Consider the following 72,089-nt stretch of genomic DNA (forward strand, 5'->3'; position numbering starts at 1 on the left):
ATATCCACAAATCAATCAGGATGATACACCATGTTAAAAAATTGAAGAAAAAAATATGATAATTTCAATAGATGCAAAAGAAGCTTTTGACGAAATTCAACACCCATTTAAGATAACAACTCTCCAGATAACAACACACAGAAATGGGTGTTGTTTATAATAACAACACTCATTTATGATAACAACTCTCAACACCTATTTATGATAACAACTCTCCATTTATGATAAGAACTCTTCAGAAAATGGACATAGAGGGAACATAACATAATAAAGGTAAAAAAACAAAACCCACAGCAAACATCATTTTCAATGGTGAAAAACTGAAGAATTTCCTCTAATATCAGGAAGAACAAATGGATGCCCACTCTCTCCTCTATTATTCAACATAGTTTTGGAAGTCCTAGCCATGGCAATCAGAGAAGAAAAATAATTAAAGGAATCCAAATTGGAAAAGAAGAAGTAAAACAGTCACTGTTTGCAGATGACATGGGACTCTACAGAGAAAATCCTAAAGATTCTGCCAGGAAAACACTAGAGCTCACCAATGAATTTGGTAAAATTGCAGGATAGAAAATTAATACACAGAAATCTCTTGCATTCTTATACAATAACAATGAAAAATCAGAAAGATAAATCAAAGAAACAATCACATTTACCATCACAAAAAAAGGAATAAAATACCTAGGAATAAATCTACCTAAGGAGGCAAAAGACCTGTTGACAGAAAATGATGAAAAAGATCGTGATGAAAACAATAAAAGGTGACACAGATGGAGACATATACCATGTTATTGGATTGGAGAAATCAATATTGTAAAAATGACTATAATAAACAAAGCAATCTACAGATTCAGTGCAATCTCTATTAAATTACCAATGGTATTTTTCACAGAACTAGAAAAAAAATACAATTTGTATAGAAACACAAAAGACCAAGAATAGCTAAAGCAATCATGAGAAAGAAAAAGAGGAACTGGAGGAATCAGGTTCCCTGACTTCAGACTATACTACAAAGGTACAGTAATCAAGACAGTATGGAACTGGCACAAAAAGAGAAATATTGATCAATGGAAGAGGATAGAAAGTCCAGAGATAAACCAACACACCTATCGTCACCTAATCTATGAAAAGGGAGGCAAGAATATACAATGGATAAAAGACATTCTCTTTAATAAGTGGTGCTGGGAAAACTGGACAGCTACATGAAAATGAATAAAGTTAGAACACTCCATAACACCATACACAAAAAATAAAATAAAACATGGATTAAAGACCTAAATGTAAATCCAGATACTATAAAACTCTTCGAGGAAAACATACACAGAACACTCTCTGACATAAATCACAGCAAGCTCTTTTTCAATCCACCTCTTAGAGCAGTGAAAATTAAAACAAAATTGGACCTAATTAAACTTAAAGGCTTTTGCACAGCAAATGAAATCATAAACAAAACAAAAAGGTAACACACAGAATAAGAGAAAATATTTGCAAAAGAAGCAACCAACAAGGTATTAATCTCCAAAATACAAACAACTCAGGCAGCTCAATATATATATATCAATAAAAAAATTTGGGTGGAAAACCTAAATAAACATTTCTCCAAAGAAGACATACAGGTGGCTAAAAAGCACATGAAAAGATGCTCATCATCATTAATTATTAAAGAAATGTAAATCAAAACAACAATGAGGTATCACCTCACACCAGCCAGAATGACCATCATCAAAAAAATCTACAAACAGTAACTGCTGGAGTGAGTTTGGAGATAAGAGAACCCTTCTACACCGTTGGTGGGAATGTAAACTTGTACATCCACTATGGAGAACAATATGGAAGATCCTTAAAAAATACTAAAAATAACACTACTATATGACCCAGCACTCCCACTCCTGGACATATATCCACAGAAAATCATAATGAGAAAAGGTACAAGCACCTCAATGTTCATTGCAGTACTGTTTACAATAGCGTGGACATGGAAGCAACCTACATGTCCATCAACAGAGGAATAGATAAAGAAGTTGTGGTACATAGATGGAATATTATTCAACCATAAAAAGAATGAAATAATGCCATTTGCAGCAACATGGATGGACCTAGAGATCATACTGAATGAAGTAAGTCAGAAAGAATAAGACAAATATCACGTGATATCGATTATATGTGGAATCTAAAAATGGGTACAAATGAATTTATCTACAAAACAGAAATAGTCAGATGTAGAAAACAAACTAATGGTTACCAGGGGGTAAGGGAAGGAGGGATAAATTGGGAGATTGGAATTGACATATACACACTAATATATATAAAATAGAGAAGTAATAAGGACCTACTGTACAGCAAAGGGAACTCTACTTAATACTCTGTAATGTCCTATATTGGAAAATAATCTAAAAAAGAGTGGATATATGTGTATGTATATGTATAACTTTTTCACTTTGTTGTAAACCTGAAACTAACATGTCACTGTAAATCAATTATACTCCAATAAAAATTTAAAAGAAAACAATAAAAAAAGAGAAAGAAAAGAAGTTTGTTGATCCTAGTAAGGCAATATTCAGTTAATGTAGTAAGTCCCCAGAAGAGGTCAAGCTGGCGGAATAGAAGAACCTGGGCATCACCTCTCCCCACAAGTACATTAAGAATACATCTATAAGTGGAACAATTCACATTGAGCACCTGCTGACACCTAGCACAGGATCTCAGACACCTAAAATGACAAGAAAAGATCCCCTCATAATCAGGTAAGATGAAAGGGAGAAAAGGAAGAAAAAGAAAAGAAGAAAGAGGATGGAACCTGAAACCCTTGGGGGAGCTGAAGGAGAGGAGAGGTTATCACACCTGGGGAAGTTCCCTCACCAGTGAGATCTGCTGAAATAGTGGTGGTGATTTGGGGGCTACTGGAGGAAAACACAGTGGCCAGTCTATAGCAGGCAGGACAGAGCAAGACTTGCATGGATAGTCCATGCCACAGACCTGTATGCCCCAGCCTGAAATGGGTATCTGCCAGGGCTGGTGGGGGCTGGGTGCTGAAGCATGGACTTTGGAGAGCAGACCCTGAGACAAGACTGCTGTTGGCTGCATGGAGATGGCCTGAAGGGACAGAAATGAGGAGCTCTGCTGTGTGAGACAGCCTGAAGGGACCAGAATGAGGAGCTCTGCAGAAGGGAATGCTCTTGGAGAAAGCTCAGACTGCGTTGGAAGTGAGATACCATTGTTGAGTGGCATATGAGGGGCAGGGTCGCCATCACTGCCTCTCTCCCCACATGCCAGCTCCTGCCTCAGCATGCTCTGAGAGGGAATACCACCAGAGGGAGCCCACATATCCTAGTCATTGCCACCTTGTCCCCCTCACGCCTGATAGAGCACACGCACCTCAGTTGTTCGTCTCCTCCTGCCGGTCCCAGCTCCATGTGCAATGAGGGAGTTCCCACTGGAGCGACCATGTGTACTCCAGTTGTTGCCACTTTGTCCCCCTCAGGCCTAAGTGGGTGTGCATGCTCCCAGTGTGCTGCAACCTCCTGCTGGTTCCCGCCACCACAGGCAGTAGAGGGGAATCCCATTGGGGTGAGGTCGTGTGTCCCAGTCTTGCCACCTTATTCCTCTTCCTCCTGAGCAAACACATGTCACGGTCAATCACCATCACTTGTCCCTCCCACTTAAGTAAGCAAGCTTGCTCCAGTCAGTCATTGCCTTCACCTCCCTCTCACCTGTGTGAAGAGCAGATGCCCGAGGAAGGCCCAAATGCAGAGGTGGTGCCAAAATCAAAGATGAGCCCCAGGGGCTGTATGACTAAGAAATAACTGAAATCTCTTTTTGCAGCTTCACAGACCACAAATTAAGCCCACGCAGTTGGCTTAGTGAACCCTGTGTCTGCAAAACATTTGAATGGACAAGTCCTCCTACAACTGAGAAGGGCCTAGCTTTAGCAGGTGTGGATTTTGTGGGCATGTATATGAGGGGGTTGGGCCAGGTCAGAGTCTGAGCTGCCCCCACAATGCCCACAGCAGGTATAGAGACCTATCTAGAGGTCTTGGAGGGCCTCCTGGGGAGGTGGGGTTTGGCTGTGGCTTGCCATGGGGGGAAAAACGCTGATGGGGAAAATGAGGCAACAGAGAAATATGTTGCAGATGAAAGAGCAAGGTAAAAACTTACAAGACTGGGCTTCCCTGGTGGCGCAATGGTTGAGAGTCTGCCTGCTGATGCAGGGGACACGGGTTTGTGCCCCAGTCCGGAAAGATCCCACATGCTGTGGAGAGGCAGGGCTCATGAGACATGGTTACTGAACCTGCACATCCAGAGCCTGTGCTCTACAATGGGAGAGGTCACAAGAATGAGAGGCCTGCATACCGCAAAAAAAAAAAAAAAACAAACTTACAAGACTAACTAAATGAAGAAGGTAAGCAACCTATCTGAAAATTAATTCAGAATACTGATAGTAAAGATGATCCAAGATCTCAGAAAAAGAATGGAGGCACGGATCAAGAAGATAAAAGAAATGTTCAACAAGGACCTAGAAGAAATGAAGAACAAACAAACAGTGATGAACAATACAATAACTGCAATGGAAAGTATACTGGAAAGATTCAATAGCAGAATAACTGAGGAAGAAGAATGGAGAAGTGAGCTGTAGGATAGATTGGTGGAAATCACTGCCATGGAACAGAATAAAGAAAAAAAGAATGAAAAGAAATGAGGACAGTTTCAGAGACCTGGGACAACATTAAATGCACCAACATTCAAATTATAGGGGTCCCAGAAGAAGAAGAGAAAAAGAAAGGTACTGAGAAAATATTTGAAGAGATTATAGTCAAAAATTTCCCTAACATGGAAAAGGAAATAGTCAATCAAGTCCAGGAAGTGCAGAATCCCATACAGGAAAAACCCAAGGAGGAATACGACAAGACACATATTAATCAAACTATCAAAAATTAAATACAAAGAAAAAGTATCAAAAGCAGCAAGGGAAAAACAACAAATAACATACAAGGGAATCTTCATAAGGTTATCAGCTGACTTTTCAGTAGAAACTCTGAAGGCCAGAAGGGAGTGGCAGTATATATTTAAAGTAATGAAAGGGAAAAACCTGCAACCTAGATTACTCTCCCCAGCAAGGATCTCATTCAAACTCCACAGAGGAATCAAAGGCTTTACAGACAAGCAAAAGCTAAGAGAATTCAGCACCACTAAAGCAGCTTTACAATAAATGCTCAAGAAACCTCTCTAGCCAGGAAACACAAGAGAAGACAAAGACCTAAGAAAACAAACCCAAAACAATTAATAAAATGGCAATAGGAAAATACATACTGATTATTACCTTAAATGTAAATGGATTAAATGCTCCAACCAAAAGACATAGACTGGCTGAATGGATACAAAAACAAGACCTGTATATATGCTGTCTACAAGAGACACACTTCAGAACTAGAGACACATACAGACTGAAAGTGAGCAGATGGAAAAAAGATATTTCATGCAAATGGAGTAGCTATACTCATATGAGAGAAAATAGACTTTAAGAGAGATATTGTTACAAGAGGCAAGGAAGGACACTTCATAATGATCAAGGTATTAATCCAAGAAGAAGACATAACAATTGTAAATATATAGGCACTCAACTTTGGAGCAGCTCAATGTATAAGACAAATGCTAACAGCCATAAAAGATGAAATCAACAGTAACACAATAATAGTGGGGGACTTTGACACTCTACTTACACCAATGGACAGATCATTCAGACAGAAAATTAGTAAGGAAACACAAGGCTTAAATGACACATAAGACCAGATAGACTTAATTGATAATTATAGGGCATAAATATAGGGCATAATAAAGACTTCATTCTCTTTAAATTCATTTTCTAATTTTTCCCTTTTTTCTCAGTTATTATGAATTAAATTTAAAAAATCATATTTAACTAAAATATTGAGTTAATAGCCTCATGTGATGTTTGCCAAGGAGCAAATTCTTTTTTCATATTAAAAAAAGGAAATAACTCTAGGTATAAAATAACTATGAATATACCAATTCTTTATGGAAATATGTCCATAATACCAAATTATATTTTTAGACTATGGAAATCATTAAAAAGTTTTCTTTTATATTTAGTTATATAGCTTTTCCTATCCCAATTGTTTTACTCTGGTCTAATATGTTTTCTTTTTTTTCTATATCTCTAGTCAAAGTTATGAACCAATCTGGGGGAAGGAAACTACCATAGTGCTTGTGGTGGGAACTGAAATTTCCTCAAAATGAGATCACAAATTGGATTGTTAACACCAAGAAATTGTATGAATGGTTCTACTGGTTTTGTCTTTTATTACCTAAGATTAAATATTCTTAATGCAGATTATTTATCCTGTTAAGAAAATAATTGTTACACTGGAACAGTTTTTTTCTTCTTTCATGAGAAGATGCTTCTATTAAGCCAAAATATATATAGATTCTTAGCACAGTTAGTTTATTTTTATTTGTTCCCCTCTGTTATTTATTATTGTGACAATATTTAAACATATGATATTCAATTTCAGTGCTAAAGAAAATATTTTTGTGGTCATATGTTTACAAGTATTTTAATGATGTTTAAGTGAAATGCAAAACCAGCATCATTTTTCAGAAATAAAATGTCAAACATTTTTACAAGTCAGATGAAAATTACTTTGGGAATTTACAATAAAGAATCTAGATAATTATCTCAATTCTCTGATGCAAGTTTGTACACTTAACTATATGCAATTATTTTCTAAATTATAAATGTTTCATTTTTGGTGACCAGGTTAACAGCCTCATAGGTCTACGACAAAAGACAGTTGGAATAATACTCTTAGTATTATATCTATACTTAAGGAGAAGAAGGATATTTATGATTATTTTAGTTGTCTGCAGTGACATACCAAATTAAACCAATGACTGAGCTTCATAAGTGTCTTTCTGTAATTGTTGATATTTTGTAAACCACATGTGTAATAGTCAACAGAAACTTATCCACCTATGGCTAATTAGGAATTAATTTAAATATATGTAGAAGAGAATTAATATTAGAAGGTGACATCTAGCATATTATCTGAACTTGAGAAAAATGTGAGTTTTTCTACAATTTAATTGAAAGATCAAAATATTGAAACAAAAAAAATTGCAATCACTTAAGGTAGGTTTGCTTTACGTGTATATTTTTCCTTTATTAGAAAATTGGAATTTGGGACTCCTGACTTGTGAATCTCATTCACAAGTAGTCTCCAAACAGATCTGAAATATATATTTAGTGATTTTGGAATTTGTTATTGATCCCAAAGTATGTACTCAATTCAGCTTTTTCAAGGCTTGCAGATAAAGAAGATTTTATAGGCCAAGATCTTACAGGATGGGTTCAGATCAGAAGCACTTCAATACAAAATGACAGTGTAGTCAGCCATAATTTATTTCTTGTTTTCCTCTAAATCCCATCCTCTCAAATAGACGAAGGAGATCATAGGATTTTGTTTACAGGGAGGTGAGATTTATAGGTGGTAGCTATGGAAGTTTTTGTAATTAAAGAATTTTAAGGAGTGCTTTGAAATCCCAAAATTCTGGGTAAAGCTTGATATGCATTTTTTTAACTCATATGGTTTAGGGAATGTCAAGAAGAAAATATAAAATTGCCAAATTCAATATTACTCTAACTATAAATACCATAAAGGATCAGTTTGGCTTTGATGTGAATATCTGGATTTTAATAGTGAAAACTGCCTAGAAAAATCACCCATGAATTCATGATGTTTGTTGAAGTGAAATAAAATATTACCATTATCTCTAGCAAGGTTAAGTTCCAAAAGCAAAAAATCGTCTGTATGTTAAACACAGGGAAAAAATATTACTGAGAATCTAGCATAGACACTGGTAATAGTTATATTTTAAAAAAATCTGTCTAAATTTTGTATAAAAGGGAAAACTTTCCTATACACAGCCAGCCAGATTGCAGAAATGACTGCCTGAAATACCATGAAGGGTTAACTGGTAGCTGAGATATAAAGATTTCCTACTAAGTCCCTGAAAATGAATTTATACACTTAGAAACACCAAACTCTTCAGCTATGGACCCAAGAAAAAATCAATTACAATATTTGACATCTAGCCCTAAGGACATTTCAAATTTATCTTTGAAACACTATGCACTATTAGATGGAACCATTTATCTCTGATTTTCAAAAATAATTGCTTAGAGAAAATGAAAGTCCACTTTTACACAGCAACTGCTAGGCACTGTCCTAAGCATTTTATATTATTATCTCATTTAATCTCTCTATATATAATGTTGCAGGTTATTATTTTCCTCATTTTCCAGATGAGGGGCCTGAAGCACCAAGAGAATAATGAACTTGCTCAAGGTGTCAGAGCTAAAATGGCTAAAATGTTGGGTTATGAATTCAGGCATCAACTTTCAAATACTTAAGTTTTAATCAATGTACTATACTAAATTTTATCAAAGACTTTTCTGGAGCAAGTTGTCAAGATTTTCTAACTTTTTGCAACACTGAAGTTCAAGTACCTGGTAATGAATACAAAAGAACACTGTAGCCCTTTGAAATATTTTATGGGAAAGTAAAGTAACTCTAGGTTCCAAAATCTGGGTTGATATACTTGTAGAAGATGAGAAAGTCATCGTGTTTTAATTCACTTATAAACTATTTATTGTATAACCTAGCACACTAAGATGATGTTATTCCTTTATAAACAGTATGCATTTATTTTAAATACTACAAAATAAAGTACTATTGAAGCACAGTGATTAATGAAAATTCCTCTGATATGTTAAATAGACATTTTCCTATAGAAGTCCAGACACTGGTGACCTGAGGGAAAAAATGAGCTTAATAATAATAAGTTTTGTTATAAGAGGTGTCTATCTAAGGATTTAAAAGAATTAGCACTTAGAATCCAGACCCTTGACATTTCAGGTGCTTGCAAACATTTTCTTTGATTCTTCATTTTCATTCTTTTGCTCTGAAGACAAAGTGGTACAGCAATAAATTGAGGTAAAAGGCAAAGTTATGATGATGTAAACTTCAGTTCAAACTTGTTTGGTAATTTTAGGTGAAATGTTTTTATTTAAATTTAACTTTGGACTTTTGACATTTCATTAACTTGTTTTTACCTTTCCAAGACTCAACAATCTAGATATTCCAAAATACATGTGGGTAGATTTGCAGTGCTTTTTCTACTCTAAATGTGCTGAACTATTATGGTTCTTTTTTTGAACTACATATATTAATATAATTTATTTTCAGTTTGATTTTCCTAGTAACCTATTAATAGATTTCTGGTCTGTTTTATATCTACTGTTTAATCATAATCAAAGTGTTATTTTTTTAACTAGGAAAAATGCCATAACTAAAATTAATTTTAAAAGTTAGAATATCCATGCCAAATAAATGAGTCAAAACTTATGCAAAACTGAGCAGATAATTTTAAAAAAAACTGTATAGTTTGGGATTATATAGAAGTTTTATCTTAAGAGGAGTGAAAAGAAGATAAGTAATATCTTGACTATGAGACAATATTATGTAGTTCTGAACAGCACATTTTTAGGTTTATTTTTATGCACTACATAATTAAAATCCTTCATCAGTCCTTTTCCCCCTTTATCACAAGCTCAATTTATTTCGCAGGCCATTTCCTCAACTTTATGGCATTTTTGATCTAGTGGTTTATAACACATACCAAAATAATTTGGATTCATTGTAACATTCAATTTCTTCTGACCTATTGTATTCTCCTTATTCTGCTCAGCTATACTATTTGTAACATTTTCATCACCAGTGTCAAAATCTGTATATAAGGGAGACTGCCCTATAAGTTGCATATTTAGAATAATGTGTTGAATAAAAATTACATGAAAAATAAGTTCCAAGTATCCAGTGTACACGTTAATGAGTAATACATGAGCTGGAAACCCATGAAAACTTCACATAAATCCAACTTGTTCTCAAACTTGTTGCCCAAAGGTGATTACTTACCAAGGTACCATGTGGATCACTGGTTCACAAGTACTGATTAGTTATTACCAAACCCAAGTTCACGTGCCTGACACACAATGACACCATACACTTCCTAAACATTGGAGTTTGGAGCAGAGAAATGTTTATTGCAGAGTCATGCAAGATGACAGGTGTCTCATGGCCCAAAACCCCAAACTCCCTGAAGGATTTCAGTAAAGCACTTTTAAAAGGCAGGTGATGTAGGGGGTTGCAGAATATGTGATCAACTTGTGTACAGTTCTCTAATTGGTTAATGGTAAGATAAGGTAACAGGACAGTGTCACAGGGATTAAAATTATCAATCCTTTGGCTTCAAGAGGCTGGGGCTATGGGCTCATGGTCATCAAGTAGTTAACATCGTCCATTTGGTGAGGGTTTTTCATATTTATAAAACAACTCAGGAAATATTCACCAGATACTGTTATCTAGGTACATCAGAGAGGAGCTAAAGCAGAGGATATGGCAGAAGGGTCTGTCTCAGAAAGGCCCGATAGGGTCCTGCTCAGATACATGGTCAGTATTAACACAAATCAATATAAAATTGTATCTGTTATGCTGTCTCACTAGTATAACTCTGATTATTTATTTTTAGTTAATTAATTGATAATATTTTACTACAAAACATTATGTAGTTTATTTTTAACCTACATAAGCATAATATGTAAGCAAAATTTTGTTTTATCTCATTTATCATAAGAATGACTTGTTTAGCAGGACATGAAAATTCAGAAATGAGAAAGTATAAAGTGTATAGCTTTGAAATTCATACACAATAACAGAGAAAGGGAAAACAGAGTAGATTCTATGAAGCAGATGTAGAGAGGTTCAAATATTGGGGTATTTGTGTTAGAAAAAAATAGAACTGCAATGAAACTTTGTGCATGAATGTGTTTTGGTTTTAATAGCTGCCTGACCTTACTTATACAGGCATGGTCACTATTGGCCTATTGAAACCATATTTTACTAATATAATTAGGTTCACAGCCATGTTTAACTATACCACTAAGTGAAGTTATTATTTTACTAAGGAAAACAGGAACTCACTCTGCTGTGGCTTTCATGAGTGGCAATGTAATAGCAATTGAGGAAGACTACTTATGAATTACAATCTGCTTTTTACTGCAAGCCAGAAGAGATAGAACACTCCAAAGAAGGAACAGACTAGAGAGTAAGAACCATAGTCACAAGTCTCAGGGCTCAGCCTGCTTTCTCCATCTACACTTTCACTTGTGGGTCTTTTGCAAGAATGAATTTCACTAGTTAACTCTTTCTTTTGATATCTGCAAATTAACATAAAGGTGTTTTAGTTTTAAAGAAGATATTCCTCTTCAAAAATTTTTCTCAGACCCTTCCCCTTTTTATTCTTCTTCTGGGACACCTATAATTCAAATGTTGGTGTGATTAATGTTGTCCCAGAAGCTTCTGAGACTGTTCTCATTTCTTTGCATTCTTTTTCTTTGTTCTGCTCCTCAGAAGTTATTTCCACCATTCTATCTTCCAGATCAATTATTTGTTCTTCTGTCTCAGTTATTCTGCTATTGACACATTTGAGTGTATTTTTCATTTCAGTTATTGTGTTGTTCATCACTGTTTCTTCTTTAGTTCTTCTAGGTTTTTTTTAAACATTTCTTGTATTTTATCAATCCATGCCTCCATTCTATTTCTGAGATTTTAGATCATCATTACTATCATTACTCTGAACTCTTTTTCAGGTAGGTTGCCTATTTCCTTCCTCTTCATTTATTTGGTCTTGTAGGTTTTACCTTTCTCTTTCTCTGTAGCATTTTTTTTTTTGTTATCTAATTTTTTTTTTTTTGGATGAGTGGGGCTGTGTTCCTGTCTTGCTGGTTGTTTGGCCTGAGGAATCCAGCACCGGAATTTGCAGGCAGTTGGGTGGAGCTGGGTCTTGGCACCAAGAGGAGAACCTCTGGGAGACCTCACACTGATTAATATTCTTTGGAACTGAAGCTCTCTGTTAGCCCAGTGGCTTGGACTCACTGCTCCCACCACAGGAGCACAGACCCAACTCCAGGCTTGGGAACAAAGACCCCATAAGCCACCAGCTCCCCAGCAGCCCTCCAAGACCTCTAGATACATCCCTGGACCCTCTGAGTCAGCCCCACCTCTGCATGTATTTCTCTCTCCAGTATCTGTTCCTGGAGCTGGCACAGAGCACACCTTCCCTTGCAGGCCAGCAGGGGTACAGGCCTCCACATGCAGACCTGCAGGGGCTGGCTGCACCACAGGAGGCCTTGGAGGGGGGTGACACTCAACACACCTGGACCTGGGTAGTGAGAGGGGACCATATCAGGAGTGGCACTTGGGCTGAATCTTCCCTAACATGGGAAAGAAAATAGCCACACAAGTCTAGGAAGTGAAGAGAGACCTGTACAGGACAAAACCAAGAAGAAACACACCAAGACACATATTAATCAAACTAACAAAAGTTAAGTTCAAAGAAAAAATATTAAAGGCAGCAAGGGAAAATCAACAAATAACATACAGGGGGATCTCCATAAGGCTATCAGCTGATTTTTCAACAGAAACTCTGCAGGCCAGAGGGAGTGGCAGGATATATATATATATATATATAACGTAATGAAAAGGACAAACCTACAACCAAGATTACTTTCCCCAGCAAGGATCTCCTTCAGATTTGATGGAGCAATTAAAAGCTTTACAGACAAGCAAAAGTTAAAAGAATTCAGAACTACCAAACCAGCTTTACAACAAAATCTAAAGGAACTTCTCTAAGCAGGAAACAAAAGAGAAGAAAAAACCTACAAAAACAAACACAAAACAATTAAGAAAATAGTATAGGGACATATATATTGATAATTACCTTAAATGAAAAAGGATTGAATGTTCAAACCAAAACACATAGACTGGCTGAATGGATACAATATCAAAACCCATATATGCTGTCTACAAGAGACCCACCTCAGATGTAAAGAGACATACAGACTGAAAGTTAGGGGATGGAAAAAGATATTCCATGCAAATGGAAATCAAAAGAAAGCTGGAGTAGCAATACTTATCGCAGATAAAATAAACTTTAAAATAAAGACAAAAGAAAGGAAGGACACTACATAATGATCAAAAGATCAATCCAAGAAGAAGACTTAACAATTATAAATATTTATTCACTTGACATAGGAACACCTCAATACATAAGGCAAATGCAAACAGCCATAAAAGGGGAAATCGGCAGTAACACAATAATAGTGGGGGTATTAACACCCCAATTACACCAATGGACAGATCATTCAGACAGAAAATAAATAAGGAGACACAAGCTTTAAACGACACAATAGATCAGAAAGACTTAATTGATATTTATAGGACATTCAATCCGAAAGTGGCAGAATACACTTTCTTCTCAAGTGCACACAGAATATTTTTCAGGATATGTCACATCTCTGGTCTTAGATCAAGCCTTGGTAAATTTAAGAAAATTAAAATCAGACCAAGCATCTTTTCCAATCACAACACTATGAGATTACAAATCAATTACTGGAAAAAACTGTAATTGATTTCTAAATTACAAACATATGGAGGTTAAACAATATGCTACTAAATAACCAAAAGATCACTGATGAAATCAAAGAGGAAATCCAAAATACCTAGAGACAAATGACAATGAAAACACAATGATCCAAAACCTTTGGGACACAGCAAAAGCAGTTCTAAGAGGGAGGTTTATAACAATACAATCTTAACTCAAGAAACAAAGAAAATCTCAAATAAACAATCTAAACTTAAAACTACAGCAACTTGAGAAAGAAGAACAAACAAAACCCAATATTATAGAAGGAAAGAAATCATAAGCATCAGAGCAGAAATAAATGAAATAGAAACAAAGAAAACAGTAGCAAAAATCATTGAAACTAAAACCTGGTTCTTGAGAAGGTAAACAAAACTGATAAACATTTAACAAGACTCATGAAGAAAAAAAGGAAGTGGATTCAATTCAATAAAATTAGAAACAAAAAAAGGAGAAATTACAGCTGTCACTGAAGAAATACAAAGGATCATAACAGACTACTACAAGCAAATATATGCCAGTAAAGTGGACAACCTGGAAGAAATGGACAAATTCTTTGAAAGGTACAACCTTTTAAGACTGAACCAGGAAGAATAGAAAATATAAACAGACCAATCCCAAGTAACACAATTGAAACTGTAATTAAAAATCTTCCAAAAAACAAAAGTCCAGGACCAGATGGCTTCACAGGTAAATTCTATCAAACATTTAAAGAGGAGCTAACACCCATCCTTCCAAACTCTTTGAAAAGTTGCAGAGAACACACCCAAGCTCATTCTAGAAGGCCACCATCATCCTGATACCAAAAACAGACAAAGATATTACCAAAACAGAAATTACAGACAAATATCACTGATAAAAATAGATGCAAAAATCTTCAGCAAGATACTAGCAAACAGAATCCAACAACACATTAAAAGGATCATGCACAATGATCAAGTGGGATTTATCCCAGTTATACAAGGATTATTCAATATATGCAAATCAATCAATGTGATACACCATATTATCAAACTGAAGAATAAAAACCATATGATCATCTCAATAGATACAGAAAAAGCTTTTGACAAAATTTAACACCCATTTATGATAAAAACTCTCCAGAAAGTGGGCATAGAGGGAACCTACCTCAACATAATAAAGGTCATATATGACAAACCTACAGCAAACTGAAAGTATTTCCCCTAAGATCAGGAGCAAGACAAGGTTGTCCACTCTCACCACTATTATTCAACATAGTTTTGAAAGTCCTAGCCACAAAATGCAGAGAAGAAAAAGAAATAAAAAGAATCCAAATTGGAAAAGAAGAAGGAAAACTATCAATGTTTGCAGATGACATGATACTATACATAGAAAATCCTAAAGATGCCACCAGAAAACTACTAGAACTAATAAATGAATTTGGTAAATTTGCAGGATACAAAATTTATGCACAGAAATCTCTTGCATTCCTATTCACTAACAGTGAAATATCAGTAAGAGAAATTAAGGAAAATAATCACATTTACCATAGCAACATAAAGAATAAAATACTTAGGAATAAAGCTACCTAAGGAGGTAAAAGACCTGTACTCAGAAAACTATAAGACACTGATGAAAAACTCAAAGATGCCACAAACAGATGGAGAGATATACCATGTTCTAGGATTGGATGAATCAGTATTGTGAAAATAACTGTACTACCCAAAGCAATCTAAAGACCCAGTGTACTCTGTATCAAATTATCAATGCCTTCTTTCACAGAATTAGAACAAACATTTTTACACTTTGTATGGAAGCACAAAAGACTCCTAATAGCAAAAGCAATCTTGAGACAGAAAAACGAAGCTGGAGGAATCAGGTTCCCTGATTTAAGACTACACTACAAAGTTACAGTCATCAAGACAGTATGGCACTGGCACAAAAATAGAAATATACATCAATAGAATGGGATAGAAAGCCCAGAGTTAAACCCACGCATCTATGGTAACCTGATCTATGACAAAGGAAGCAAGAATATACAGTGGAGAAAAGACAGTCTCTTCATAATAGGTGCTCGGAAAACTGGACAGCTACATGTAAAACAATGAAATTAGAACACTCCCTAACACCATACACAAAAATAAACTCTAGATTGATCAAAGACCTAAATGTAAGACTAAACACTATAGAAATCTTAAAGAAAAAACTTAGGAAGAGCACTCTTTGACATAAATAACAGCAAGATCTTTTTTGAACCACATCCTAGAGTAATGAAAATGAAAACAAGAATAAATAAATGGGACTAGTTAAACTTAAAAGCTTTTGCACAACAAAGGAAACCATAAACCAGATGAATAGACAATTCTTCCTCAAAATGGGAGAAAATATTTGCAAATGAAGCAACTGACAAGGGATTAATCTCCAATATATACAAACAGCTCATGCAACTCAATATTAAAAAAACAAACAGCCCAATCACAAAATAGGTGGAAAGCATAGACATTTCTTCAAAGAAAGCATACAGATGGCCAAGAAGCACATAAAAAGATGTTCAACATCACTAATTATTAAAGAAATGCAGATCAAAACTACAGTGAGTTATCACCTCACACTCGTCAGAGTGGCCATCATCAAAAAATCTACAAACTATGAATTCTGGAGAGGGTGTGGAAAAAAGAAGACCCTCTTGCACTGTTGGTGGGAATGTAAATTGATACAGCCACTATGGAGAATAGTATGGAGATTCCTTACAAAACTGAAATAGAACTAACATACGACCCAGCAACCCCACTCTTGGGCATATACCCTGAGAAAACCATAATTCGAAAAGAAACATGCACCCCAATGTTCATTGCAGCACTATTTACAATAGCCAAGACATGGAAGGTAACTAAATGTCAATCAACAGATGAATGGATAAAGAAGATGTGGTACATATATACAATGGAATATTATGCAGCCATAATAAGGAATGAAATTGGGTCATTTGTAGAGATGTGGATGGACCTCTAGTCTGTCATGCAGCATGAAGTAAGTCAGAAAGAGAAAAATATCGTATATTGACACATATATGTGGAATCTAGAAAAATAGTACAAATGAAATTATTTGCAGGGCAGGAATATAAAGGCAGATGTAAAGAATGAATGTTTGGTCCCATGGGAGGAAGGGGTGTGGGATGAATTGGGAATTGGGATTGACAAATATATACTATTATGTGTAAAACAGATAGCTAGTGGGAACATGTTGTATAATGCTGGGAGGTCAGCTCAGTGCTCTGTGGTGACCTAGATAAGGGGATTGGAGGGTGGGGGTGGGAGGGAGGTCCAAGAGGGATGGGATATATGTATACATATAGCTGATTCACTTCGTTGTACAGCAGAAAATAAGACATTTTAAAGCAACTATCCCTCAATAAAAAAAGAGAATATAAAAAATAAATAAAATAGAGAAAGAAATTAAAAAAGGTATTACTCATTGCCCTAGGGGAAAAGACAGGCTAAGAAAACATAATGAAGTGAGAAAGTTTCTGTGTCTATCAGGACAGACTATGTTATGCTCTGACAACTCACAACTCTGATCTCAGTAACTGAGGTAAAAACCCCTGCAAATCTAAGTGGTCATTTGTGCAACTATCCTTTATGAGGCAGTTCAGTGAGCCAGGCTAAATGAGGCTCAACCATCTCTACACATATACCAGGAATACACAACTTTCTAGTTCTGTATGACAGAGAAAGAATGAATGGAAAAGTCAAGCACTAGCAATTAAATATTTCCACCCAGGGGTGATATATGTCATTTCCACTCACATTTTCTTGGCCAAAGTATTATATATACATGTTAACCTCAGGGAACAGGGCAGTATAATATTCTTTTGAGTCCAGCATAGAGAAGAACCAGAAGTAATTTCTGCCAAAATTCTAAGTTTGAAAAGCTACTTAATCTATATTTTGAGAATATATTTTAACAAATAAGAGGAAGTTACAGTACGAGATTCCACACATGATTATGAAATTGTCTGGTGTGAATAAGAATACACAGAAAGAGCTACAATATTAACTGGAGCTGGAACTTAAAAGGCATTTATTATTTAAAAAAATTAAAACCAGTGATGTACTGTGCACCAGGGTTAAATTGGTAAATATGACAAAGTATGTTCTTACACTTATCTAGCTCATAATCCAGTGAGTGATACATATCTCATATGCCAGGCTACTGAGAATAGACATAGTTTTTTTCACGGCAGCTGCTTTTTTAATTTTAAGTTTGGTGAAGCACTCAAACTTTAGATTATATAGAAAACAAAGTAGAAGGTTATTTTAGCCATTGTGGGATGATCAAAGTGGGTTGAACAGCCAGATGTGGAGAAATAGACCAACAATACCAGTTATTATACTAAAGCGAACAATTTATTACACACACACACACACACACACACACACACACACACATATATATATATACATGTAAATACGTACATAGAGCAGGAGACATGACAGTTCTCCTTGTCTAAGAAGGGGCTTAAGGTTCAAAAGGTCACCGCTCTATTTTAATGCTGCCAGATAAGATTAAAGACTCCTTTTGCCATCTTCTTTGAGGAAAGGTGAATGTACCTGGGTGAAGAGTGTTAGTTAATATTCTCCTAGGTTGCTTGTGAAGACTTTCTAAATGTTATATATATATTATACAGTCTTCATCCGCCACATTTTATTGATCAATTTTTCCAATGACAGACATTTTCCCCAATTTTACTAGCCTATGAGTGTGTACATATGCACATATGCACACACATACACATGCACACACAAAGCCCTGAAAAATATTTTATCAATGTACTCTACTGGCATTAGAGTAGCTGCGGCAGGACTGACAGAATAGCCTAGTGGTTTAAGTGAGAAAGGGGAAAGGCTGATATAAATATAAGATGCATACTCCCTTTGTTTTGGTTTAAGCAAAAAGGAACAAAACAGAACATTCTAAGAGGCATCTAGGAGGCGGCCTGTGGCAGAAAGCCAGTCAGGCCTCCACAATCTTCTCTTGAGTACAACATGCAATTCAGAAAAGGTTTAGGAGGGCACCTATCAATCTCTAACCCAAGTGAGGGTTTGAGGACTGAACTCTGGAGGTGGCCTAGGCTCTACTGGTAAATTCCTCAGGTGAGATCGTTTGTTACTCTTGCATCCACTGTTGAGTCAAGGCCCCCTATAATGTCTAGTCTCAGATTCTTTTTAACAGATGACTTACAACTGGTATGAGTTCAGAGACTGACTCTTAATCTGTAGTATAATTGGGGACACCTGAGTGGGATCCCTGTTGCTTAGATGCCTCCACCTGGATCTTCTGTATCTGTCATTTATCAAATGCTTCATCATCTTATTATCTACTTAATTAGTCACTAGCAGAACTCTGGATTTGGAAAAGAAGGTTTCAACCTGTTCAAATGCAGTAGGACCATATGGTAGTCACAGGAAAGGAAAAAGGTAATGTATCTGGACTGCTTCTCAGGATGGCACACTTTATCCTTTGGGCCCAGATATTTAGCAAACCCAGTGCCAGAGCTTACCTGGCTGGTAATAGCTAAACATGAAGGTCACACCCCCCATTAAGTCATTCTACATTCTATGGAACATGCAGTTGTGCTGAAGTTAGTGTCAATATGGGATATAGATACTGCCTATTGATATGGAGAATTATTTAGGATAATATAAATATTAGTGGAGTCATTGCAAGCAGAGAAAACAGCTATTCTGATGCCTCCTAAATTAGGAAAACCATAATGTTAGATCAGGCAGAAAGTATTATGGAACTAAATAAGTGAGATTTCAGAAGGTAGTGTTATTTTATGAATTTGGAAGGAAGTCAATGTCCAGAATCATGGGAAATGTACAACAGAAGTCCCTTAATTTGTACAGCCTGTCTTAGTGGTTAAGAAGTTTAAATGCTTCTTTCTAGGTTAAGTGGATATTCAAAGATGTAAAATAAAATTTATTTTATTTTATTTTATTTTACTTTATATTAGTATTGTTAAACAACTCCCTGTATGTAGATTGGTCATGGTACCTCACAGTGGAACTAGAATGGATTAAATAACATTGTGTCACTCTTGTAATCATTAGTACAAACTTTGACAATGATAGTTGTTGCCCTGTCAACAAGGGAATGGAATGAAATAATTGATTTGTTAAGTTTATTCCACTGGTAGAAGTTAACTGTTTCTAAAATATCCACATGAGAATATCTTTGTTATATAAGTCCTCACAGTTAGTGAGGCTGTGTAATAGAGGATTTGGAAAAGTAGGTAGAAGTTATAAAATCCTTATGGAAGATGGAGGGTCTATATGATCAATTCATTGTGGTACTTGTACACAGCGATCTCTCAAATAAAATGACATCTTTTCCATTCCAAAGAGTGCCCAAGGACATCGATCTCTGATCGACAGCAATTGTAAGAGCCCTTAGACTTCAACAAATAAAAATAGAAAGCTCTCCAATTCAATAATGACATCCACTGGAGTAACGTGTTCAGCAAGAAACTTTAAGAGACATGAATAAATATACTGTATTCTGTTCCCAGGAACAATTTTCATGGAATCCATATAGTTTGTTTCACTGATGCATCTGAGGGGATAGTGTACATGCAGTACAATATACACATTCCACAAAATTCCAAAATTTCCCTTACTCTATAATGGTTCAGGCATATTCTCTCATACTCAAACTTTACCAATAAGATGTGGTAGGAGGAAGTACGTGCAGTCTGTTTGTATGTATGTGTGTGTGGTAGTTAGTTGTCATGGTGGTTATATCAAGGTGAATATTCGATGGAATAAAGGTTATATTCCTAAGCATTTGGAATGTGTAGTTAAAGTAAGAAATATTAATGTGGTCACATTTTTTGGTTAAAGACTCAATAAAAAGTTAAGCGATAAGAGTCCTAAATGCCCTGGCACTATGAAATTGAGATGGCCTTTATCTTGATATGCCAAGACAATGTAGATCATGCAGATATGGTTAGGGTTAGGAAATATGGCCTAGTGGTGGAGAGGAGGAAATTATTACACAAATACTTTTTTTTTAATACTCATGGTAAACTTGTTGAAGGGATAGAGTAATGCTTTTGCAAAATCCAAAAGTTATGTCCCCAAACGGTCAGTTATGTCTAGTTAAATGGAGTTTGCCAGTGATACAGACCCAGAGCCTGAGATAGTTGCTACAGACCACATACAACATTATCCTGATATAGTGACACCTTCTTTCCTTGGCTAAAGATCCTTAAGAAATATTATGATCAGTTAATCAATTATTAATGAGAAAAGGCTTATTGAATTCTTGAATAGGGCTAGACATATAATTGTAATTTCATAAACCTTATGGGTGGTGAAACATGTTCAAGTACCAACAGGCTAAAGAGCTCAACTGCATAAAGTTTTTATTCTTTCTAACTTTTGTGTTAGGGTTTTTTTTTTTTTTTTTTTTTTTTTTTTTTTTTTTTTTTTTTGCGGTATGCGGGCCTCTCACTGTTGTGGCCTCCCCCGTTGTGGAGCACAGGCTCCGGACGCGCAGGCTCAGCGGCCATGGCTCACGGGCCCAGCCGCTCCGCGGCATATGGGATCCTCCCAGACCGGGGCACGAACCCGTATCCCCTGCATCGGCAGGCGGACTCTCAACCACTTGCGCCACCAGGGAGGCCCATGTGTTAGGGTTTTTGATACAGTGAGTTTTGCTGAAAGTACTATCACCTGTCAATTAAATTGGCCCTGTGATTTTTTACTGTGGAAGTAAAAGATGTCTCACCAGATTTATGAGAAAGTTTCTCTACAAGTTATCAAAACTCCACACCTACCATAATACAAACAAAAAATAGACCCAGTAATACAATAAGAAACAGAATGTGAAAAGGTAATATTGCTGCTTTTGTATTTATCTTCCCTCCCAATTTCTGTCTCCTATTACCAGTTAAAACAGAAAAAGAATGATCTACATGGTTTCCTTTATCCATGAATTTTCTCTCTGTTTTGTTCTTTCTATTTGAAAGAAGGAAAATGTATCTGTGACCAAAAATTGAGTTTGAATTTGGACTAGTTGTTGATAATTACATAAGAAATTAAGGTGGTACTAACCTTAATTGAATCCAAATCATTGCTCTCATCATCCTCAAACATGAATCAGTCTTTGTAATTTGCTCTCACTCATTGCCCTGGCTCTTTTTCAAAACCAACGTCCTTCATTCTTCATATTTTGGATTTGCTTTCTTATTCTTTTTAAAATTTTGACTTGAGAGTTTACATATTTTCAACATTTATTCATCTGTCCTTTAAAACTGTTTATTGAAGGGTAATATAAATACTGAGGAGTGCACATAAGAGTGTAGCTCACATAATTTTAACAAACTGACTACTTTGTGAAACTAGCAACCTAGATCAAAATTCATAACCTCTTAAAAGCTGTCCTGTATTCCCTTTCGTTTCCTATCCTCTTTCAAAGCAGCGTTCTGCATGGTATTCTATAACATTTCTTCCAAATAGTGTATATTCTTTTGTCTTGCTTCTTTTACTTGCCATAATGCTTTATGAGATCTATTCATATTGCAAGTAGTCCAGATTATTCTTATTTTTGAAAAGAATTACATTATATGGATATGCTACAATTTAATTTGCATAATTTAATTTATTTATATTTATAATTTAATTTATTTTGGGGCATCTGGTAAAGTTTTGGGTCAATTAAAATAGTACTGTCATGAGCATTCTAGTGCATATTATATGGTTAATATATATCATAAATATTTCTGTTAAGCATGTAAGTGTTAGGTCAAAAGATATTCAACTGTTCAACTTTAAAAGATACCACCAAGGTATAAAAATTTCCAAAGTGGTTGTATCCATTTACTTTGCCATCAGCAGTATATGAATATTTATTCATTCACATCCTCACAGATGTTTGTTATTGTCTTATTGTCTGTCTTTTTAACTTTTGCCGTTCTAGGGGCTGTATAGTAGACACATTTTACTTTTGAACTGTATTTTAAACTACAAATTTTCTTACAAGGGCTAGTTTAGTTTTGGCTTATATATTTTGGCATAAGAAAAGTCCATAAGAATTAAGTAGTATTTTGCAAATTTCCTTATATTCTTTTAAACCCAGCATTCACTTTGTAGTTTCTTAACATAGAGATGTGAGGATTTTACATCATCTCATTGATTTTTAACTTTATTGCATTATGGTTAGAAGCCACGGTCTTATGATGTTTCTTTTGAATATGAGGTTTTCTTTTCTCTAGTCCATGGTTTATTTTTAATATATGCAGTGTGTTGTCTATTTGAAATGCATAAGATGCTATAAATACATCTGTTAGTCAAAATTATTTGTGCAAGCCTAGAAAATTCCATTCACAACAAAGAATACCAAGTATCAGAGGGTGAACCTCAAGAGAATTAGTGGATGTTAGCAGTGAAGGGGAAAATATAGACACTTATGGCTTTGATTTTTTTCTAAAATTCTTCTTTACCTCTTCAAACTTATGCAAAGTACTGAATCTGGTATTAGTGTTCATTCCAGAATTGATAATCAGCTGCAATAGGCCTGACCCACAAACCAGTCCCATTTGATGCATATCTTGTAGGCTTATTCTCTTGAGTTCAATAGCTATCTCCATAAGTATGCAGTAATTTGGACCTCAATATACAATTAAATGATAAATTTATTTGTAACACATCCTGCTTCAGCTTGGCAGATTTTTCATGAGCTCATTGCTCTTGTTTGTAATTAATGTAATCTCAAGTAAATATAGTTTTATATTACACCTGTGAAATGTACTCCTCCAAGCTACTATTCCATATTTACATACTGAATTTATTTAAAGTTGATAATGCTTATGATGAAGTTATAACTGCATTGTAAGCCTTACAGTTGGGACTTTTTCTTACTGTTTATCTTCCCCTTATACTAAGCATGCACCTTTATCCCTGAGTAAGATCACCATTCTGTTCTTGACTCTCCTTATCTGTTTCTTTTGGTTTTATTTTGGCAGTTAAGATGTGATCCTCATGTGAAAAATTAGCAACAGAAATGTGAGAATCTCCTCAATTTTCAATGAATTATCCTCTGAAATTGTATTCTTGAACTGATTGCCAGTTAAGGCTGTTTTTCACTGAGATGCCTGCATCATAACTAACATAAATGTTCTCAAACAGCAGCACAAACACAGACATGCTCAAATGTATGTGAGAAGGAGAAACTAGAACCCAGGACAGTAGCTCCTATGGTAAAAAAAATTTATTATTCAGGAAATATGACTGACACATCACATGCCTGACATTGGTCATTTTTCAATGAGTTTTCATTCACAGAATATTAAATAAATGAAACATTGGAGGTTATTGCACTCTCACAAAGCAAACAAACATAAGCAAAAACGAAAACAATACAAATAAACCCATCCAAATACTCCTATATTTTATAATTTGGATTGTGCTTGTATAGTTACTACAAAATTCTCACAGAATAAATATGAATTTGGAACTCATGTGGTGAACTGATAAAATATTGGAAACTATGACCATGGAACTGTGCACCTAATCTAGAACTAAATACTTTACCACCATTATGGAATTTACAATATAATAATAAACAACAGATGTTTAACAAACATTAATTTGCAAAAAATGAAAAATATATATGGATATTTTATAATTTGTGTTTTATTTGAACTTTATAAAAATGTTCTCTAATAAGATTTCCCAATTCATAAGCATGAAATTAACAAGAAAAGAGATACTAGATATAACAATATAACAACAGTGGAAGCGAAAGTAGCACATGACAATGCAAAAGAGGTTAGAATTACAGAAACATTCATTTGCTATATACACCACAAAAATTATATATCAAAGATTTATATGCACCATTTATTAAAAACATAAAAACACTTATCAATTATACAAAACACAGGGTATTAGATAGTTTTTTCTCCCTGATATGACTCAGGATATTTAGTTTACTTCATTTATTTTCTAAAAGCAAGATGAGCTTAAAAACCTTTTATCATAACAATTTTAGCAATAGATTTTTTTCCATCTTTTCTCTATGACACAGTATTGAAAATCTAAATAATAAAAATACACAGAATTGCATATTCCGTCATGTATTTTGTTGAATCTATTAATTCACGTATTTGTTTGTTTTTCAATTTACCCAAGAATTTCAGTTATTTTAGCCTCTGGGAAATATCCTCACATTATAAAACCCACATACAATTTAGAATGATTGACAAGTTCCAATGAGGAGGGATCAAAACTGGACCAGCGGGGGGCATATGTCAACAATGATGCACAAATATATTCCAGAATAGAATATAGAATTCTTTTATGTATCCTCCTATATTTTTCATGGATGTCTAATTTTCTTAAATCTGGGAAAATAGTTCATAAGCTGAAAAGAGTAAACAATGTAATAAATCTAAAGAGGGTAAAATCCATTGAATGAAAAGGCAGAGTTGATGATATGAAGATGTGCTACACTGAAAGTGAATTAAACAACAAAAGATGTTTTTCAACAGGTCTTGAAATATAGCATGATAAATAATAGCAGAGTTTGTAACACTAAGACATAATGGAAGGAATTAAATAGTAGCCTACAATATCAATATAGATATAAGCTTATGAGCAATATAAGCTTTATTTCTGAAGTTATCATGTAGGAAGTTGCAGATAAAATGTCAGAAGGGAAAACAAACTTCATAGAAACCACATGAATATTTTCTTTAAAATAAGCACATACACGTTAAGGTAAGTAATGATGGACACAGTGAGAACTTCTTTATTACAAAATATGTTATAAATGTCAATCATACTTCTAAGAAAAATTATGAATGTAGAATGGTTATGAGCTAATAAAGTAAAAGTACAGTTCCTTAATATTTCATATAATCACTGATGTAATTACAGGTAGAGCTGAATGGAAGATGAACAGGATACTGAAAATTTCTATGTCACAATTTGTCCTCATTCAGAGCTCTTGTCTCTCAATTTTCTTTAAAAATTCTTTATGAATACCTATTGCCCTTTAATGTGAACCCTAAGTAATTTCTAACTTGCGAATTTTGGCAAGCTAAGGATGGCTTAGCCCGTAAGGCTCCTTGCACGTAAGGATGGCTTCAAGGTGTGTGGGTTATGCAGTTGCTCAGGGCTTGCACATGGTAGGGTCTCACACTTGGTTTAATGTCCTACTGCTGCTGACTTGAAATTCTTAATAATTTTTGAACAGGAGTCCCACTTCTGATTTTTCACTGGGCACTGTAAATTATGTAGCTAGTCCAGCATGCCTCCCTTTCAGTTGAAAATCTCTTTTGCTCTTTCTTCCTACTTCTCCACAGAGGCACATTTCAGAGAAATTCCACTGCCAGTAAAACTATCTTTAAAGTGGATTGCTATCATTCCCTTTTATTTCCTCTGTGTGGAAAATTTCTGAAGGATATTCTGAATTGTCTGCAGATGTGACATCATGTGATTATTACTGTTGCCTAGGGATTCCTCCTTATTGTTTTTTTCAAGAATTTTATTGCTATAGATTAAGTTAGGGAACTCAAGGCAACATAGATTTGTGAGGAAATGATGGACATAATGGTTTTAGAATAATTATAGGGCATTCATTGGGAGATAACTAGGAGGCATTTGGTGAAATAGTCTGCAGTTTAGGAGACTGGATTAAGATGGGAGTCATCAGCATTAAAGTTTTTCATGAAGCCATGGCTGTGATGTCAGCTCTAAGGATGAGTGTACAAAGTAAGAAGTTTAAAGCCAGAACCCTGGGAAATGCTGACTTACAGGGTTGCAATAAAAAGCCCATGCTAGACAAATATAGCATATCTGTAGAAAGAAAAAAAAAAACTTGAGAGAACACAGTAGGATATTGCAACTCCTTTATTGTCTCATAATATTTATTTATTTATTATTATTATATTTATTATATTTATTTTTTATATTATAATATTTATTATTTATAATATTTATTAATAATATTGTCTTATTAATATAAGACAACAGCTCCTTTGTGTGTCTTATATTAATGTCAAATTGGATTGTTCTCCACTTTTTGAAAGAAGTTTATCCTGTTTTCCATAAATTTCCCACTTTTCTTGTCAAAATATTTCTATATTAAAGATCATGTTTGGGGCTTCCCTGGTGGTGCAGTGGTTGAGAGTCCGCCTGCTGATGCAGGGGATGCGGGTTCGTGCCCCAGTCTGGGAAGATCCCACATGCCTTGGAGCGGCTGGGCCCGTGAGCCATGGCTGCTGAGCCTGCGTGTCTGAAGCCTGTGCTCCACAATGGGAGAGGCCACAACAGTGAGAGGCCCACGTAACAAAAAAAAAAAAAAAAAAAAAAAAGATCATGTTCAAATATCACTCTTTATGTGCTCTAGCCTGATTTTTAGACAGGGTTGTTATTCTTCTAATATCCCTAGAACTGTCTTTCTATGTCACTTTTATTTCTTAGTTTGTCTTGTCATAGGAGTTTTTTGTGTTGTTTTCGTTTTTTCTAATGCTTTATAGATGGTTTTATGAATAATACTTACCTAAATATCCTAGAATGCCTATCAGAAAGTAATGTAGTCCAGTGTGCATATGCATATGTTTATGAATATATATTAAATAAAAAATAGATTGTTAGAATTGAGCTTAGCTTACCTACATGAGCAAAAGAGCTGGTGGCCTTGGCCCAGAGACTGTGAGTGCCTCCAGGCATTCTAGTCCAAGGCCTGCAGAGGCCAGTCCCATGCATGGATGTGACCATTGCAACAAGCACATTGGGGTTCTTGACCCTTGCAGAGTGCTAGTGCCAGATGGAGATGCATCTCTTTCTGTCTCACACTTAGGTCCAGATTTTCAGGCACCAGACCCAGAACAATCTTGCCTGTTACCAATTCCCCTGCACTCTGAAATATACTTCATAATCTTCTAGGATCTCCAGAGCAAAGCTGCCTTTGAATAGGATTTTAACTTCATTGGACCATAGAGCAGAATGTAGCAAACAACAATATTTCAAAAGAGCAGATTGAAAGATGGATTCAACAGCAGGTTCAGGGCCATACATTAGTGGTACAAGTTAATGTTAATCTCTGTCCAACCTATCATTATCCAAACTGTCCCTGGTGGACATGATGAAACCATCATGCTAGTACCTGTATCTGGGACACAGAATATTTGTAGCAGATAAATTTGGTTCCATTGAGATAGATCCAGATCTGGGAGTAAAAGAAAGGACAGACTTTGCAAGGGCCAGATTCAACAGATCATCATCCAGCAGCCACAGACAGCTGTCACTACCAGTCAAATACAAACACAGCAGCAGATCACTCTCTAGAGGCAACAAGTAGCACAGACTGTTGAAGGACAGACCATCTTCTATCAGCCATTTACTGAAGATGGCATCACTCTCTAGAAAGGCATGACCCAGCAGCAAGTTTGTTAGGGGCACAGACTGTTCAGACAGGAGCCAAAACCAACACAACCAACAGGGTCTATCATAATTCTACCAGTGGCAGGCTATGTGATCAATTCAGGAAGGACGGTCATGATGATGCTTAGAGCTGGCTCTGTGCCTGCTATCTAAGGTATCCCTTTACTGGGACAAAGATATTTAAAGAAAAGCCTCTTTATGTGAATGCCAAACAGTATCATCATCTTTGTAAGAGGAGGCAAGTTTGGGATAAACTAAAGGCAGAAAGGAAATTCCAAAGGGAAGAAAGAAATACCTGTGTAAGTCACTCCATAGCAGAGAAATGCATTGAAAGTAGGGAAATTTTCTCTGCAAAAGAAAATGATAGTCCTTCATATGCAGGAGACACACCAAATAAATGAATGAAAGAAAGAAAGAAAGAAAGAAAGAAAGAAACAATTACACAGCACAGGTTGTCTGAGGATTTTTCTGCCAGGCCATTGATGAAGATGATCAAGGTCACATTCCTTGCCACTGTTTCTCATTGTTCCTGGAAATTAATCAACTCTTTTGAAGGGATAAAATTCCCTTCAGAATTTAGATAATCACAAATGAATGTATTCTGCCCTTTTGTACAGGGCAAAGCCCACTTAGTTTTTAATAAAACGCTCAGTATTATAATTGCAGCAACATCCTACAAATTGAAATTGCAAGCCTTTGTTTCATCCCTTCACTCTAGACCTTTTGCAGACAGTGGATAACATTGACATTTCATACATTAGGATGAATCAAGTGACACATGACAACCCAGCAGTAACATAGAAACACTGATGTTAACTGGTGAAACTGGCTGTCTAACTCAGCAGATGAGAGCAAATTTAATCAAAACTGCAATCAGCGAAGCCAGGGCTTTCCCACAAGAATTTGGTTAGACAACATCCATCTCTCTGGTTGGGTAGTTCATTCTAACTGTATAGACATTTTTTATTTCTTTGTTTCAAGCATCTAATAAAACCTACTTTTCTGTGAAATACACTTTGAGGAATACTGAATTAAGTTTTAATTCCTTTTTTATGGAATAAAACTTATGAATATGATGTGTTCATATACATGGGAAATAAATGACACATTTATTATTACAGACATGTTTTGATAGCAAATAAAGATATTTGATATGATTTTTATATTATTAGTGTTTTTGACATATGCATAATATATATTTGTAATATTGTGGCTACTTGTGATGGCAGTTCTCTATTTGTATTTCTGAAATCGTAACTTTCAATATACTAGGAATGTACACTTTTTCTTTTTTCTCTGTCTTCCTAATTCTTAATATTCATGTTTTAGAATATCATTAAGAGTTCTTATTTTTTGATCCAATTCTCTCTCCCACTCTATTGGATCATTACTTCTATCCATGTCAACCCAAGATAAGAATACACTGAGGACAATCTCACTGTAGATATTTGCAATGGAACATCATTCCAGTGGATATTAAATACATCTCCCCTCCACCTGAGAATTTCATTCACTTCTTTCCTATTTTCTTCATCAAGGACTTTCCTGGACTGCCTTAATCCAAACTAAGTGACCATTCTGTCACTTGCCTTTCCCTATCTCTTAGGATCTACTTATGGGTTAGGCAAAGCTATGAAAGTGTTCCTAAATATATTTACCTATGCACATTCATGGAGCTATGGAATTTTGTCATAAAGGATGAGTCTTTAAGCCTGAGTTAAAGAGGGAAGTTCTAAGCAATGATATAAATACATCAAAACAAAATTTTGATGTAGTCCACTGGTCTATTTTTGCTTTGGTTCCATATGCTTTTGGTGTCATATACAAGAAATCATTGTGAAGACCCAAGTTAGGAAGTTTTTCCCTATGCTTTATTCTGGATTTTTACAGTTTCAGGTCTTACATTTAAGTCTTTAATATATTTTGTATATTTGTGTATTTTTGTGTATGGTATAAATTATGTAGGCAAATTTATTCTTTGCATTTGAGTATTCAGTTTTCTCAACAACATTTGTGGAAGAGACTATCTTTTTCTCATTGTGTATTCTTGGCACCTTTATCAAAATTGACCATATATGTGTGAATTTATTTCTGAGCTCTCTATTCTGTTCTATTGATTTATGTCTGTCTTTATGACAGTACCATACTGTTTTAATTACTGTAGCTTTGTAATATATTTTGAAATTAGTAACTGTGATGTCTTCAGTTTTATTATTTTTTTAAAAAATTGTTTTGGCTATTCAGAGCCCATTTTAGTTTTATATTATTAAAACTTTATTTTCTAATTCTGTAAAAATTGCCAGGACTTCCCTGGTGATGTGGTGGTTAAGAATCGGCCTGCCAATGCAGGGGACATGGTTTGATCCCTGGTCTGGGAAGATCCTACATGCTATGGAGCAACAAAACCTGTGTGTCACAACTACTGAGCCTGCACTCTAGAGCCCATGAGCCACAACTACCAAGCCTGCACTCCACAATCACTGAAGCCCACATGCCCTAGAGCCCACATGCTGCAATTACTGAGCCCACACACCACAACTACTGAAGCCCATGTGCTCTAGGGCCCACGTACCACAACTCCTGACCCCGAGTTCTGCAACTATTGAAGCCCATGAGCTTAGAGCCAGGGCCCTGCAACAAGAGAAGCCACCACAATGAGAAACCCATGCATCACAATGAAGAGTAGTCCTCGCTCACCACAACTAGAGAAAGCCTATGCACAGCAATGAAGACCCAATGCAGCCAAAAAAAAAGAGAAAAAAAAAGTGCCATTGAATGGGAAAAAAACATTTGCAAGCCATATATCTGAGAAGAGGTTAAAATCCAAAATATAAATGGAATTCTTACAATTTATAGGGAAAAAAACTATTAAAAATGGGCAAATAATTTGAATAGACTTTCTCCATGGAAGACATGCATTGGCCAATAGGTACATGAAAAGATTCTCAACATTACTAGTAATCAGAGAAATAAAAAAAAAAAGGTACCACCTTACACCTGCTAGGATGGCAGGTATCAAAAAGATAAGATATAACAAGTATTGGCAAGGTTCTAGAGAAAAGGGAAGCTTGTACACTTTTGGTGGGAATGTAAACTGTTTAGTCACTATGAAAAACAGCATGGGAGTTCCTCAAAATTTAAAAATATAACTACCTTATGATCTAGTATTTCCACTTTGGGATACATTTATCCAAAGGAAATAAAATCAGCATCTTTACCAATTCTTTTTTTTTTTTTTTTTTTTTGTGGTACGTGGGCTTCTCACCATTGTGGCCTCTCCAGTTGTGGAGCACAGGCTCCAGACGCGCAGGCTCAGTGGCCATGGCTCACGGGCCCAGCCACTCCGCAGCATGTGGGATCCTCCTGGACCGGGGCACAAAGCCACATCCCCTGCATCGGCAGGTGGACTCTCAACCACTGTGCCTCCAGGGAAACCCTGTATCGATTCTTATAGATAAGAATTACCTATATTCTCATATTTATTACAACATTATTTACAATAGCCAAGATATGGAAATAATTTAAATGTCTATAGACAGATGAATGAATAAAGAAAATGTGGGGGCTGCCCTGGTGGTGCAGTGGTTGAGAGTCCACCTGCCGATTCAGGGGACACAGTTTCGTGCCCTGGTCCGGGAAGATCCCACATGCCACAGAGCAGCTAGGCCTGTGAGCCATGGTCACTGAGCCTGAACGTCTGGAGCCTGTGCTCCACAATGGGAAAGGCCACAATAGTGAGAGGTCCTTGTACCACAAAAAAAAAAAAAAAAAAAAGAAAATGTGGTTTATACAGGCAATGGAATATTATTTAGCTTGAAAAAAATGAACTCTTGCCATATGTGGTAAAATGGTTAAACACGAGGAAATTATGTGTAGTGAAATAAGCCAGTCACAGAAAGATAAATGCTGCATGATTCCACTCACTCATGTGGTTTAGAATATAGTTATACACATAGAAGCAGAGAATAGAATGCTGAAGAAGGGGAATGAAGAGTTGCTATTCAATGGGAGTAAAGTTTCACTTATGAAAATGATTAAAGTCTAGAAATCGCCTGTAAAATAAATAAATAAATAAAATAATACCCAATAATAATAATAAATTATCATTGCCTCATCTGTGAACTAGCAGATGAAGAGAGAGGAAAATGTGCACCATTTCCCACTTTTAAGGCCAATGTCAAATGTTGGGAATTTTGGATGTGGTTCAATGAACCCCAGAAGTCACATAAATCTTACCAGTGTAGTAAATAACTTATTCTCCCAGTAAATAAACACAAAGAGGAAATGCAAAGAAAGAATAATTTCATTCTAACTTATCTCTTTCCAGTACAGTAGGGAGAAAGCATTTCCCCCTACACAGATTTATAAGGCATTCCATTCAACAATAAGCAGTATTAGAACTTCACACTTCAAGGTCAGTCACATCTCTATTCTTGTTAAAATCAGTTATTATGTATAAATTCTTATCTTAATTGACATACCTTAAGCATCTTTATATGTTCTTTTTTTTTTACTATTAATTCTTTGCTTCCACAACTGATCTCTTCTCATAATTTCCTCTCACTTTCCGCCATTCTGATAGGTCCCTTAAATTCCAGTCTTCCTTAATCCTCTCACCTTTCATTCTTCTATGCTATTAGTGTTTACTAATATTTTCCACGTTGTGGAAAATATAGAGAATAAAAATATTTGTTTTGGCCCATTTAATTAAAAGAAAATTGCTTAACCCTGAAGATGACAGATTCAGGGACTAATAACTGCTTTAAACCCAACTTATCCATCATGAGGGCTGAAATGATCAATATCTTGGCAGCCGTCTAACACATTTTAACACCCTTGTATTCAGTGATAAACTGGTTGGTGTTTGCTCACATTTTATTATGATTAATCTCATTCAAATCATCAAATATCATCTATATGTTATCAGTTTCCATATCTATATCTCCAGACATGAACTCTCTTTTGAGTTCTAAGAATTATTTTTTCAAACAATATCAAACTTATTTACTTAGACATCCATTAGTAATCTCAAATTTAGCCATAACAAAAAGTCAGAATATCTGACTTTTATGAATTAGATGTTAGTAACATCTCCCCCAGTTATGACAATCAATTGTGGCAATCATTGTGACATTGCCAATGTCACCAGGTTGTGGGGGCAAAATCACAGCCAGTTAAGCACAACTTCATTGAAATGTTCAGCTCAAAATAAAAAGCCTTTTAAAAGTCCTTTTAAAACTTTTTACCCATCATTTTAAGTGCCTAACAGCTCATTATTTAATAATTATTAAATTGTTTAAGAACTTTGTCACCTCATGTTGGAATATTTCAATTATTTCCCAACTAATCATCATCATTTTATCTTCTGAAAGTTGGAATGAATCAGTTTCAGTTATATCAAAGTAGTACTTCTAAAGCACAGAATTGATAAAGGTACTATGCAATTAAAAACCTTTTAGTAAATCCCAATCACTAACAGGATAAAGGCTTCAACATGGCCTTTGTTCTGGAATACATGAAAGTCATATGATTAGCCCCTTCACTCCCACTTAATTACAGTACCCTGTGAAGAGTCTTAAAGCAATATACAGAAAAAAATTAAACATTGAAAAAATATTTTCAAATTTTAAAAAATGTGATTAACAAACGCACACAAAAAATCACTGAAAATAAAGTCTTTATTAGTGTAAAATGCTATAGAGAGATCAAAAATTAAGTTTGAAAATTATACATTTGATTTATTTAAAAATGCAATTTTCTTTAAGAGGTTAAAGCAGAAGTGAGAATTTAGTTGAAGAATAGAAGTTGAAGAATGAATAAACTGAGACAGTAAGGGAGAAATTTTTTCCAAGGACTTTGGTTGTAAGAGAGGAAAAATAAAGTTTTATATAGTGCTGATTTTAGATGAATGATTGTGGTGATTTTGTGTTTATTTTAAGGTTGAAAACACTTAAACAAGTTTTGGGATAAGAATAATTAGGAGAAAGATCAAATGGGGCAGATAATGATTCCATTTAGAATAGAATTCCTGGAGGATAATCAGTTCAAGTTTAGGGAAGTTTTACCAAGTCCAAGCTCCTATTGTTTGCCAATAAATCTAGAGATGAGATGAAGTGTTGGGGCAAGGAATATCAACTTTACTTAGGATGAGGGTGAGGTGCTAAAGCTCAGACTCAGAAGCTCAATCTCAGTGAGAAGACAAGGGTTAGGTGAAAAACAGCTTGAAGAGGTCAGGTCATGGCAACTGAGGGTGCACTAAGAAGAAGGCTGAGACCACCATAGAGGCAAGACACCAATACTGGGAGGTGCATAAGGATAGGAGTGGGACAACCATAAGAACTATCACTAAGAGTGCTCCCAGGCAACAGGACACTGCCTACAGGAGCTCTGGGGGTGGATGTGAGTCACCATCGTCATCTTGGGCTTCAGAGGCGGGCACTCCTCACCTTTTCCAGGCCCAGGGGCAGATGAAAGGTCCCATCCCTGCTGACCCAGAAGGGCGTGGACAGCTACCATAACTAGAAATTCCATCAGCGGGTCACAGGACATGCCCAAGCTATCCAAGGAGGGTACAGATAGCTTCCACAACTAGGAGGTCCATTGGCGGATGCCAGGACCTGCCTCATTGTCCCAGGAGGGCGCAGATAACTCACCCCACTAGGAAATCCGTGAGCAAGTGCTAGGACCTGCCTCCACTGTCCCAGGACTGCGTGGAAACCTCTCACTACTAAGAAATCCAACAAGGGGTTCTGGGACCTACCCCACTGTCTGAGGAGGGTGTGGATATCTTCCCGAACTAGAAAAATCTATCAGTAGGTGCCAGAACCTCTCCTGCTGTCCTGGGAGTGTGGATAACTCTCACTACTAGGAAATCTGCCAGTGGGTTCTGAGACCCATCCCACTATCTTAGGAGGAGGCAGATAGCTCCCCTCTCTAGGAAACTCCCCCAGAGCAGGAGGTGAAACACAGCTGAGCCCCAGGGGCTATGTGACTAAGGAAGAAGAGCTGAAAACTCTCCTCATGGCTGTATGAACTACAGAGTTACACCACTTCTGACAGCCTCCTAAATTCAGCACCTGCAAAACATCCAAAAGAACAAGTGCTCTTGCAGCTGAGATGGGTCTGGCTTGAGCAGCTGTGGGCTTTGTGGGCACATACACATGAGGATAGGGTCAGACCAGTGTTCAAGCTGCCTCCATAGATTCCACAGCAGGTCCAGGTGCATGACTACTGAAGTCCTGGGAACTGACCTCAGTGGACCTGTACCAGTGGCCAGGTGAAAATAATGCCTGAGAGTCACCAAGGCAAATTGCTGGCATACCCTCAGTTAAGGCAGGACTGAGAGCAGTGCCAACAACAGTATATTCTGTGAGTCTGCACAATGTGTGAAAGAAGACACAATAGAGCACATTCACAGGTGAACAACTCCAAAGGAGGAAAACTCAGTGCCTTCTCCCAGTGGGTGTACTGCAACCCTACCTACCTAACACTGCAGATCAGAATCACAGCTAAGGAATAGATCTGGGGGCCTGCACTAAAACAACTAGGGAGCAGTTACCACCTGTGATAGGACACTGACAACCAAGAGCAAAGGGGAGGTCCCAGATCAATATCTAGGACAAGCACTGATCACCACAACACCAATCAAACTGACTCAAGGGAGAAATGGCACAAACATCTGGACCAATCTCACCCACAAGGAGGCAGACACCAGAAGCAAGAGGAACTATAATACTGCAGCCTGCAGAAGAGATATCACAAACACAGTAAGTTTGACAAAATTAGATGACAAAGAAATATGTTAAAGGTGAAGGAACAAGATAAAGACCTACAAGAACAACTAAATGAAGAGGAGATAAGCAATCTATCTGAAAAAGAATTGAGAGTAGTTATAGTAAAGATGATCCAAGTTCTTGGAAAAAGAATGGAGGTATGGATCAAGAAGATACAAGAAAAGTTTAACAAAGACCTAGAAGAACTAAAGAACAAACAAACAGAGATGAACAAGACAATAACTGAAATGAAAAATACACTAAAAGGAATCAAAAGCAGAACAGAAGAATGAATGAGTGAACTGGAAGACAGAATGGTGGAAATATCTGCCAAGGAACAGAATAAAGATAAAAGAATGAAATGAAATGAAGACAGTCTCAGAGACTTCTGGGCAACATTAAATGCACTAACTAATGCAACTAATTTGAATTATAGGGGTCCCAGAAGAAGAAAAAAGAGAAAGGGCCTGAGAGAATATTTGAAGTGAATATAGTCAAAAACTTCCTTAAAATGTGAAAAGAAATAGACACCCAAGTACAGTAAAAGCAGAGAGTCCCATACAGGATAAATCCAAGGAGGAACCCATCAAGAAACATACTAATCAAACTAACAAAAAATAATACAAAGAAAACATATTAAAACAAGAAAGGAAAAGCAGCAAATGACATACAAGGGAATCCTCATAAGGTTATCAGGTGATTTTTTAGCAGAAACTCTGCAGGCCAGAAGGGATGCAAGGGATATTTAAAGTGATGAAAGGGGAAAATCTACCACCAAGAATATTTCAACCAGCAAAGATCTCATTCAGATTCAATGGAGAATCAAAAGCTATAAAGACAAGCAAAAGGTAAGAGAACTGAGCACCACCAAACCAGCTTTACAACAAATGCTAAAAGGACTTCTGTAGGCAAGAAAAACAAGAGAAGGAAAAAAAGAGGAAGGAAAGAAAAACGACCTACAAAAGCAAACCCAAAACAATTAAGAAAATGGCAATACAAACAGACATATGGACAATTACCTTAAATGTAAATGGATTAAATGCTCCAACCAAAAGACACAGGCCTGGCTGAATGGATACAAAAATAACTTGTACATATGCTGTCCACAAGAGACCCACCTCAGACCTAGGGACAGACACAGAATAAAAGTGAGGGGATGGAAAAATAGAAGTCAAATAAAGCTGGAGTAGCACTACTCATATCAGACAAAATAGACTTTAAAAGAAAGACTGTTAAAAGAGACAAGGAAGGACACTATATAATGATCAAGTAATCATTCCAAGAAGAAGATATAAAAATTCAAAATAAATATGCACTCAACATAGGAGCACCTCAATTTAAAAGGCAAATGTTAAGAGCTGTAAAAAGGGAAATTGACAGTAACACAATAATAGTGGAGGATTTTAAATACACTAATGGACAGATAGATCATCCAGAATGAAAATAAATAAGGAAACATAAGCCTTAAATGACACACTGAACCAGATAGAATTAATTGATATTTATAGGACATTCCATCTAAAAGCAGCAGAATAAACTTTATTCTCAAGTGCACATGGAACATTCTCCAGTATAGATCCATCTTGGGTCACAAATCAAGCTTTGGTAAATTTAAGAAAATTGAAATCATATCAAGCATTTTTTCAACTACAATGGCATGAGATTAGAACTCAATTACAGGAAAAAAATCAAAAAAACAAACAAACAGGGCTTCCCTGTTGGCACAGTGGTTGAGAGTCCGCCTGCTGATGCAGGGGACATGGGTTCATGCCCCGGTCCAGGAAGATCCCACATGCCGCGGAGCAGCTGGACCTGTGAGCCATGGCCGCTGAGGCTGCGCATCCGGAGCCTGTGCTCCACAACAGGAGAGGCCACAACAGTTAGATAGGCCTGTGTACAGCAAAAAAAAAAAAAAAAAAAAAAAAAAAAATCCACAAACATGTGGAGGCTACACAATATGCTACTAAATAACAAAAGGAAGAAATCAAAGAGGAAATTAAAAATACCCAGAAACAAATGAGAATGAAAACATTATGACCCAAAACTTATGGGATGCAGCAAAACAGTTCTAAGAGGGAAGTTTATAGCAATATACTCTTACCTCAAGAAACAAGAGAAATCTCAAATAAACAACAAACCTCACACTTAAAGCAATTAGAGAAAGAAGAACAAGCAAAACTCAAAATTAGTAGAAGGAAAGAAATCATAAAGATAAGAACAGGAATAAATGAAAAGGAGACAATTAAAACAATAGCAAAGATTTATGAAACTAAAAGCTGGTTCTTTTTGAAGGTAAACAAAATTGATAAATCTTTAGCCAGACACACACAAAAAAGGGGGGAGATGACACAAATAATTAAAATTATAAATGAAATAGGAACAATTAAAACTGACACTGCAGAAATACAAAATATCATAAATGATTACTACAAGCAACTATATGCCAATAAAATGGACAACCTGGAAGAAATGGACAAATACTTTGAAAGGTACAAGCTTCCAAGTCTTAACCAAGAAGAAATAGAAAATATGAACAGACCAATCACAAGCAGTGAAATTGAAACTGTGGTTAAAAATCTTCCAACAAACAAAAGTCCAGGACCAGATGATTTCACAGATGAGTTCTATCAAATATTTAGCAAACAGCTAATACCTATCCTTCTCAAACTCTTCTAAAAAAATTCAGAGGGAGGATCTCTCCAAAGCTAATATGACAAGGCACCATCACCCTGATACCAAAACCCAGACAATTATATCACACAAAAAAGAAAATTACAGATTAAAATCACTGATTAACATAGACACAAAAATCCTCAAGAAAATAGTAGCAAACAGAATCCAACAACACATTAAATGGATCATGCCCCATGGTCAAGTGGGATTTACCTCAGTGATGCAAATATTCTTTGAAATATGCAAATCAATCATTGTGATACACCATATTAACAAATTAAAGAATAAAAACCATATGATCATCTCAATAGATGCAGAAAAAGCTTTTGACAAAACTCAACACCCATTTATGATAAAAACTCTCCAGAAAGTGGGTGTAGAGGGAACCTACCTCAACAAAATAAAGGCTATATATGACAAACACACAACATACATCATTCTCAATGATGAAAAACTGAAAGCATTTCCTCTAAGATCAGGAAAAAGACAAGGATGTCCACTCTTGCAACTTTTATTCAACATATTTTTGAAAGTCCTAGACACCACAATCTGAGAAGAAAAAGAAATAAAAGAAATCCAAATTGGGAAAGAAGAACTAAAACTATCACTGTTTGCAGATGACATGATACTATACAGAGAAAATCCTAAATATGTTACCAGAAAAATACTAGATCTCATCAATTAATTTGGTAAGGTTGCAAGATACAAAATTAATGCACAGAAATCTCTTGCATTCCTATACAATAACAATGAAAAATCTGAAAGAGAAATTAAGGAAACAATCCCATTCACCATCATAGCAAAAATAATAAAATACCTAGGAATAAACCTACCTAAGGAGGCAAAAGGCCTGTACTCAGAAAATTATAAGATACTTTTGGAAGAATCAAAAATGACACAAACAGATGGAGGATATACCATGTTCTTGGATTAGAGGAATCAATATTCTGAAAGTGACTATACTACCCAAGCAATGTAAAGATTCAATGCAATCCCCATCAAATTACCAATGGCATTTTTCACAGAATAAGTGCAAAGAAAATTATAATTTGTATGGAAACACAAAAGACCATGAATACCCAAATCAATCTTGAGACAGAGAAAAAGAGCTGGAGGAAGCAGGCTCCCTGACTTTAGACTATACAACAAAGCTACAGTCATCCAGACAGTATGGTACTGTCATGAAAACAGAAATATACATCAATGGATCAGGATACAAAACCTAGAGATAAAACTATGAATCTATGGTCACCTAATCTATGACAAAGGAGGCAAAAATAAACAATGGAGAAAAGACTGTCTCTTCAATAAATGGTGCTGGGAAAACTGGACAGCTACATATAAAAGAATGAAATTAGATCACTCCTTAACTTCATAAACAAAAATAACCTCAAAATGGATTAAAGACCTAAATGTAAGTCTAGACAACATAAAACTCTTGGGCTTCCCTGGTGGCGCAGTTGTTGAGAGTCCGCCTGCTGATGCAGAGGACACGGGTTCATGCCCTGGTCTGGGAGGATCCCACATGCCATGGAGAGACTGGGCCCATGAGCCATGGCCGCTGATCCTGCACGTCTGGAGCCTGTGCTCCACAACGGGAGAGGCCACAACAGTGAGAGGCCCACGTACCACAAAAAATCAAAACAAAACAAAACAAAACAAAAACATAAAACTCTTAAAGGAAAACATAGGAAGGACACCCTTTGACATAAATTGCAGCAAGATTTTTTTTGATCTGCCTCTTAGAGTAATGAAAATAAAAACAGAAATAAACAAATGGGATCTAATTAAACTAAAATCCTTTTGAACATCAAATGAAACCATAAACAAAACAAAAAGACAACTCTCAGAACAGAAGAAAATACTTGCCAATGAAGCAACCCACAAGGGATAAATCTCCAAAATATACAAACAGCTCATGCAGCTCAGTATCAAAAAAACAAACAACCACATCAAAAAATGGGCAGAAGATCTAAATAGGGATTTTTCCAAAGAAGATATACAGGTGGTCAACAAGCATATGAAAATAAGCTCAACATCACTTATCATTAGAGAAATACAAATCATAACTACAATGTGGTATTACCTCACACTGGTCAGAATGGCCATCATCAAAAAATCTACAATCAGTGTTGGAGAGGGTATGGAGAAAAGGGAACCCTCCTACACTGTTGGTGGGAATGTAAATTGATACAGCCACTATGGAGAACTGTATGGAATTTCCTTGAAAAACAAAAAATATCATTAATCATTAGAGAAATGCAAATCAAAACTACAATGAGATATCATCTCACACCAGTCAGAATGGCCATCATCAAGAAATCTAGAAACAATAAATGCTGGAGAGGGTGTGGAGAAAAGGGAACACTCTTGCACTGCTGGTGAGAATGTGAATTGGTACAGCCACTATGGAGAACAGTATGGAGGTTCTTTAAAAAACTAAAAATAGAACTACCATATGACCCCGCAATCCCACTACTAGGCATATACCCTGAGAAAACCATAATTCAAAAAGAGACATGTACCAAAATGTTCATTGCAGCTCTATTCACAACAGCCCGGAGCTGGAAACAACCTAAGTGTCCATCATCGGATGAATGGATAAAGAAGATGTGGCACATATATACAATGGAATATTACTCAGCCATAAAAAGAAACGAAACTGAGCTATTTGTAATGAGGTGGATAGACCTAGAGTCTGTCATACAGAGTGAAGTTAGTCAGAAAGAGAAAGACAAATACCGTATGCTAACACATATATACGGAATTAAAAAAAAAATGTCATGAAGAACCTAGGGGCAAAACGGGAATAAAGACACAGACCTACTTGAGAATGGACTTGAGGATATGGGGAGGGGGAAGGGTAAGCTGTGACAAAGCGAAAGAGAGGCATGGACATATATACAGTACCAAACGTAAGGTAGATAGTTAGTGGGAAGCAGCCGCAGAGCACAGGGAGATCAGCTCGGTTCTTTGTGACCGCCTGGAGGGGTGGGATGGGGAGGGTGGGAGGGAGGGAGATGCATGAGGGAAGGGATGTGGGAACAGATGTATATGTATGACTGATTCACTTTGTTATAAAACAGAAACTAATAAAGAAATAAAAATAAAAAAATAAAAATAAAAATAAAAAAGTGATACAGAGAATTAAAAAAACAAACAAACAAACAAACAAAAAAACCCAAAACTCCCATATGGCCCAGCAATCCCACTCCTGGGCATATATCAGTAGAAAAAGATACATGCACCTCAATGTTCATTGAAGCACTATTTAAATATAATAGCCAGGGCACGGGAGCAGCCTAAATGTCCATCAACAGAGGAATGGATAAAGAAGATGTGGTACATATATACAATGGGATACTACTCAGCCATAAAAAGGAACAGAATAATTCCATTTGCAGCAACATGGATGGACCTAGAGATTGTCATCCTGAGTGAAGTAAGTCAGATACAGAAAGACAAATATACAATATTGCTTATATGTGAAATCTTTAAAAAGGGGTAAAAAGAACTTATTAACAAAACAGAAGTAGAGTCATGGATGTAGAAAACAAACTTATGGTTACCAGGGGATAAGGGGTTTGGGAGGGATAAATTGGGAGATTGAGACTGACAGATACTCACTACTATATGTAAAATAGATAACTAATAAGAACCTGCTGTATAGCACAGGGAACTCTGTACTCTGTAATGGCCTCTATGGGAAATGAATCTCAAAAACGAAATAGTGGATGTATGTATATGTATAACTGATTCAATTTGCTGTACACCTGAAACTAACACAACATTGTAAATCAACTATACTCCAATTTTTATTTTTTTAAAAGAAACATAACAAATAAGTGCAGAATTAAAGTTCATGATTAAATACACATAAAAGTAACATTCATAATTTACATGGAAAGCCACATACAAAGTTAATTGATTACACGACAGTAAAGGAACTGGCAAAACTGAGAACTTGTTGCCGTAGAGTTTAAATATTTGCAACCTGAAACCAAAACCATAAAATTAAGTTTAAAAGTAATTTAAGAAAATTAAGTATATTAATTAAGTACTCAAGTAGTACTAACGATATAGAGCCCATAACCTATTTTAGTTACCAAATGTTAAAAAAAATATGTTATGTTTCTCTCATTCCCAGAATGTTAGTGTGCAGCTATTCTTATAAACATTGGGGAGATAAGAAAATGGTGAGAACCGGAGGTGTAAATGGCAGGTTAAGGCATCCTGCTCCATGACAACAGAAATTGAGCACTGCTTTGTTAAGATGTCCAAAGTTTCTCTTCATAACCTCTAAACTGAGTGACATTTTCTTCTATGACTCATTCTATACATTTCTCTGGTCTCTATAGGTAACAGAAACTCTCTTTTAACACCCCCCACCCCGCAGTTTCATCAGGAGATCACAGGAGATACACAAGCATTGCTCACAGGGTTGGCCTGGTGTTTGCCTTAATTCTAACAGCTCCAACACAAAGACGGGAACTCCCAAAATCGAGACACAACTACACTATGGATTACAACAGGCACGGAGGAGAGGCACAGGACTCTCCGGAGAAATACCTGGCATCTCAAACTTGGCAGTGTCTTTTGCCTTCATGTTCAGATGGGAGGATTTCCCACTTAAATCTGATGATAATGTTTACCAGATGTTACTGGTAATTATTATTTATTATTTAACATTATTTATTTATAATTTAACATTTAACATTTATTTGTTTATTTCCCCATCACAAACTCAGTAAAAGTGATAGAATCTGTCACCAAAGACAAAATTCAATTTGTCTCTCTTTTTCTCAAGAGGCCCCTAAGGTTGTACAGAGCCCCAAATGCAAGTGCTAGGATCTGATGGTACCACTGAAACGAATGTCACAGCTGATCTAAAGGTAACAAGCCAGTAGTCAGGCATGAGATCCTCAGAGCCCCTGGAGTGTCCACAGTGCCCTGATGAAGACTCTTTCCTTAATACTGGAGATGGAAAGCCTGGCTTAGGAAAAACAGACAGCCACATACGTCTTTGAGACCAGAGTTCCCGGGCAATCCCTCCAACCCCTTACTTAAGAGGCCCCAGAGCGCAGGCACCAGCCCCAGGAGTTTGAGAGGCCGATTCAGTGCTCTCAGTGGCAATCTGCCGTGCATATTGATTTTATGCCCAGTGAATAGTCACAGCCTGTTGTAGGTAATTTCTAAAAACTTTGCGTAGACGTCCCGCTTGCACTCCTCCTTGGGTTAAACAGGAATTTGTAGTAGCTGTCTCTGCACAAATCGCAATGACAGCATTTGGCTCTGTTCCAAAGGCACAAATGCATGAAGAGTCTGAGGGAACCTGATACTTTTAAAAACTCCACTTGAAACTGAAGTATTTCGGAAGGAAATTCACTGATGCCAAACTAGATTGTTTATTCCTTTTTTAAAACTTTGGCAGCAAAATATGCGATGTGCCATAGTTATCAGACTCGCAGATGAGGAAAACATCTTGATTGAAGTTAATGCAGCAAATATTAGCTGCTTGAAATCCTCTTCGTAGTTCCTGGATTAAATGCCCTGAAATATCAAGTATTCTTAGAAGGGCCCTCTTTGCATATGTGGTTGAAATTCTTGTTCCCTGGTGGTTGAGAGCAATGCAGCTCAGGGCACCCTCATGGGTTGGAATGCCCAGTGACGACTTCTTGGTGCTGGCCAGGTCCATGAGTAAGCCTGTGGCCTGTGTGTGTGCCTGGGGAGGCCAAGGGGGAAGTTCTTACTATTGGACAGAACACAGGAGATCTTTAGGGTTATAGAAGGTTTCAAAGACCTGCAATTGATGGGAATTGCATGTAAATGTAAACACCTTAATCAGACTACAAAACAACCACAATTCTAGCTCAGCCTTGACTTCTGTAGAAAATCCTATGACAATAAGTTTTCTTTTCCAGGTCATCTCAGATCATCACCTTGTTGGGAGGGTTTTTTTTTCCCCCACCATCAACTAAAGCTAAATACTGGGAGCAAAATAATACTTCAACATAACCAACTCCTCCTTCTAGAAATTCTTGTTCTTTTTCTTTCAGTGAATCGGCGTTATAGAATTGGAATCCATTTTCGATCCCACACACAAAGAGTCCATGGTACTGGTTGAAGTCGGCATAGAGCAACCAGTAGCCCTGTGGGTTAGACCTCAGGAAGTTCAGGGGTCAGTGGCGGGGGGTCTGCTGAGCTTCAGTGCTGCCTGCTGTCCAGTGGGTCCTTATAGCCAGCACAGAGGCTCCATGGTTTCATTTTGCAAGTATTTATTAGATGCAGCTATGCAGGAGCTGCACTCACAGCAATGAACAGGTTCTTCCATAAAGCTCCTCATGTGAAAACACAAAAATAACACTTTTAAAATAATGTTCTAAGTTGCATGAGTACTATAGGTGTAAGAAGTTTAATGGCACTCTGGCCTTTGGCATTCGGGAAGTGTTCTAGAACAAGGACTCATCTGAGCTAGTTGTGATTATTGGGGGAGAATTAAAAGTTCAGGTCTAGGTGAAATAATGATCACAGACATTATAGCAAAGGCATGCAAATACACAGAACAGAAATATAAAAATGCATACAGTTAGTAATTCTGGAATGTTAATTCTGAGGTGTAGTGTAAGAGAACAGGAGGCACATGTGTAAGTCATGAGAAATATGAAAAGCTTGAGATGCCCATTTCATGGAACCTATAATTTTTGCTGCGTTTCTAGGGTATTTTTTAAAACCTTAATATAAGTCAGATTTATGCTATAAAGATCACATTATAGATATGGTTTGGAGATTGTTGACAAAATACGTTAAAATGATGTACAATTAGGAGTCATCACAAAATTTCAGAAGATAAATTGTGAGTACCTGAAATAAAGCAATGACATTCCATTTTATGCAGTTGCAATAATTCATTTCCCTTTGCCACTGTCCTAACAGAGTTCAACTTTTTGTTCAGGAATCCCCATTTCCCACATATCCTGTGCACACTGGAGAAGACTGACCACATCCCTAGTGGGGGAGAGATGGCAGGGTTCATTGAAATGAACCAGTGCTTTGTATCCCACTGGACAGGCATTGATTAAGTACTGAACATACACAAAATTATTTGCTCATTCTTGTTAGAAATGCTGGAACTGATGGGCTTTTTCTGGAGGCATGTGTGAGAACAACAACTGTTGAAGCCACTACATTTACATATTAACAAATGATCACTGACAATCAGAATCACCAATAGAGTAAAAACCATGATTTGTCACAACTCTACTTATAATTTAAACCACTTTGTGTTGGGTTTTGGTTACCTTCAACAAAAACATCCTAAATAATATTTGGAGTCATCTAGGTGATTCACAATCATACTTAGGCCATTTAGAAGATCTTGTCTCTCTTTGCCCTCTGTAGGTTTTTAAAAATTATTACATTTTATAAAATCTGTGAAATTGAATAAGGGAAGTTTAGGTAGAAAGGGAAGCATTAACTTTCAATGTCCTTGCTTTAGCCTATTTTATCAGACCCTTAAAGTTATTTTTATTTTGTTTTGATGCTTAATTTTATATAGCATGTGAAAGCATATTTGTCTGCTAGGTTCTGGTAACTATTTTTGTAGTGATTTAATGATATCTAGTCACTTAACAAATAATATTCTCTACATGTTTTATATTGAATATATAAACGTGAATGTTAAATGGTAATTTTTATTTTTCCTATATTCTATCATAATTATTAACAATATATGAACAATAAATGATTTGTATCTGTACTAGCATAAAATATATTTTTTTACTCAAAAACTATGATGAGTGACACATAATTTTAATTAGACCTGTTTAAAAAACCAAAAGGAGCTATGGCTTCCTTGTTAGACATTTCACTGGTTTAAAATTTAAAGCAGCTGTACTTAGCATGGCAAACAAAACCAAGACCTTCTCTGACAACAATCTAATATCCAGCCTATATATATTTTTTTCTTTCTTTTTTTTACTGTGTGGCTTGTGCAATCTTAACTCCCCAACCAGGGGTCGAACCTGGGCCCTCCGCAGTGAAAGCACTGAGTCCTAACCACAGGACAGCCAGGGAATTCCCATACATTTTTTTCTTATTGATTTATGACACTGCTATGCTGTATATAGTTGTATTTTCTTTAAAAGGTGCACACTTATCTCTTTTTGTCCTTTGTACATCTCTCTATGTCTGAAACGTTTTCCTTCCCACCTATTCTATCTGATGATCTACTTCTCATTTGACAATCTTAACTAAATTTTACTTCCATGAACCCTCAATTGGCTTTCAGAGGCGGCAGAAGTAATAGACTTCTTTCTCTAATATTTAATGACATGGTAATTGTACATGAGAAAGTAATCTGACCAATAGTATTCCGATAACACTTTGAGTATATCACTATTATAATGCTCGGTATCAGCAGTGAATTTACCATAACCTAAATGAAACTTAAGACTCAGAGTACTATCACTTGCATTGGTCCCTTTGAAGTGCCTGTACGTTTTTTTATTTGTACACTGTAACATTTTTCTTTTTTATTCTTTTTTTTGTGTGTGTGTGGTACATGAGCCTCTCACTGCTGTGGCCTCTCCCATTGTGAAGCACAGGCTCCAGATGCGCAGGCTCAGCAACCATGGCTTACGGACCTAGCCACTCCACGGCATATGGGATCTTCCCGGACCAGGGCACGAACCCGTGTCCCCTGCATCAGCAGGCGGACTCGCAACCACTGCGCCACCAGGGAAGCCTTGTAACATTTTTCTTAACCCTCCCCCCCAAATTAAATAAGCTTCCAACCTGGAGGTATTCCTCACACTGTCTCATAGTTATCTGCCATTCTAGTCTGAAATATTTCAATGAGCAGGAACTTGTTTTATGCATGTTTATTTCTTTAGTGATACTCTGTTGTATATAACAGAATCAATAAAGATATGTTGAACAAATCATATCATTGACATGATAGAATTGGGTGTAAAACTGGAAAAATATGAGAGAAAGACAGATAAAATTCCTTTAGGAAAGAAAAAAGAAGAAAAAATTGATACATTTACCTACCTGATACACCTAGAAGATAGAGTTAGAAAATGTTCATGCTAGCCAATATAGGTAGACAGCCAAACTGACAACTAACTTTTTTATTAAAAATTCAGCTTCAAGTTTATGTAACAAGAAAATTTGGTTGGTGGGTTTCTTTTCTCAGATGTGTGGTTGTGTTTAACAGACAAAATCACTTTCACTATTTTCAAAGTATAGAAAAGACTTCTAAAAAACGTTGGGTTTATTGAGAGTATACCTTGGGGATACAAGAAAAAGTGATTTCTCTGACACTACTCCATCAATATCAATAATCTGCTCTGGGTTCACATGTACCTGTATTTGTAGTGGAAGAAAAATTGTCTATAATCAGTTTGTAAATATTTGAGGGTCAATTTCAATTGAACTAGAAATATAATTCAAAGCATGCAGTAACTGAGAAATTCATATCAACATTTTTATGAGATATTAAGTAATTTGCACTTATACTCTGGAAGTGTTTACTCAAATCCCTAATATGCAAAATGAAGTGAATTTAATGATCAGTAATCATATATTATCTTCATTTCTCTTATCTCCTACTCTTCAGCCATTTCCTCTCTACACACTATCTTAGCACATTCTTTATAGGTATTTCCCTATAAACCAATAAAATATATGATTATATTAGTTAAGCTAAAAAGAAACATTAGGATGATTAATGTTAACATTTTTGAATGAATTATTTTTGATGATGCTTTACACTAAGCATCTGTTTTAACCTAATAGTTATCACACATTCACATTTTCATTTTGTTTTAAATTCTGCTTAATAATAACCCATTGATCTTCATAAAAAGGGATAAACCCCAAATTATTTCATTACTTATTAAAATGTCTTAGGTCATCTTAGTAATGACCCAGTTTGCACATATATAAACGTGTGTATGTGTGTGTGTGTGTTTAAACTATTTTCTGAGGTCTTAAACAATTAGCTTTCAATGGGAACATAAATCTGAATATAAGGGAACAAGTACATTTTTACATTTTTACTCTCCTCAGTTTAGTATAATATTCTTCACCAGTCTTAATTACTTCAATGACCTTCTTAATTTGACCAATTCAAATTTTTTTTCATTTGTAATTTTGCATAATAATAGGATAAATAGGCAATCATGTGCCTAAACAAATTAGACATTTAAATAAAACTCATTATTCACAATTCATTAGACAAAATATTTTTATTAATTTCAATCATCCATAGAATACATTTCAACATTAAACATCATACTTTCTCCTTTTTGATTTAAATTTTTCACAATGTGAAATACAGTCAAATCCATATTAGTGATAAAACATTTATATTGTATTAAAATGTATCATTTCAAATTCTCCAAGTTTGAAAGAAAATAAAATGTACTTGATAAAAAGCAAGGTAGAACTAATCAGAATTTAAGTATCCTTTTGGAATTTTTTTTAAATTTATATACAAACTTGTATGAATTTCATGGACTCTAGTTAAGTTGTCATAAGTTGTTGATGTCTATTGACCAAGATGACCTTAACATTTTCCTCAGCTTGACTAAACTTTAAAGAGACTCCTTCTGTACTCTAAGTTCCTAACCTCCTTTTTCATAGAGCATTTACTTTAGAAAATTCTTAAGTTCTTTCTCTGCCACTTTGAGGTGTAAAATTTTAATTTTTAGTTTTATTTTTTTAAGATTTTATCTTATTATTTATTTATTTTATTATTTATTTTTGGCTGTGTTGGGTCTTTCTTAGTTGTGGCACACAGGATCTTCATTGAAGCATGCAGGATGTTTCATTGAACCGCTTGGGCTCTTCATTGTGGCATGTGGAGTTCTCTCTAGTTGTAGCATGTGGGTTTTCTCTTCTCTAGTTGTGGTGCACAGGTTCCAGGGCATGTGAGCTCTGTAGTTGTGGTGCATGGGTTCCAGAGCATTTGGGCTCTGTAGTTTGTGGCATACAGGCTCTCTGGTTGAGGTTCATGAGCTCATTAGTTGTGGTATGCTGGCTTAGTTGCCCTGCAGCATGTGGGATCTTAGTTACCTGACCAAGGATTGAGCCCATGTCCCCTGCATTGTAAGGTGGATTCTTTACCACTGGACCACGAGGGAAGTCTCATAAATTTTTTAAAAGTCAGTTTTAAAATGCAGGAGTATCTTTCTTAAGGACGTAGGAGACAACATTTTGAAATGTGACCATCAAGGAATGTGACCACATTATATTCCAATTTCTGGGTGAAGGTAAGTGCCTAACTTCAGTAGTGTAATTGACATGCTTTTCTGAGATAAGTCTCTTAAAAGGAGAAAGTAGAGTGTTTCCTTTCCACATCAAATTGGTATTATATCATAGACCAATGATGTCAAGTTGGGAAAAATAGGTATACATTCCTCAAATTAATTATAATTATTTGGAAAATTGTGTTTGATGCTTCCCTTATCCAAATCTATTTGCACCCAAAAAGGATTGGCATAGAAGTCTCTCATGCCATCAGTCAACAACTATATATTGAGCACTTTCAATGTGCCAGAAATTGATCTTGAAACAAATAAGATAGACAAGGTCTTTGTTGTCTTGAAACCAACAATTTTTTTTGGAAGCACAACATAAAAAAGTAAGTAGTGTTATGAAAAAAAAATTAATGAGGTGACAGAATAAATCCTAGAACATTTATTCTAGGTGAAGTAGTCAGGTAAGGTAGCCCAAGTAGGTGCTATTTGAATACAGCTCCAAATCTTAGAAGCTGCCAGGCTTTTAGAGATCCTTGAGGAAATATTTCAGAAGACTTAAATGGAGGAATAGTTGTAAAAGAAGAAGTGGGAGAATGGGGTAGGATGTGAGCAGATCTTATGAGGATTTAAAGACCCTGGAAAACAATAGTGAAGCAGATTCTAATAGTAAGCTTAGATGTGAGTGGAATGGAAAGGGTTACTATGAATTTCCTATAATTAAGGAAATAAATGTCTTAATAACTGGGAATGCTGGGGCTCATGAAATGCTTAACAGAGATCTACACTTTCTCAAATATCCCCCAAATATAATGTAAGTCTCTGTCCTGTGTAGGAAGATATTTTATATATTTTTTACCTCATATAATTTTATAATTTTCTTCTCTAAGCACACAATGCTTTTCCTTTTGGTGAAGTTCAACAGTCATGACTGTGATTTCTTTATATTTCTTGAAAAAATCTGTAAGATGCTGAATTAAAAATTTGACCAGTAAGTTCACTTTCACTTTGGGAAACAAATGAATAAAAACGAAAAACAGTTCTTTTATCCAAAATTGACTAAATAACCAATTGGTTAAAACAAAAATAAGAAAAACAGACAAAGGTATACTAAAGGAAAATATTGGACATGAATTATTTGTAAATATATATGTACTTGGATTTTTTAAAATTCACTTTTAGATATAGTTTGCTATAGTATACAGGACATTGATTAGAATTCATGATTTGGAATCTTCCTCTTTTCTGTCTAAAAGAACTTGCAACCTTTGCCTAAACTTTTTGGATGTTAGTTTATTCATTGGCATCCAAATCAAAGTGTTAAACTTAGGGGTAACTGCAATAGCACGTGTAGTTTGTTTAGCCCATAGGGCTTAGCAGAATATAACTACTTAGAAAAAAATGTATATATATATATATATATATGTATATATATATATATACATATATATATACATATATATATATGTATATATATATATATATGTATATATATATACACACACACACACACACACACACACACACACACACAGTTCTGGTCCCTCATTTATTTTAAACTTTATCTAATTATTTTTCATTGTTCTGCAAGTTGTTAAAAATAGATGTTAATATAATTAAAATATGTGAGGATTCTCTATCTTTGCAATTGCTTAAGGTTATATTTGACCATAGTGATTATCCTATCAGGTGATGAAAGATAAAAGCCTATGTAACACATGGAATACAATAGTTCTTGAGAATCAAATATGACAGCTAGAAAGTAAATTGAGTAATTATTTGAAAATTATACCAATATAGCCATCCACACCAACCTTATTTTTTCTTATTATTTTCTATTTTAGCTACATGAAATTTAAATTTATAGAAGTTTACACATCTGGAAATGATTAGTTTTTATAACCTGTCTTCCTTACCAGACTGTATGTGATCTTAGACAAATGGCTATTATATCCACCAACACAAAACTAACACATAATACATGTTCAGCAAATAACTATTAAATGGATTAAAAATATGTTATAAATAAGACACTTCTTGCTTTCAACATATCAGTGGACATAAATGTGATTTAGTACATCATGTTGTCTTTATTACATACTATATTTTCATTGTTTTTAATTAATTAATTAATTTTTGGTTGCATTGGGTCTTTGTTGTGGTGTTCAGGCTTATCATTAGGTGGCTTCTCTTGTTGTGGAGCATGGGCTCTAGGCACATTGCCTTCAGTTGTTGTGGCACACAGTCTCTAGAGCACAGGCACAGTAGTTGTGGTGCACAGGCTTAGTTGTTCTGTGGTCATACTGTATATTCTTTAATACAATAATAACCTAAACCTAATACCAGAATCTCAATTTAAATGTAACTGCTTAACTATAAACATGGGCTATATCTACAAAGTCACACAAAGAAATATTCCTAAGTTTAGAAATATTGACATGATACTTCTGGGTGTCAAGAATGATCTATAGAGCAAAGGAAGTCTTTAAAACTCTGATTTCAATGTGATCTAAACAAGTCAGGGAACACTTGTCAGTTTTATTTGAGAATGTATTCCAACCTCCCAGAAAATAACTTGACACATAGAAGTTGTGTTGTATTGGTATGGTGGGGCAAATGGCAGCCTACAGGAAGGCTCAAACCAATGAATAGTTCCCAGAACTGCTGCGACCAGTGCCCTTGTCCCCATGGTGAGACACAGCCATCACCCCACCTCGGCAGGAGACCCTCCAACACTAGCAAGTTGACCCTGGTTCTATTCCATATCATCTTATTTCTGGGACACAAGGTGTCAGAGCAACCACTATCTGGAAGATTACCAGTAGTTGTGTCAGAAAGGAGAACATGGTGAAGAAGATGTTGGAACTTAAAGTCTACATCCAGAACTGACACCTCTGCTTACTCATTGGTCAAGCTTAATAAAAAAGAAAAAAATAAATAAGCAAAAAGAACGACAATCCTGCAGGCTGTGGACCAAAAACTACATTCACAGAATGACAGACAAATTTAAAAAGCAGAGGACTATGTATCAGGTGAAGGAACAAGATAAAACCCCAGAAAAACAACTAAATGAAGTGGACATAGGCAAACTTCCAGAAACATATTCAAAATAATGATAGTGAAGATGATCCAGGACTGCAGATAAAGAATGGAGACAAAGGTCAAGAAGATGCAAGAAACATTTAACAAAGACCTAGAAGAATTAAAGAACAAACAAACAGAGATGAACAATACAATAAGTGAAAAGAAAAATATACTAGAAGAAATCAATAGCAGAATAACTGAGGCAGAAAATTGGATAAGTGACCTGGAAGACAGAATGGTGGAAATCACTGCCATGGAACAGAATAAAGAAAAAAGAATGAAAATAAATGAAGACAGCCTAAGAGACCTCTGAGACAATATTAAACACACCAATATTCACATTATAGGGGTCCCAGAAGGAGAAGAGAGAGAGAAAGACCTGAGAAAATATTTGAAGAGATTATAGTCAAAAACTTCCCTAACATGAAAAAAGAAATAACCACCCAAGTCCATGAAGTGCAGAGAGTCCCAGGCAGGATAAACCCAAGGAGAATCACACTGAGACACATAGTAATCAAACTGACAAAAATTAAAGACAGAGAAAACTTATTAAAAGCAACAAGGGATAAATGACAAATAACATAAAAGGGAATCCCCAAAAGGATAACAAATGATTTCTCAGCAGAAATTCTACAAGCCAGAAGGGAGTGGCACGATAAATTTAAAGTGATAAAACAAAAGAACCTACACCTAAGATTACTCTATCAGGCAAGGATCTCATTCAGATTTGACTGGGAAATCAAAAGATTTACAGACAAGCAAAAGATAAGAGAACTAAGCACCACCAAACCAGATCTACACCAAATGCTAAAGGAACTTGTTTAAGTGGGAAACACAGAGAAGAAAAGTACCTACAAAAACAAACCAAAAACAATTAAGAAAATGTTAATAGGAACATCCATATCAATAATTACCTTAAATGTGAATGGGTTAAATATTCCAACCAAAAGACACAGGCTTGCTGAAGTGAATACAAAAACAAGACCCATATATATGCTGTCTACAAGAGACCCACTTCAGTCCTAGGGACACATACAGACTGAAAGTGATGGGATGGAAAAGTATATTCCATACAAATGCCGGAGTAGCAATATTCATATCAGATAAACTAGACTTTAAAAGAGACACTCTTATGACAGACAAGGAAGGACACTACATAATGATAAAGGGATCAATCCAGGAAGAATACATAACAATTATAAATATATATGCATCCAACATAGGAGCACCTCAATACATAAGGCAAATGCTAGAATCCATAAAAGAGGAAATCAACAGTAACAAAATAATAGTGGGGAAATTTAACACCTCACTTACATCAATAGACAGATGACCCACACAAAAAATTGATAAGGAAACACAAGCTTTAAATGACACAATAGACCAGATAGATTTAAATATTTATAGGACATTCCATCTGAAAACAGCAGATTACATTTCCTTTCCAAGTGCACATGGAACATTTTCCATGATAGATCACACCTTGGGTCACAAATGAAGCCTCAGTAAATTTAAGAAAATTGAAATCATATCAGGCATCTTTTCTGATCATAATGCTATGAGATTAGACATAAATTACAGGGAAAAAAACTAAAAAAAAAAAAAACCAAAAAACGCATAGAGACTAAACAACACATTACAAAGTAACCAAGATGTCACTGAAGAAATGAAAGAGGGAATTAAAAAAATACCTAGAAACAAAAGACAATGAAAACTCATTGATACAAAACCTATGGGATGCAGCAAAAGCAGTTCTAGGAGGGAAATTTATGGCTATACAATCCTACCTCAAGAAACAGGAAAAAACCTCAAATAAACAATCTAACCTTACACATAAAGGAACTAGAGAAAGAAGAACAAATAAAACTCAAAGTTAGTAGAAGAAAGAAATCATAAAGATCAGAGCAGAAATAAATTAAATACAAACAAGGAAAACAATAGTAAACATCAATAAAACTAAAAGCTGATTCTTTGAGCAGATAAACAAAATTGATAAACTTTAGCCAAACTCATCAAGAGGAGAGGACGCAGATCAATAAAATTAGAAATAAATAAAAAAAGAAGTTACAATAGACACCACAGAAATGCAAAGCATCATAAGAGACTACTACAAGCAAGTATATGCCAATAAAATGGAGAACCTGGAAGAAATGGACAAATTCTTAGAAAGGTATAACCTTCCAAACGGAACCAGGAAGAAACAGAAAGTATGAACAGACCAATCACAAGTAATGAAATTGAAACTGTGATTAAAGATCTTCCAACAAACAAAAGTCCAGGACCAGATGGCTTCACAGGTGAATTCTATGAAACATTTAGAAAAGAGCTAACACCTATCCTTCTCAAACTCTTCCAAAAAATTAGAGGGAGGATCACTCCCGAACCCATGTTATGAGGCCACCATCACCCTGATACCAAAACCAGACAAGGGTATGAAATAAAAGAAAATTACAGAACAATATCACTGATGAATATAGATGCAAAAATCCTCAAAAAAAAAACCAACAAACAGAATCCAACAGCACATTAAAAGTATCATACATCAAGACCAAGTGGAATTTATCACAGTGATGCAAGGATTCTTCAAAATAGGCAAATCAATCAATGTGATACACCATATTAACAAATTGAAGAATAAAAACCATATGATCACCTCAAAAGATACAGAAAAATCTTTTGACAAAACTCAACACCAATTTATGAGTTTTTACTCTCCAGAATGTGGGTATAGAGGGAAACTACCTCAACATAATAAAGGCCATATATGACAAACACACAGCAAACATCATTCTCAATGGTGAAAAACTGAAAACATTTCCTGTAAGATCAGAAACAAGACAAGGTTATCCACTCTCACCACTTATTCAACATAGTTTTGGAAGTCCTAGCCACAGTAACCAGAGAAGAAAAAGAAATAAAAGGAATGCAAATTAGAAAAGAAGAAGTAAAACTGTCACTGTTTGCAGATGATGTGACACTATACATAGATAATCCTAAAGATCCCTCCAGAAAACTGCTAGAGCTAATCAATTAATTTGGTAAAGTTGCAGGATTCAAATTAATGCACAGAAATCTTTTGCATTCCTATACACTAACAACAAAAATTCAGAAAGAGTAATCAGGAAACAATCCCATTCCCCATTGAAATAAAGAGCATAAAATACCTATGAATAAACCTATCTAAGGAGGTAAAAGACCTGTACTCAGAAAACTATAAGACACTGATGAAAGGAATGAAGGATGACACAAACAGATGGAGGTATATACCATGTTCTTGGATTGGAAGAATCAATATTGTGAAAATGCCTAAACTACCCAAAGAAATCTACTGATTCAATGCAATCCCTATCAAATCACCAATGGCATTTCTTACAAAACTAGAAAAAAATATCTTAAAATTTGTATGGGGACACAAAAGACCCTGTGTACCCAAAGCAACCTGGAGGGGAAAAAACAGCTGGAGCAATCAGACTCCCTGATTTCAGACTGCACTAGAAAGGTACAGTAATCAAGAAAATATGGTACTGGCACAAAAACAGAAATATACATCAATGGAACAGGATAGAAAGCTCAGAGGTAAACCCACAGACCTATGGTCAACTAACCTATGACAAAGGAGACAAAGATATACAATGGAGAAAAGACAGTCTCTTCAATAAGTGGTGCTGGGAAAACTGAACAGCTACATGTAAAAGAATGAAATTAGAGCACTCCCTAATGCCATACACAAAAATAAACTAAAAATGGATTAAATACCTAAATGTAAGTCTAGACACTATAAAACTCTTAGAGGAGAATATAGGAAAAACAATCTTGGACGTAAACCACAGCAAGATCTTTTTTGACCCACCTCCTAGAGTAATGAAAATAAAAAGAAAAATAATCAAATGGGACCTAATTAAACTTAAAACTTTTACACAGAAAATATAAAACATAAAAAGATGAAAAGACCACCCTCAGAATGGGAGAAAATATTGGCAAACAAGTCAACAGACAAAGGATTAATCTCCAAAATACATAAACAGCTCATGCAGCTCAATATATTAAAAAAATAATAACAAACAACCCAATCCAAAAACGGTCAGAAGACCTAAATAGACATTTCTCCAAAGAAGACATACAGATGGCCAACAAACACATGAAAAGATGCTCAACATCACTAATTGTTAGAGAAATGAAAATCAAAACTACAGTGAGGTGTCACCTTACACCAGTTAAAATGTGCATCATCAGAAAATCTACAAACAACAAATGCTGGAAAGGGTGTGGAGAAAAGGCAATGCACTAACACTGTTGGTGGGAATGTAAATTGATACAGCCACTATGGAGAACAGTATAGGGGTTCCTTAAAAAACTAAAAATAGAATTACCATATGACCCAGCAATCCACTATGGGGCATCTATCCAGAGAAAACCATAATTCAAAAAGACACATGTACCCCAATGTTCATTGCAGTACTATTTACAATAGCCAGGTCATGGAAGCAACCTAAATGCCTATTGACAGATGAATGGATGAAGAAGATGAGGTACATATATACAATGGAATATTAGTCAGCCATAAAAAGGAACAAAATTGGATCATTTGTAGAGATGTGGATGTATCTAGAGACTGTCATACAGAGTGAAGTAAGTCATAAAGAGATAAACAAATATCATATATTTACACATATATGTGGAATCTAGAAGATGGTACAGATGAATCAGTTTGCAAGGCAGAAATAGAGACACAGATGTAGAGAACAAACATATGGACACCAAGAGAGGAAAACAGGGAAGTGGGTGGTGGGATGAATTGGGAGATTGAAGTTGATATATATATATATATATATATATATATATATATGCACTAATGTGCATAAAATAGATAACTATTAAGAACCTGCTCTATAAAAAAAAAGTTTAAAAAAAGTAAAAAAAAAAGTAAAAAAAAAGAGGTTTGTTGTATTGATGTTAATGTGTTGTTTTGTGTGTTGAATATGTGTGTGGATTAATGGATTAAATGTCTCTTATATAGGCCATTTGTATATGACATGAATCTCAACTTATCACAATTTTATGGATATATTTGTTTTTGATTTTGTTTTTATTTTCTTTGTGGTATGCGGGCCTCTCACTGTTGTAGCCTCTCCTGTTGTGGAGCACAGGCTCTGGACGTGCAGGCTCAGTGGCCATGGCTCATGGGCCCAGCTGCTCTGCAGCATGTGGGATCTTCCCGGAGCAGGGCATGAACCCATGTCCCCTGCATTGCCAAGCAGACTCTCAACCAGTGCACCATCAGGGAAGCCCTATAGATATATTTAATAAACAAATTTCAATATACCTAATATAATTTTAAATTGATATCACTGTGAAACTCTTAATAGAGCTACGCAAAAATATAATTTCATATCATGCTGCCCTTCAACCAATATTAAAAAAAAACAGAGAAAAAAAAACTGATGAAGCAATATTTGGAATTGTTTTGAATACCTTTTATAAAAAGTTAGAAATAATCATAGATATAGAGTATAAAACATTTAATCCCTAAGTCATAATTCAGTGTATTTATACCAAGGATTTCAGAAGATTTAGAATAGTATATTACATTCTTGCACTTTCAGTTGGAAGTGACAAAAACTCATCTCAAACTGGCTCATGTAATAGAAGGACAACTCTGACTTGAGGTGAGCTGGTCCATGTACTCAAATTTTATCATCAGGGCATAGTTTGTCTTGGTTTTGTCTTAGTCTGTGTGGATCTCATTGTTAGTCTCTTTCTTTTTATCGGAAAGATTCATTTTGAAGCTTACATCCTCTCAAATATGTAATGCCCCCTTGTGTCTCTGTGTCCTAAGATAAGCTATTGGTTTCCTAATGTGTTATTCTGATAAGAGTCATTGGTTTGGGTCTCCCTAGAAAGACTTGAGTCAAAAGCAATCTCTGAATGATTCAATGTGGCAGGAGCAATAGGATACCTTGTCTAAGATATCTGCTTGCTCCTGTGTACTGCTGGTACATTCCTACCTGCATAAATTACATGAATTCAGAAAGGGGGAAGAAATGTCTCTCTAAGGAGATACCATAGGGTTCTTAATAGACCAAGGAAATGAATACACATCTGATGGAGAGTAAAATATAATAGATATACATTACAAGGGATAATAAGTCATGCTCTCAATTTGCATAATGTTTAAAGAATTTCATAAAGTAGAAATTCTCTTTGAGGAATGACATGGCAAGGTACTTGAGGTGGGCTCACATCAATGGAGAAGTTGGTCAAAAGTACGCATGCTATCTGGCACAACACTGTTGCTAATATTCTTTAGATTATTTTCTTGAAAAAACCCCAAATTCCTCCAATAATATGAGCATTAAGTTATAATAAATATGTATAAAATAAAAACTTTCCTCCCCACACACCAAAATATCTGTAGAAACTTCTGGTACAAGTTCATTGACAAATATTTACTGCATTTCTTTGGTACTCCAGGCATTCTGATGGGCAGTAGGATAAAAATAATAATAATAATACAATAACAACACAGAAATTTCTGTTGACAGAAAAGATTCTTCATTCTAGCAGAAGAGATAGACAACATTAAGCAAAAGACAGAAAAAAATCTCTTACCTTTTCAGAGTGTGGAACTGAAAGTGCACATAAGATTACTGAAAAAAATGGAGAATGGGCAGAAGTCATATTTAATACAGAATGGCTGAAGGCTACCACACATTCTGGGATCAAGCAAACTCTACATAAATAAGAACCAAAATAAAGGAAAAATGAAAAAAATTTATATTGTACCCAGAATAACAGTACATTCATGAGTTATTGGAGAAGAACTTGAAAGAGAAAAAACTTATTGCAATTTATGAGCAGAGTTTACACCAGTGCAATTCAGTTTGCATAGCTGTTATTGTAAATCAGGTATGAGATAAGCTATTATAAATTTGGGGAAAAAAACTTCTACTTAAAAGATAATACTACCTAAAATAAATTATATAACATCTATTAAAATTAAAATCAATCTCCCTCTCTCTCTCTAATTTGTTTCTATATTTTTTCAAATGATTTTTATTCACATTAGAACCTACCACATGTTATATTGATCAGCTCTATTTGTCAGTCTTCATATGTACTGTTAAAAATAATTGATGCACATTAAAAAATTTAAGAGTTTATCTGAGCAAAAATTTATTTGAATAAGACAGCACAAAACAAGAAGTGGTTAGAAACACTCCCCAAACAGTAGCTCAGGAAGAGACTTCTATAGAGAAAAGGCTGAAGAAAAGCAAGGAAATTACTGAGTGGCTATAGCTTAAAATCTAATTGGCTGTTTGTGATTGGTTGCCCTTAGGTTTTGATTTGGTAACCTTGAGGCATTTACTGGCTTAGATTTTGGTTTGTTTATGTAGACTGCCACTACATTAGAGCCACCTTAGTATAATGGCCTTGTTAAATAAATTTAACACTTCTCACATGATATGTAAATAGTTAAGGGGATTGTTATCATTCAAATGAATATTGATAAAGGTGTGGATTAGGAAAACCATTGATATTGAAAATAACAAACATAGAAAAGTAGAAAATCAGGTTAAGAGCCCAGAAAAAACATGAGTGGTTATTTCTGAAGTATGCCTTGAGGTAAACTTATACGGGCTTCAGTGTGTGGAAAATCTGGGACTTAGATTGCAGTATCATTATAACCATTAGTAATGTGAAAACCACTACAAACCAAAGCACAGGCAACTAAAGCCACAAGTTTGGAAGTAAAATAGAGAAAAGAAATGTCCCCTTGTATCCCTCTGATACACCTATAGAAAAATAGATTTTGTCCTAAAATGTGATTCACCCTCTAAAAGGAAGAAAAGAGAGGGGAGAATAATAAAAGTTTAACTAGTCACTGTGGGCTCTAATGGTGATAATTAACTGAACTCATTTTAAAATAATTTAATTTTTATTATAGTAGATTTTTAAAGTTGGTACTATTAAACCATTTAATAACTTTTAAAATTTATTTTTCCTCTATTATATTTTTTAAATGTTAGTAACTATCATAGTTACTGTTCATTCAAACACAGAACTTATTCCTTGCTTGGTAGTCAGAATGGACTGCTCAGCTACCTTGAAGGGCTCATTACATCTATACTTTTTATTTTTACTTATATCAACCACAGAGAGTCCTAAAGGTGATTATGAGTTCATTCACACAAACCATTCAAGTAGTCAAAATCTCTGTGAATATCTTTTGTCAGAGAGAATCATTCTGTAACTGTAAAAGTACAACATATTCTTTGTTAATCTTTCTCTTGGCTTTCTTTCATTGCTTCTGATGAGGTGAACATGCAGCACTTCATTCTCAAATTACCCATGCATTCTACAGCACTAAGTTAAAAAAAAAAAAGAAAAAAAAGGGCTTCCCTGTTGGCGCCATGGTTGGGAGTCCGCCGGCAGATGCGGGGGATGAGGATTTGTGCCCCGGTCTGGGAGGATCCCACGTGCTGAGGAGCAGCTGGGCCCGTGGGCCATGGTCACTGGGCCTGTGCATCCGGAGCCTATGCTCCACAGTGGGAGAGGCCACAGTGGTGAGAGGCCCGTGTACCACAAAAAAAAAAAAAAAAAAAAAGAAAAAGTAGAGAGAACTGCATATGTTCCAAGTACCTCAGACTGTAAAAAAAAAAAACTGTATTAATGTGATGGGTCATACATTTGAATTTATTCTATTAATTATTTAATATTTCTTCAGATGAATAACAAATTACAAATACTGAGCAGCTCTGGAAACTGAAATAGAGGAGAAAGGACTTGTTAGATGGTTTTTAATTTGAACATATCTCATACTTAAAGGATGAAGAGAAAAGATTTTGACCATGATGAAAATCCCTGACTAGAAATTGTAGTTTGCTTTGACAGAGCAAAACACTTCTGTGGACACAGATATATTTGACAGACATACTGCAGAATGATTAAAGCTCTTAGAGTCATTTCTTATGATTTGCTTTATAAAATTATTTTCAATAAAATATTTTTTTTCAATAAACATTTTTTACTTTGAAAACCATTTTCACCTAACCCCCCACTTATACTATTGTAGGGGATAATTTCAGAATATCTAAAAACATCATCATTTAACCAGGACAATTGTTAATTTCTCTGAAAATAATCTTTGGTAGAGATATTGTCATGCCAGTAACTTGTTTCATTTGTTTTTGTTCCATCTGTCCTTTAAGCTTGTATGTCACAATCCCTATGCATTTATTTTAGTAGGAAAACTTTCTTTTTATCTTAGAATATAGTTTCTATGTACTAAAAGAAATGTGTGGGAAATGTAAGTAAACATATAAGATACAATCTGAGGAATGTTCAAAACATAGTTATTGGGCTTCCCTGGTGGTGGCGCAGTGGTTGAGAGTCTGCCTGCCGACGCAGGTGATGTGGGTTCATGCCCTGGTCCGGGAAGATCCCACATGCCACAGAGAGGCTAGGCCCGTGAGCCATGGCCACTGAGCCTGTGCATCTGGAGCCTGTGCTCTGCAACGGGAGAGGCCACAGCAGTGAGAGGCCCACATACCGCAAAAACAAAACAAAACAAAACAAAACAAAAAACAAAACAAACAAAAAACATACTTATTATAAGTATTTATTTATGTAGAAATAAAAAAATACATAATACATTTTTTCCAGTAATTTAGTGAGATTTATTCTTGTTTTTGAACAGGATTGCAACCAGAACAGAGGAAAACCCTCACATTTAGGTAATCTCATTCAATGTTATATTTCTGATGTAGGAACAAATAAAAATTACAAATAGGAGGCTTAATTTTCCCTGTTGAAAATAAAGAAAGAGGTTAGAAAACTTACAATTGCAAGTACTTTCTTCTCTCTTTAAAATATATGTAAATTTTTTTTGAAAACCAGATAGACCTTTGTCATCTTTATGACCCAGTGATGGCTTTTTCAAGGACCCAGGAACCATCTCACTGAAATGTAAACATAAAGGAAGATGGAACCCCTACCTCCCAGTTTCTCTATCTCCCACCCTAAAGTTATACAAAATTTATTATTCCTCTGGGCAAGCCAATTAGCTAACACAGAGGGTAATCCCTTCTACCATGTGAATCTAGGATGAATCTATGTTTGAAGAATGATGTTGTCAAGCCCTCTTAGTTGAAGACTAGCTATTTTTTATCTTGAGAACATGTCTTCTTGGCTCTATAAAAGGTGAGATTTCTTTCTAATTTTGCAATCTCTTAGCAACTTGCCTGTGATGTGCATCACATGGTGGTTTAATGCTTTTTTCAATACAATTTTCTTTGTTTACTACCTTTACAGAGAGGTTTTCTTGGTTGGAAGAAGATATTGTTTTTAATTATATTTCCTCAGCACAGGTCATTCTTAGACATTTTTGTCTCTTTTTCTGTCATGATTTGCTTCAGGATCAAAAGATATAAAGTGATCTGTGTGGATAAACATTTTAAGTAAAATTTTCTTAACATTTATGGAAACAGTAGTATTGAAAATTTTATGTATCAGGAAATAATTTATAGAACCACTGAAATAGATTTTAGCATGTAAGATTGCCAGTCATCTATGGAAGACTATTTGTAGAGCAGTTTTGGTTTTAAAGCAAATTAAGAGAAAGTTACAATAATTTCCCATATACCTTCTGCCACTACCCATGTATAGCCTCCACCATTAATAACATCATTCACTGAAAATGTACTTTTTTTTTTTTTAACTAAACATGGATCAATGTTGAAACATCATAATCACCCAAAGTTCATAATTAAATTTAGGTCTCAGTCTTGGTGCTGAATATTCTATGAGCTTGGACAAATGTATGTATAATGATTTCAGTCATTTTTTTAAACTTCAATATATTTTATTATTTTATTGAAGTATAGTTGTTTTACAATGTTGTGTTAGTTTCTACTAACACAGTTCTCTGTGCTATACAACAGGTTGTCATTCATTATCTATTTTATACATATTATTTAGTGTATATATGTCAGTCCAATCTCCCAATTCATTATGTCCATAGGTTTGTTCTGTATATCTGTGTCTCTATTTCTTCCTTGAAACAGGTACATCTGTACCATTTTTCTAGATTCCACATATATGCATTAATATATAATATTTGTTTTTCTCTTTCTAACTTACTTCACTCTGTATGACAGTCTCTAGGTCCATCCACGTCTCTGCAAATGACCCAATTTCATTCTTTTTATGGCTGAGTAATATGCCATTGTATACATGTATCACATCTTCTTTATCCATTCATCTGTCAATAGGCATTTAGATTGCTTCAATGACCTGGCTACTGTAAATAGTGCTATAATGAACATTGGGGTGCTTGTGTACTTTTCAGCTATGGTTTTCTCTGAGTATATGCCCAGTAGTGTGATGGCTGGGTCATATGGTAGTTCTATTTTTTTGTTTGTTTTTTAAGGAACCTACAGACTGTTCTCCGCAGTGGTTGTATCAATTTACATTACCACCAACAGTGTAAGAGGGTTCCCTTTCCTCCACAAATCTCTCCAGCATTTATTATTTGTAGACTTTTTGATGATGGCCTTTCTGACCAGTGTGAGGTGATACCTCATTGTAGTTTTGATTTTCATTTCTCTAATAATTAGTGATGTTGAGCATCTTTTCATGTGCCTTTTTGCCATCTGTATGTCTTCTTTGGAGAAATGTCTATTTAGGTCTTCTGCCCATTTTTTGATTGGGTTGTTAGTTTTTTTGACATTGAGCTGCATGAGGTGTTTGTATATTTTGGAGGTTAACCCTTTGTCCACTGATTTATTTGCAATTATTCTCTCCCATTCTGAGGGTTGTCTTTTCATCTTGTTTATGGTTTCCTTTCCAGTGCAGAAGCTTTGAAGTTTCATTAGATCTCATCTGCTTATTTTTGTTTTTCTTTCCATTACTCTAGAAGATGGGTCAAAAAAGATCTTGCTGTGATTTATGTCAAAGAATGATCTTCTAAGAGTTTGATAGTGTCTCATCTTACATTTAGGTCGTTATTCTATTTTGAGTTTATTTTTGTGTATGGTGTTAGGGAGTGTTCTAATTTCATTCTTTTACATGTGGCTGTCCAGTTTTCTCAGCTCCACTTATTGAAGAGAGTGTCTTTTCTCCATTGTATATCCTTGCCTCCTTTGTCATAGATTAGTTGACCATAGGTGTGTGGGTTTATCTCTAGGCTTTCTATCCTGTTCCATTGATGTATATTTCTGCTTTTGTGTCAGTATCATACTGTCCTGATGACTGTAACTTTGTAGTATAGTCTCAAGTCAGGGAACCTGATTCCTCCAGCTCCATTTTTCTATTTCAAGATTGCTTAGACTATTTAGATCTTTTCTGTTTCCATACAAATTGTAAAATGTTTTGCTCTAATTCTGTAAAAAATTCCATTGGTAATTTGATAGGGATTTCATTGAATCTGTAGATTGCTTCAGGGAGTACAGTTATTTTCACAATACTGATTCTTCTAATCTTAGAATGCCATATATCTCTCCATCTGTTTATGTCACCTTTGATTACTTTCATCAGTGTTTTATAGTTTTGTGAGTACAGGTCTTTTACCTCCTTAGGTAGGATTATTTGTAGGTATTTTTGTTTTTGTTGTTGTTGCATTGGTGAATGTGATTGTTTCCTCAATATCTCTTTCTGATCTTTCATTGTTAGTGTATAGGAGTGCAAGGGATTTCTGTGCATTAATTTTGTATGCTGAAACTACCAAATTAATTGATTAGCTCTAGTAGTTTTCTGGTGGCAACTTTAGGATTTTCTATGTATATTATCATGTCATCTGCAAAGAGTGATAAGTTTACTTCTTCCTTTCCAATGTGTGTTCATTTTATTTGTATTTCTTCTCTGGTTGCTGTGGCTAGGCCTTCCAAATCTATGTTGAATAGAAGGGCAAGAGTGGACATCCTTGTCTTGTTCCTGAACTTAGTGGAAATGTTTCCAGTTTTTCATCATTTAATATGATGTTTGCTGTGTGTTTGTCATATATGGCCTTTATTATGTTGAGGTAGGCTCCCTCTATGCACATTTTCTGGAGAGTTTTTAACATAAATTCATGTTGAATTTTGTCAAAAGCTTTTTCTGTATCTATTGAGATGATCATATATTTTTTATTCCTTAATTTGTTAATATGGTGTATCACATTGATTTGCATATATTGAAGAATCTTTGCATTCCTGGGATAAATCCCACTTGATCATGGTCTATGATCCTTTTAATGTGGCATTGGAGTCTGTTTACTAGTATTTAGTTGAGGATTTTTGCATCTATGTTCATCAATGATATTGGTCTGTAATTTTCTTTTTTGATGATATCTCTGTCTGGTTTTAGTATGATGGTAATGGTGGCCTCATAAAATGAGTTTGTGAGTGTTCCTCCCTCTGCAATTCTTTGGAAGAGTTTGAGAAGGATGGGTGTTAGCTCTTCTCTAAATGTTTTATAGAATTCACCTGTGAAGCCATCTTGTCCTGGACTTTTGTTTTTGGAAGATTTTTAATAAAGCTTTCAATTTCATTACTTTTGATTGGTCTGTTTATATTTTCTATTTCTTCCTGGTTCTGTCTTGAAAGTTAATACCCTTCTAGTAATTTGTCCATTATTTTCAGATTGTCCTTTTATTGGCATATAGTTGCTTGCAGTTGTCTCTTATGATCCTTTGTATTTCTGTGGTGTCCATTTTAATTTCCCCTTTTTCAATTGTAATTTTATTGATGTGAGTCCTCTCCCTGGTTTTCTTGAAGAGTCTAGCTAAAGGTTTATCAATTGTCTTTACCTTCTCAAAGAAACAGATTTTAGTTTTATTGATCTTTGCTATTGTTTTCTTCTTTTCTATTTCATTTATTTCTGTTCTGATCGTTATGATTTCTTTCCTTCTACTAACTTTGGGGGATTTTGTTCATCTTTCTCTAGTTCCTTTATGTGTAAGGTTAGACTGTTTATTAGAGATTTGTCTTGTTTGTTGAGGTAGGATTGTATTGCTAGAAAATTCCCTCTTAGAACTGCTTTTTCTGTACCCCATAGTTTTTGGGTCATTGTGTTTTCACTGTCATTTGTCTCTAGATATTTTTTGATTTCCTCTTTGAGTTCTTCAGTGATCTCTTGGTTATTTAGTAGCACATTGGTTAACCTTCATGTATTTGTGTTTTTTACATTTTTTTTCCTGTGATTGATTTCTCATCTCATGACGTGTGGTCAGAAAAGGTGCTTGATTCGATTTCAAATTTCTTAAATTTACCAAGGCTTGATTGGTGACCCAAGATGTGATCTATCTTGGAGAATGTTCCATGTGCACTTGAGAAAAAAGTGTATTCTTCTGCTTTTGGGTGGAATGTCCTTTAATATATCAATTAAGTCTATCTAGCCTTTTGTGTCATTTAAACATTGTGTTTCCTTATTTCTTTTCTGTCTGGATGATCTGTCCATTGGTGCAAGTGGGGTGTTAAAGTCCCCCACTATTACTGTGTTACTGTCAATTTCACCTTTTATGGCTGTTAGCATTTACCTTATGCATTGAGGTGCTCCTATGTCAGGTGCATAAATATTTATAATTGCTATGTTTTTTTCTTTGTTTGATCCCTTGATCATTATGTAGTGTCCTTACTTTTCTCTTGTAACAGTTTTTCTTTTAAAGTCTAGTTTATCTGATATGAGTATTGCTACTCTGGCTTTCTTTTTATTTCCTTTTGCATGGAACATGTTTTTCCACCCACTTACTTTCAGTTCTTATGTGTCCCTAGGTCTGAAGTGTTCTTTTGTAGATAACATATACATGGGCCTTGCTTTTGTATCCATTCAGCCAGTCTGTGTCTTTCGGTTGGAGCATTTAATCCATTCACTTTTAGGGTAATTATTGATACATATGTTCCTATTACCTTTTTATTAATTGTTTTGTGTTTGTTTTTGTTGGTCCTTTTGTTCTCTTGTGTTTCCTGCTTAGAGAAGTTCCTTTAACATTTGTTGCAGAACTGTTTTGGTGATGCTGAATTCTCTTATTTTTTGCTTGTCTGTAAATCTTTTGATTTCTCCATCAAATCTGAATGAGATATTTGGTGGGTAAGGTAACCTCGGTTGTAGTTTTTTCCCTTTCATCACTTTAAATATATCCTGCCACTCACTCCTTTCTGACTTACAGAGTTTCTACTGAAAGATCAAGTGATGACCTTATGGGTCATTATATATATATAGGAATCCCATAAAGTATATATATATATATATATATATATATGGATTATATATTCCTATATATATTATATATTATTATATATGGGGATTCCTATATATATATATATATATATATATATATATATATATATATATATATATATATATATATATATATACATATATGAGATAATGCCATTTGCAGCAACATGGCTGGACCTGGAGATTATCTTACTAAGTAAAGTAAGCCAAACAGAGAAAGACAAACATCATATGATATCACATATATGTGGAACCTTAGAAAAGGATACAAATGAACTTATTTACAAAACAGAAGTAGACTTGCAGACATAGAAGCTAACTTATGGTTACCAAAGAGGAGGGAGGGAGGGAGAGAGAGGGGTAAATTAGGAGTTTGGCATTAAAATATACACACTACTATCTTGTAATAACCTATAATGGAAGAAAATGTAAGAAAGAATATATGATATCACTTATGTGAGAAATCTAAATAAAAGATACAAGTTAACTTATTTACAGAACAGAAACAGATTTACAAACCTAGAACACAAACTTATGGTTACAAAAGGGGGAAGAAGAGGGGAGAGATAAATGAGGAATTGTGATTAATAGATACACACTACTATATATGAAATAAACAACAAGCACCTACTGTATAGCACAGAGAACTATACTCAACATCTTGTAATAACCTATAATGGAAAAGAATCTGAAAAAGCATACTTTGTACACCTGTACTATGCTGTACACCTGAAACATTGTAAATCAACTATACCTCAATAAAATGAAATTTCAAAAAAGAATATATATATATAATATTAATTCTGATTAAATATTGTTGACTTACAAAGTTGTGTAAGTTTATAAAGTTATAATAATAAAAATTGAATTTAAAAAATTAAAATAAATAACCCAGAAGTATCAAATAAATACCCCATATCTTATTTTTATAGCTCTGTTCTCTATTTTAATTCATATAGCAGTATTTTTTTTTAAATTAATTTGGACCTACTTTAACAAAGCAGTACCTAATTGTACAACTATGCCTTTATTATACAGATATAACTTGAAATAAGAAATGCTCGTTCTTCAAAATGCAAGTAGGAAATGATAGCACATCTCCCTCTAACAGTTTGTTTATAATGGAAAAAAAGCAAACATGGTTCTGGAGAAGATACTTCAAATAACTGTGCTGGCCTCAATTTTCTTTTAGTAGAATTTTGGCATTTGATTAACATCATGATGCCACTATCTCCCTTTACTGTGCTGAAACTTGTGTAAAATTTGTTCCATGGAGAAATTCAATTCCTGTCATAGAACTGAACAAAATAAATATGAAAGCGATGACACTTTCAGAAACAAACAAACAAACAAAACAACTTATTCAAAGTCTTATTTGTATCTGGGAAGAGAATATATGAGGCATCATTTTCTTTTTTCTTTCTTTCTTTTTTTTTTTTTTTGCGGTACACAGGCCTCTCACTGCTGTGGCCTCTCCCATTGTGGAGCAGAGACTCCAGACGCACAGGCTCAGCGGCCGTGGCTCATGGGCCCAGCCACTCTGAGGCATGTGGGATCTTCCTGGACCAGGGCATGAAACCGTGTCCCCTGCATTGACAGGCAGACTCTCAACCACTGCACCACCAGGGAAGCCCCAAGACATCATTTTCTTAATAGAGAAGATGGTATCAGTTGAAAATAGAATGGCATCTTGAGAAAAGTGAAATCTGGTCAGCTGTATCATCTAAAATTTATTGTAATCTCCCTCTAGACTGTCCCTAATAGATTCCACATTCTTTTTAATGTATACAACGTGCTGAAGGTGGACAAGTCACTGTTGTAAAACTTTAGGTATAGTATGTCCATATTCCTGAATATCAAATGAGAGAGTTTATAAGTTTATTTTCAAGTGCAGCAACACCTAACATACAAAACTGCAAAAAAAAAAAAAAGAAAAAGAAATCAGAGAACTAACTAAATCTTATTTTAACACAAAGCAAAACCAGTAGTACATTAATCCTCAAATAGTGTAAGAGTTTTATCAGATCTGGATATTTGAGAAATAGCAAGTCAGATACCAGGCTTTGAACATTATGTTTCCAAATCCCATATAAAGTACATTTATGGAAGCAGGACAGACTTTCAAAAGAGATTCCACTATAGCTAAGTGCTGACCTTGTGACTTTTAATCTTAGTCTCCTGTATATTTTCTAGTGTTGCTTGCATTTCTTTATTAACTATTATTAATCCCAATTGCAATCTACTCCACATATTCTGATCCATAGGATTAGTTCTGATTAAATTTTGCAACTACTTTGAAGGTGTTTCCCTTGATTGTATATTTATTGTGCTAAGACATAGTTCTTGAGGCATAAACACACTTGTCTCAGTATATGATATCAATGTTTGGAAAACCTTTGATTCTTCCACTCTGGAATCAGGGTAAGAACTTCACAGACAATACATGTTGATGAAGGAAGAATGTATAACATAACCCTCTGTATCTGAGAAGAAAATTCCAGAGACTTATTCTACAAAGTTAATATGGATTGTTTACTAAAAGTCTTAATCACCATTTATGGTGAAAAAAAATCATAGATATATTTGCTACATGCTATATTCTATAACATATTCAAAATAAAATCAAAATTAGATGATCAGAACTACCCATATCTTCATTTAAACCAGCCCCAGATATTACATATAAGGGGTCCATGATAATATGGTAGAGTTATGTCTTCTATAAGGATGTATCAGTATATGGAGGAGGAAAATATTAGGTGACAATTTCCCCTAAATCTCTCATGTTCCTGCATAATTTGGATGTTCTGAGCAAAGGCATTTAGAAACAATTTAAGAATGATAGATAGACAACATCTCCCTCCCCAGAGACATTCCAGGATAATAATCATCCCCCATCTCCCAAGAAATTTGTTTGCATTCTAAATAAAGATTTGTTTGCTTTCCAGAGAGAGATATCTGGAAGATTAGTAGGCATTCTTGAGACAAGTTTAGGAGGGGCAAGTGTTAGAAAATAGGAATTAATTCCAGGCTGAGGAAAGGTCTATGCAAAATTCTGGCTGGTACGGAAAGATGGAACTGTAACTGGTCTCTAAAATTGAGACCAGAGAAGGTCTGATGAAAGGTGATTACAAGGGTTATTTTAAGCCAAAGTTGAACTTTATCCTGAATGATTTTTTTTAACGTTGGTCAGATTTGTGTTTAGAAAAATCAGACAACAACAGACAGATACAACAGGCAGATAAATTATAAGCAAGTAGGCCAGTTAGGCAAGTCTTTACAGTAAAGTGGATGTGAATTAATGATAGCTTGAAATAAGACAACTAAAGAAGCAAATCCTCTTGTTTTAAGCAAGTTACCAACTAGTATCTATGTGTGTATTCCTTTAATAATTTCACTTCAGACCAAATTTTTTTTTTTTTTTTTTTTTTTGGTACCCGGGCCTCTCACTGTTGTGACCTCTCCCGTTGTGGAGCACAGGCTCTGGGCACACAGGCTCAGCAGCCATGGCTCACGGGCCAAACCACTCTGTGGCATGTGGGATCTTCCCGGACCGGGGCACGAACCCATGTCCCCTGCATCAGCAGGCCGACTCTCAACCACTGCACCACCAAGGGAGCTCCAGACCAAATTTTTTATAGAGAACATATTAGTATTTATTTTTAGTAATATTAATACAACACTTTTTACAATCATTGAGAAGAACATGAACAATTGTGATGTATATTGACAAAGAACCACACAATTTAGCCCAATGCTACTCAAATCTCTGAGGAACAGCAGTCATTAGCATCACCTGGGAAATTGTTGGAGTGCAAATTCATGAGATTCACCCCCAAACTCCTGAGTCAGTGTTCCTGGAGGTGCATCTGAGCTCTCTATGCTAATCTAATGATCACTAGAATTTGGATTACCTGGTTAAGGTCATAATATTCCTAAAGCAGAATAAATTTTAAAGAATAGAAATAATGCATGGCCTTATGTTCAAAAGCAAAACCAGAAGCTATAAAGTAACAGTAAATATTAAATATGCTGGTATTATATAGAGTACATGCAACTTCATTGTGAATATTTTTATTGTTAAAAAAAGTATCGTATCTCAAACTATGTTAAC

General features: G+C 35.3%; 2 pseudogenes; one reads left to right on the plus strand and one right to left on the minus strand.

Moving 5' to 3' along the window:
- Nucleotides 1-26,225: 26,225 nt before the first annotated feature.
- On the plus strand, nt 26,226-28,373 carry LOC132477421 (nuclear transcription factor Y subunit alpha-like; annotated as a pseudogene).
- Nucleotides 28,374-43,586: 15,213 nt separating this feature from the next.
- On the minus strand, nt 43,587-44,596 carry LOC132477422 (WD repeat domain phosphoinositide-interacting protein 3-like; annotated as a pseudogene).
- Nucleotides 44,597-72,089: the final 27,493 nt, after the last annotated feature.

This window comes from Mesoplodon densirostris, chromosome 17, assembly GCF_025265405.1.
Source record: "Mesoplodon densirostris isolate mMesDen1 chromosome 17, mMesDen1 primary haplotype, whole genome shotgun sequence".
Lineage (NCBI taxonomy): Eukaryota > Metazoa > Chordata > Mammalia > Artiodactyla > Ziphiidae > Mesoplodon > Mesoplodon densirostris.